Source organism: Amphiura filiformis, chromosome 17 (genome assembly GCF_039555335.1).
Source record: "Amphiura filiformis chromosome 17, Afil_fr2py, whole genome shotgun sequence".
In the NCBI taxonomy this organism is placed as follows: Eukaryota; Metazoa; Echinodermata; class Ophiuroidea; order Amphilepidida; family Amphiuridae; genus Amphiura; species Amphiura filiformis.
Genome location: NC_092644.1, coordinates 54,942,218 through 55,014,306, shown reverse-complemented (window position 1 = coordinate 55,014,306; position 72,089 = coordinate 54,942,218). Strand labels below are relative to the sequence as shown.

Here is a 72,089-nt window from a genome sequence, read left to right as displayed (position 1 = left end):
TAACTTAAAAAAAAGCCTATTGTACATGCTTATGGTATGGGTTTGAGAGACAAACATTTTTTATGGCTTAGAATTTGAGTAAAATTGGACAAGATTGCATTAAACTGTGCAGATGTTGCAAGAAGTTTTGTAAATAGCATCGGTGAGCCTCCAAAAAGCTGTATGCATTAGGCGGAGGTGCTACCTGGTGGAAAATAAAGAAAAATCCAAACCTAACACTAAATATGGCACCGCCACCGCCGCCTAATAAAAGTGCATAAAGCTGTACAAGGTTTTCAAATGGTGTTTTCAAGTATGGCTATTAAAGGCTTAATATCGATTTCCTTCAAATTTTAAATTTCTCATTATATACTCAAAATGCTGAAATAATACTAGTAATAATTATCAGGGAATGGTTTCTGTTAATTTTGAGCTGAAATAACGAGGTAAAGTGAAAGAAACACTGCTTGTTATTTTGGCGTTTAACACGCAGTTCTATGTGAAAAGTTCTACTTTGCTCTGTTTACCTACAAACACAAGAAATTTGGCTGATTCCATTTAGGTGCAAGTTGTGACATGTGTAAACATTACAAATATACCAAAAAATCAGGTTTGAAAAAAAAATTAACTAAATTCATTTTATAAGATCGTACATTATGACTTTAAGCATGTTAAGTACAGACCCGTAATATTGCTATAATGTAAACTAATGGAAACACATATACTTCTTCACCCTCATGCACACTTTTGAAACCAGTTTTGAAGCAACACCTTTACCGATTACAACAAAACATGACACATCATGTGAATTCATCAATCTTCCATGTGGAATTTCACTGGTCTGCCATTGCCACCAATCTCGAAATTGTGCCCAAACTTGAGCATTTGTTTACAAGTATTACAGAATTTTCAATAATATTTGTTGGTTTTGACTGGAGTTGGTAGATGAGAGGGGGAAATACGCACTCACCCACATAATTATAGCATTAATTGAAATAAAGCAATAAGTAAAATATTCTGGTCAAATTGTTAGGCAAGTAGCTGCAAGTCAAAAAGTTAGGCAAGTCAAAAAGTTAGGCAGAAAAGTCCACATTGCCCCAAATTGGGCATTTCTTAAAGCCATATTTACACAATTATATCATTGTACTAACTTATTCATAACCTTGTTAATATATGCGATACATGCGATCACATCATTCTTATTTATTTGCCAAAAGCATAACGCGTGAGTCATAAATATTAGTAACCTTCGTGTAAAGCGTCGAACAATCGGAGCGCTGGCTGCCGTATTTGGATTGCGCGCTACCATATTTGCATAGATTGTGATTCGCACTTCTGTTATTGATCGTTCTGTTATAGCCTGATCGATTTTTGCAAAACGTAAAAATTGTTTACTTTTTTAGAAAAACTGTGTGTTATTTTGTAAAGTGAAGAGATAAAAGTGGCGACTATGAGCGAGGTTAATAACTTTGCATTAGTAATATAGCGGGCATTGTGAAAAATCTAAAGATTTTGTTTTGGACCTCGGAAAATATCCCGCAGGGCTGCGCCCCTCGGGATATTCCTCAGTTTCAAAGGCAAAATATTTAGATTTTTCACAATACCCTCCAAATAACTGATGCACAGTTATTAACCTCTAATGAAACTAACATACACTTCCAAAAATCAAGACTCCAGGTGCTGTAGTTTTGTCAAAATCAGAGATTTTGAATAAAACACAGGGACCGTTGTTTAATTATTATGATGGAAATGTTAGTCGAACGCATATGCAATGTTCATAACACAGTACGAACTGTACTGTCCCCTAAATAACAGAATTTGCAATATCATGCATGTTTTAACAGTTTAACTGGAGTCAGGAGGTGTAACTAAGAAAAAGGCACTGGATTTGGGGAAATGCCCTCCAAATGCCCCTCCACATCCAACACTGCAAAAGACCCCTTTTATAAGTAATGGTAATGGGCCTAGACTATTCACCTAAAGACATGTTCTGACTGAATTGATAGAAATGTGAATTTCAATGGTGGAAAACTGAAAATGTGCCTAAAATTGGCTATGATTTTTATTTTTTTTTCCAAAAATAGCGCACATTTGTAATATATAATTTGTGTTGTTGTTTTTGCTTTAATTTACCACATTCGCCTTGCTATAAACATTGAATTGGGTCATCTGTTAACCTAATGGCAAGAAGTGTTTTAGGGGCAAATGTTAGCTTTCGTTCGATTAAAAAAAAAATTCTGATTGGATGAAGGGAACACTTGAGGTTTTTGGCAAATGTCTATTTTCAACTTGATCTCACACAGCTCTCTATATGATGCTATATGCACTCAACTGTGTAGTATAACACAGACTGGGCAGATGCATTTATAAGATTTAAGAGAATCACTTTTGTAGTCAAATCTTTTCATTTGGGAATTTCAATTCAATTTACGTGCACTGGCCTATCAAGTCGCAAATTCACATTCATTCATTTGGTATGTCTATTTAATACCAAGTGTGTAAAGTCTGAGGGTGACACTTGCTCTACTTACAATTTTAAAATGGTCTTTGGAAGTGTCAGAGGGTGTGGATATGGCACATGGGAGCGTTTTCACACAGTTACACCTCTCCCACTCCAAGTCCAACAAATGTTGCAAGTTCTGTTTTAGTTAAAGGTCATATAATTCCTCGGAAAACATCATATCATTGGCAAGCTAATATTATGAGGACAATGAAAGTGACTCTTTTTTGAGAAAATAAGGCGTTTGAAATTGATATTCCGCATAAAAAACAACTTAAGCAATGAGTTCCTTGAATCGAGACAGATTTGACTTAGAAAAAGTTGACTTCATGAAATAACTGTGCGTGCTTTGCGAGAAGTGACTATAAACATTCTCAATGCATAGTACGTATACTATTATTAAGTATTACAAATTTTCTTAAACATAATTTATATAGTTTAGTTTAATTTAGTTTAATCTTTATTAACATCACACTCTCACATAGAGACCAGCCAATTCTGGCTTATGAGTGACAAAACAATAATATACAATATAAAAATATAGCCATAAATAATACATTTAAATAGCACATAATAATACATATAAATATAGTCAAGGTTGATACATGGCAGAAGCAAGCATGATGTTGATGTGTACATGAGACAGCTAAATAATAATTACAATTTATCCCATAGTGTACACAATTCATTTGCAAATTTTACTACCCTGCAACAATGGCTGCCATCTGACATTACAAAAATGAATTTATTGTAATCTGAAAGATATAAACCGTGTTAAGTCCACAAACTCATGTATCTGATTTCCTGTGCGATATTGCAATGCTATAGTTATTATAGTTTCAGTTGGATGAAATATTACAAAGCAAACTCCCAGTCCCCCTCTTCCACCACATACGTTCAAATGTAGAAAATCTGAAAATATAAGAGCACTTTAGGCCTGATTTCACCTAAAGACACATTTCTGGCAAAATAATAGAAATATGAATATCAATGGAGAAAATCTGGAAATTTTCATAAAATTGGGCAAGATTTGCTAAAAGTTTGAGCAGATTATGCGATATTTATTGGGTTTATGCAGGGGAGGGGCACTATGGGAAAATAATATGACTTGGGGAGAAATGTTTCCAAGGCTGAGGATATTTAAAAATTGTCAGAAATCTGAAAATTTGCTTAAAACACAGCATTTTGTTTCCCAAAATAACAGAATATGAAATATTTATTGGTTTTGGTTGGAAAGGGTGGAGTAACTGATGGAAAAGCACAGGATTTGGGGAAAACGTCCTAATGTGCTTTCCACACACCCTGACACTGCCAAACACGACTTTTTATTAAATTGATAAGAGCAAGTGTCACTCTCAGGGTTGCACACTTGGTACTCACGAAATTTTACCTAAAACCAGTTTCTGGTGGAATTGGTGGAAATGTAATTTCAAATGAATTCTGAAAACTTCCTGGGAAAAAAGGAGCATTATGTTCCAGCATTATGTTTTTCGACTGATGTGTTCGCGCAGGTAAAAGCACTTGCAGAGTTTCCTGAATGGAAAACACTCCTTTTGGGAAATGTTTCCATGGCTGGGTATGTGTAAATGGAAATCTGGACGTTTACCCCAAATCAGGCATTTGTTTTCCCCAAATAACAGAATTTGCAATATCATGCATGGTTTTAACTGGAGTCAGGAGGTGTAACTAAGGAAAAGGCACTGGATTTGGGGAAACACCTCCAAATCCAACACTGCAAAAAGACCCTTTTATAAGAGCCGGACCTAGTGGTATTATAGGCCTTTAAACCTAAAGAACAGATTCTGACTGAATTGATAAGCTTTGATATATAGAAATGTTAATGGTGGAAATCTGAAAATGTGCCTAAAATTGGTAAAAGTAAAAAAAAAATAGCAGAAAATTGTAATATGTTGTGGTTTTTGATTGGCGGGGATAGAGGATCGATCACTGTGAAAATAATTCCATGTGGAATTTCAATGGCGGAAGGACTCAATCTCAAAAATGTGCCTGAAACTTGAGCATTTGTTTCCCAAAATAACAGAATAGGCTACTCAATAATATATTTGTTGGTTTTGATTGCAGTTGGGAGATGTATCGGAAGGAAAAGTACACACATAAATAAGTAAAATATTACAGCTATTATGTAAAATAGTTCGATTCGTTTGTTGAGCCAGTCAACAAGTTATGAAAGTCAAAAAGTTAGGCACATCAAAAAGTTAGGCACGTCAAAAAGTTAGGCACGTCGTCCAGAAGTTATGAAGTATAGGCCTAGAAGTTATTCTGAATAAGTCAAAAAAGTCCATATTGCCCAAACCGAGTATTTTGTGCATGTGACTAAAAATAACACAATTTGCAACATTAATACATTATGTTCTTGGAACTGAAAGGGGCGGTGCAACTATGGGGAAAGGCCCTATATGCCCCCTCCACACCCTCTGACACTACCAACGAGCAATTATTGTCACCCTCAGACTACACACTTGGTAATTGGTTTTGCTGGGCTCATGCATTAGACGCATCAACATCTCAATAAGCGTGCATTAATTTGTTCACTCCCAACAAGTGATACGCATTTATTTACCTATAATTAAATGGGGAAATTTGATAGTTTTCCCCCAATCAGACACCCCTCCCCCCTCCCCCCCCAAAAAAACCCCAAAACTAACATAATTTGGTTTTGACTGGATGCGAGAGGTGTAACTGATGTAAAATGCCCCATAGGCTCCAACCATATCTGGCATTGCCATTAGAGGCGGCGCTACGGGCGACATTCCCCCAATATTTTTCTTGCCCCCTCCAGTTTGGCCCCACTTTTGAATATAAAAAAAATCACGTAAATTTCCACTTTTTCGGCTATTTTGCGCATAATTTGTCGATTCCCCCAAAAATCACTTTTGCCCCCAACACCCCGCCCCGGAAAAAAATCATGGTGCCGCCACTGACTGCCAAAGACCCATTTGAGGGGTTCGGGGAGGGACATAATGTTTACTGTCACCCAAAGACCTGTTTCTGCACGAGAAAATCAATGAATGTGTGAATATCAATTCAATTGACTCAAATCTGGGCACTATTTCCCCCAAAATAGCGGATTTGTTTGATGGGCATGGGGAGGGACATTGAGGAAAAAGCATGCATATTTTATAGGCCGCGCCTGCTTTCAACTTAAGAAACATTTCTGGTAAAATAACGGAAATGTGAATTTCAATGGAAAAAAATCTGGAAATGTTCATATGAAATTGGGGAGAAGTTGCCAAAGAGAGCAGAATTTGCGACATTTATCGCTTTTTACTGCAGTGTAGGGGCACTATGGGAAGTAATAAGACTTTGGGAGAAATACCATGGCTGGGGATTTAAATAGTCAGAATTCTGGAATTTTGCTCCAAAGCCGGCATTTTGTTTCCCAAAATACCAGAATTTGCATTATTTGTTAGTTTTGACTGAAGGGGGACTGGGAGGAGCAAACAGGATTTGGGAAAAACGTCTCATGTCCCTACACACTCTCTGTCACTCAGGCATTTGTTTGCCCCAAATAACAGAATTTGCAATATCATGCATGGTTTAACAGTTTAACTGGAGTCAGGAGGTGTAACTAAAGAAAAGGCACTGGATTTGGGGAAACGCCCTCCAAATGCCCTTCCACATCCAACACTGCAAAATACTTCTTTTATAAGAGCCGGACCTGGTGGTAATAGGCCTATACTTTTCACCTAAAGAACAGTTTTTGCCTGAATTGATACATGTATATAGAAATGTTAATTTCAATGGTGGAAATATGAAAATGTGCCTAAAATTGGCCATGGTTTACCAAAAATAGCGGAAATTGTGATATGTTGTGGTTTTTGATTGGCAGGGAGAGGATCGATCACTGTGAAAATATTTCCATGTGGAATTTCAATGGCGGAAGGAAATCTCACAAATATGCCTCAAACTTTAGCATTTTTTTCCCAAAATAACAGAATTCTCAATAATATATTATTTTGTTGGTCTTGTCTGCAGTTGGAAGATGAATCGGAATGAAAAGTACACACTCTCATTGTCCTACACACATAAATAAGTAAAATATTACAGCTATAATGTAAAATAGTTCGATTAATTTGTTGAGCCAGTCAACAAGTTATGAAAGTCAAAAAGTTAAGCACGTCAAAAAGTTAGGCACGTCAAAAAGTTAGGCACGTCGTCCAGAAGTTATGAAGTAAGTTATTCTGCTGAAGTCATAGTCATAAATGTTCATATTGCCCAAACCGAGTATTTTGTGACTAAAATGACACAATTCGCAATATTATGTTGTTGGAATTAACTGAAACAGGCGCGCCCGGGCGGTGCAACGTAATGCCCCCTCAACACCCTCTGACACTACCAAAGAGCAATAATATTGTCACCCTCAGACTACGCACTTTTGCTGGGCTCATGCATTAGACGCATCAACATCTCAATGCATTAATTTGTTCACTCCCAACAAGTGATACGCATTTACGGTATTTACCTATAATTAAATGGGGAAAATTGAAGTTTGCCCCAAATCAGGCATCCTCCCCCAAAAAAAAAAAAACACCCCAAAATAACATAATTTGGTTTTGACTGGATGCGAGAGGTATAACTGATGTAAAATGCCCATAGGCTCCAATCATCTGGCACTAGCAACAGTGGCGGCGCTACGGGCGGCAAGGGGGCAACCCCAATATTTTTCTTGCCCCCCCCCACACACACACTTTTGAGGCAAAAAATAAAACAAAATTACGTAATTTTCCACTTTTTCGGGCAATTTTGCGCATAATTTGTCGATTTTGTCCCCCCCCCCACACCCCCGAAATTCACTTTGCCCCTCCCACACCCCGAAAATAATTCATGGTGCCGCCACTGACTGCCAAAGACCCATTTGTAGCCTAATATGTAAGAGCAACGTTGAGCCTCGGATAGGTAGAGGGGTTCCGGGGGAGGGACATAATGTTTACTGTCACCTAAAGACCCGTCTCTGCATGAGGTAATCAATGAATGTGTGAATATCAGTTCAATCGACTCAAATCTGGGCATTATTTCCCAAAATAGCGGATTTGTTTGATGGGGAGGGACATTGAGGAAAAAGTATAATTCTATAGGCCTGCTTTTAAGCTTAAGAAACATTTCTGGTAAAATATCGGAAATGTGAATTTCAATGGAAAAAATCTGGACATTTTCATAAAATTGGGCATGATTTGCCAAAGAGAGCAGAATTTGCGACATTTCTTGCTTTTTACTGCAGTGGAGTGGCACTATGGGAAATGATGTGACTTTGGGAGAAATGTTTCCATGGCTGGGGATCTAAATAGTCAGAATTCTGGAATTTTGTTCCAAAGCCGGCATTTTGTTTCCCAAATACCAGAATTTGCATTATTTGTTAGTTTTGACTGAAGGAGACTGGGAGGAGCAAACAGGATTTGGGAAAACGTCTCATGCCCTCTGTCACTCATGCATCTGTTTGCACCAAATAACAGAACTTGATTTGCAATATCATGCATGGTTTTAACAGTTTAACTGGAGTCAGGAGGTGTAATAAAGGTAAAGGGACTGGATTTGGGGAAACGCCCTCCACATCCAACACTGCAAAATACATCTTTTATAAGCTTTTATAAGAGCCGGGCCTGGTGGTAACAGGCCTATAATTTTCATCTAAAGAACAGTTTCTGCCTGAATTGATACATATAGAAATGTTAATTTCAATGGTGGAAATCTGAAATGTGCCTAAAATTGCCCATGGTTTACCAAAACTTGCAATATGTTGTGTTTTTTGATTTTTTTTTGAGAGGATCGATCACTGTGAAAATATTTCCATGTGGAACTTCAATGGCGGAAGGAAATCTCAAAAATGTGCTTCAAACTTGAGCATTTTTTTTTCTCAATAAGTAAAATATTAGGCCCTACAGCTATTATGTAAAATAGTTCGATTCGTTTGTTGAGCCAGTCAACAAGCAAATGACAAGTTATGGTCAAAAAGTTAGGCACGTCAAAAAGTTAGGCACGTCGTCCAGAAGTTATGAAGTACAAGTCATAAAAGTCCATTGCCCAAACCGGGTATTTTGTGACTAAAAACACAATTTGCAACATTATGTTGTTGAAATTAATCGAAAGGGCAGTGCAACTATGGGGAAACGTCCCATATGCCCCTCCACATCCTCTGACACTCAATTATTATCACCCTCTCAGACTTTACACTTGGTAATTGGTAATTGCTAGGCTCATGCATAAGACGCATCAACAATATTTTTTCTTTCCCACACCCCTTTGTTTTTCCCCAACTTTTGAGGCAAAGAAAACCCCAAAATTAAATTTCCAATAAATTTCCATTTGTTGCAGCACGTTTGCGCAAAATTGGTTGATTTTCCCCATTCACTTTGCCCCGCCTGCCCCCCTGAAATTCACCCCCGAAATTCACCCCCCACCCCGAAAAATATGTCACCTAAAGACCCGTTTCTGCATGAGGTAATCAATGAATGTGTGAATATCAGTTCAATCGACTCAAATCTGGGCATTATTTCCCAAAATAGCGGATTTGTTTGATGGGGAGGGACATTGAGGAAAAAAGTATAATTCTATAGGCCTACTTTTAAGCTTAAGAAACATTTCTGGTAAAATAACGGAAATGTGAATTTCAATGGAAAAATCTGGAAATTTTCATAAAATTGGGCATGATTTGCCAAAGAGAGCAGAATTTGCGACATTTCTTGCTTTTTTACTGCAGTGGAGTGAATTATGGGAAAATGATGTGACTTTGGGAGAAATGTTTCCATGGCTGGGGATCTAAATAGTCAGAATTCTGGAATTTTGTCTGAAGCCAGCATTTTATTTCCCAAAATACCAGAATTTGTTAGTTTTGACTGAAGGGGGACTGGGAGGAGTTACATGATTTGGGAAAAACGTCTCATGTCCCTCCCTGACAGCCATGCATTTGTTTGCCCCAAATAACAGAATTTGCAATATCGTCCATCACTTTGCCCCCCCCCCCCCAAAAAAAATCACGGTGCCGCCATTACTGACTGCCAAAGACCCTTGTAATGTGGGAGCAAATGAGCCTCAAATAGATAGGGGGGTTCCGGGGGAGGGACATAATGTTTACTGTCACCTAAAGACCCGTCTCTGCATGAGGTAATCAATGAATGTGTGAATATCAATTCAATCGACTGAAATCTGGGCATTATTTCCCAAAATAGCGGATTTGTTTGGTGGGGAGGGACATTGAGGAAAAAAACATAATTCTATATAGGCCTGCTTTTAAGCTTAAGAAACATTTCTGGTAAAATAACGGAAATGTGAATTTCAATGGAGAGAATCTGAAATGTTCATAAATTTGGCATGATTTGCCAAAGATAGCAGAATTTGCGACATTTTATTGTTTTACTGCAGTGGAGGGAAAATAATATGACTTTGGGAGAAATGTTTCCATGATTGTCAAAATTCTGGACTTTTTGCTCCAAAGCCGGCATTTTGTTTCCCCAAATACCAGAATTTGCATTATTTGTTAGTTTTGACTGAAGGGAGACTGGGAGGAGCAAACAGGATTTGGGAAAAACGTCTCATGTCCCTACACACTCTCGAACACTGTCACAGACTACTTTTTTTTTAATTGATAAGACACTCTCAGGGTTACACACTTGGTACTCACGAAATTTTACCTAAAACCCAGTTTCTGGTGGAATTGGTGGAAATGTAATTTCAAATGTGAGAAATCTGAAAATTTGGCTTTTCCGAAAAAAGGAGGAAAAAAAAGGGATGTTGTGTTTTTCGACTATTCACTAAGGAAAATGCACAAGATTTGGGGAAGACGCCCTCCAAATGCATCCAACACTGCCCCAAACCCTCTTTATAAGAATCGGATTTAGGCTACACACTTGGTAATTGGCCTAGGCTTAGGTAGTAGTTTTCACCTAAAGATCTGTTGCTGACTGAATTTATAGAAATATGTATTTCAAAGGAGGATGATCTGAAAATATGCTTATAATTTGGCATGATTGAATAGTGGAAAATTGTAATCTTGTTCATTTTGGTTGGCGTAGAGGGGGTCACTGTAAAAATTGTTTACATGGGTGGGCACTGTGTGGGAGGAAAGGGTGGCTGCCCCTCCCCCTGTTGAATACCGGCCGCCCAGATATTTAGGCCTTTTTTGTATTTTTTAGCCATTTTGACCATTTTCGTCTGTCTTCCCCCCTTTTTTTCCCACCCTCTGATAAAGTGCTTGCTGTGCCGCGCCACTGTGGGTGGGGAATTCAATGGCGGGAAGAAATCTCACATGTGCCTGAAGCAGGGCATTTGATTCCCAACCTAACATAATTTACAGTAGGGCCTATGAGGGAAAATTGTTTTTTGAGAAAATTGCATTTGAAAATTCTACTACTTTTGAACACTGACGAGGGAGCAAACAAGTAGGCCTAAATATTTCTTTGAACATGAGTACTTTTTAAGGGTAATCTTCTACGTATAGGATTGTCATTTCAATCCATCTTCGACGGTAAGGGTCACTTATTTGCAGAGATGGTTTATAGCTAGTGTACACACGCAATAAACCAGAACAAAGAAAATAAATAGGCCTATGCACGGTTCCAATTTATTTTCTTTATGAATAGGCCTAGGCCTACTTATATAATAATGGTGACAAAATTGCCATGCACATTACGTCATCTAGGGGTCCGTTTTAGTGTCTTACGCCATTTAGGGGGTCGAAGTTCTAATATCTTACGCCAATAAGGGACGAAATTTGCAACCCCTGAATACACCATATGGGGTCGAATTATGAGATGCTGTGATAAGCATGGTTCCAATTTTATGCGAGCGAAACACCCCCGGAAACACCAGGTTTTCATCCAGTACATAAATTAAAACCATTAGTCTCATTATCTAATTACATTCAGGTCTCAAACTGTGTATGAATCCGGGGTATGAATGTCTGTGTTGACAAAAAAGTGGATTGCGAATATATCGAGTTTCATTCGTTGAAAGTTTATTGAACTCATTTTGTCAAAAAAAAATCGTCATACGCTAAGATTTGTTGGTTTTGACTGGAGTTCGGAGATGTAGGCCTATCAGGGAAAGTATAACGCACTCACACACTTATTCTCCTACATTGCCCAACACACATAATTATAGCATTTAGTGAAATAGTAAAGCAAGTAAGTAAATATTATCATTAAATGTTCTGGTCTAACTTAAAATAACAGCAAGTCAAAAAGTTAGGCAAGTCAAAATGTTAGGCACCTCAAAAAGTTAGGCATAGGTGATCATTTCATTATTCATTATTTTATACCATTTCATTATTGCATCTGTTACAGGTGTAAACCAATAACTACCCATGTATACATGTGATAAATCACAGTTTGTAGTTTACAGATGTAGTGTACAACCACATGAAGGTGATTCTACAACTATTATCAAAAGTTTCACAATATTTTTTACGGGATGAGATCAGAGCAGATCAAAAAGTGTGGTACAGAGAAGTGGTAGGTATTCATTAATAATTCATTATTAACCATATACCATGCTCCTACTGCAAAGAAAATCCCTGAAAATCAACATAAATAGATTTATGATATATTTAAAACCACAATTATTTATTTGTATGTTAAAGTTTGTTAGAAATCAACATTTTATTCAAAATTGTTTGGAGCGGATTAGGGTAACGGGAAACTGGGAATCGACTTTCATTAGCCTTTAGGGGGATGTCTCCATGTAAAAAAACTAATAAGCATTCTGATGGCTTAAAATATCGGCAGTAAAATAAAAACTGTCTTAAAGATTCGTAAACCACGAAGTGTCTGCTCAACAATGGTGCAAAAATGGTCCAAATCTGTTCATGCGTCACTGAGATAACTAAATTTGTACAAATGGACACATTTTTGGTCCATTCCAATGGGGGGTAATACACATTAACAATAATGTGTAGTTTATTATAAAAGAAATAAAAGGAAACGCCAAGTGTTGCTGAGCAGGAGTTCAAAATCAATCAATCAATCTTCCAAAGAATGTTTTTCACAGGTATCTCTTTGCTCGGATAGCAACATTTGCACAGTATTTTTTGTGGGATCTGAGAGCACATCAGACATATCAAATTACATTCTGAATACGAGGAATGTCCTTCTGATATCAAATATTTTTGTATTTTTTTAAATTCGCGATATAACACACATTTTATGCAAATTATTAAAATTTGATATTTTTTGTATTTTTGATATTTAACCATCCTCGAAGTAAATTTCATAAATCTAATGATATGTACTTTTAAGTACATGTATGTAGTTGGGATGAAAAGCCGACCATCAATTGAAAATTTCAACATTTCATATTAAAGATATCAAGTTTTTTCCCCAAAAGACCCAATTATTGCTGTGTTTTGTGTTTTTTTGGGAAAAATCTTCAATATGAAAGGTTAAAATTTTCATATGATAGACGGCTTTTTGTCCCAGTACATACACTTTAAGCACATATCATTAAATTTATACAATTTACTTCGAGGACTGTTAATTTTCAAAAATATTAATTTTTTTAAAATCATTTGCCATAAAATGGCATTATATCGCGAATTAAAAAAAAATTGATATCAGAAGGATATGCCTAATTCTCGAATTGCAATTCAATATGTCTGATGTGCTCTCAGGTCCCACAAAAATACGTGAAAATGTCGCTGCTGTCAACCAACAGTAGGGCTGAACTTTACATTTAAGTGGCTGAAATATGTGAATCAAAGTGAATTTGTTCCCTGAAAATGAAATGTCCAGGTGATAGTATTGATGGTGAAATTCATTAACAATAAATCAAGCAAGTTGTCAAAGTATGAAGTTTTGCAAAACATCTAGGTGTTATTTTTCAATAATATATTGATTTAATGAAAATCAATCTTTTGGCTGTTTCGACCAATTTCTTCAATTCTAAACTACAATGCAGCACATTATTCTTAATGTAGGCCTATTGTCCCACAGGAATGGGCCAAAATGAGTCTATTTGTAGTTTCCCAATTATCTCAGTGACGAGTCAACGGATTTTGATGAATTATACACCAATCTATAGAAGACACTTCATGGATTTTGAATCTGCAAGAAACTGCTGATACTTGAAGTTATGTCCTCCGATCCACAGTGCCTATTTTTATTGAGACACCCTGTATAACTATTGGGTTCATACAATAATATAGGTTACCCATGAAAATGTGGAATAGATAAAATGTATGATCAAATACGGAAGTAAATGCTATTCAAAATTACCTTGGGAATATGTTTGACATTGAATGGCACTATATAGGAAAAAAAAAAAGTTTAGCCACAATCATAGTTGATGAAGTCATGGGCTGTAATAAGCAAATTGTGTTTTAATTATTTTGATACATATACAGGGTGTAACAATAAAATTTATACAATTGCATTTTGACTTCTTAGGAAAAAATAAACAAACAAGTTATGGCACAAGTGTTATATGCAATACAGTCAGTAATATCTTGGCCAAAAGAAGACGTTTAGTTGGTTTCTTTACTAGCTTCGGTTCAAAAGATACTATCAAATCGTCCAGAAAACCTGTTGGTCCACTTTTGTCATGTTTGCGCATATCAAGTTTGAACCGCATAGATATGCCAAATCATGCATTAAACATCAAAGAACTTACACAAAAGAATAAGTGGTGATTCTTAACTTAATAATAATATGATATTTCTCTAAAATCTACAAATGAAGTCATGAAATTTCTTTTAAATTATCTTATAAATAAAGTAATATCCCTGAGATATCATTGGTAAAACTGAGAACAGTTTTTTTGCATCCATAGTACAAAACAATGAAATTTTGAAATTAGGTTCAGCTGGGCTTCTAACTATTTTGGAGCGACCACTTTTGCCAGCATTTTTGTTGGTACTCTTAACAAATTCTACATACTTTCATAGTTATATGTAATTGTATTGATGGAAGACGCGAGTTTGGAAAATGAGCTATCTTACATGGTTTCTGCTTGACTTCATGTGCTACCGAATGTCACAACCATAAAAATATGCTCTTCCAACGTGAATTGGGGTTGAAGTTTTTATGAGGTTTTTATTTCAGTGCTTAGTTGTGACTTTCAAAAACTCAAGGAGATATTCTAATATGTAATAATTTCTACCACTCGAATACCCCATTGTTTAAACACAGACCCTAGAAGACCATTTGGTCCATAGTTCAACTCTATTCAGTCACTTGTCATACTCAGACAGAAGTGGCCCAGCGGTTTTAAGACTAGGTTACATAATTGGCCATATCTTCACTTGTATACTCGATTTTGTTGGAACAAAGCTTATCTGGTGGCTAAAGACATTATCTTAGTAGACATATAAATATCAAACCAAAAAATAAGCAGCATACTTGTGTCATTCTATTTTCAAAATTGTACAAATTTTGTTGTTACACCATGTACATTATACAAGATATGCATTGCAATCTGGAAGCATCCCTATCAGTGAATAATCAAATGAATGATTTTGAAAATCACTTGTAATAATTGTATCTTAATCAGTGATCAGAACCTTAACCATAAACTGCTACTAGACACACACAATTGATGCAAACTAAAAATCAATATATATATATATTTCAAAAACTTGGGACATTTATTACAATATACATCATTTATTGAAACTTCTATACAATAAAGCACAGTTTACATTACTGCAGACAGTACAAATTCATTCACAAAATAATGATATTACTATAGAACATTTTGTTACTCAAAACATTAATCATGTTCACAGTACCAACCATCCACCCATAATCCCAATCAACCAATCAATCAATTCAGAAATCAATCAAAATACTTGTATAATTTGCTTCTCAAATGTAAATTTATTTGTAAAGAAATATTATACAAAATATAATAATGACTGCTCATGAGGGAAATGGTGTAAACTTTACCATCACATGATCTGGAGTGTGTTCGACTACTACCAAGACTGAAAATTGTAGGCTTACACATCCAATAGTCACTGACTGGGAATAAACTGCACAATTTCTTTAAAAATATTGTGCTCAACCATGCTATCACAAACTACAATCAGACAATATCTGCCAATGAGGGCAAGGAGTGTCACATAGATGTCACAATAACAACAATGTGCAAATGCAGGGAAAAAACTGCTATAAAAAGTGGCTTCTGTCCTATCTTGTCATCATGATAGGGCAATAGTCATTTTCTATAGCAATTTTTTCTGCTGCTGTGAGATATCAGGGAAATGTTATCAGGGAAATGATTATTCTATGTGTTAGATTATCCATTCACCAAGTATCAGAAACATTGTTATTCATTTGGCCCATGTCATGCTGACACCTAGGTTAGTTTCATGAATCATAAAAGGGCATGATTAATAACACTTCATTTTTCTCCAATTGACATGGAACTTTCCAATAATTTTACTGGGATACAAACATGTTTCACATAGATGATAGATTTCCATGAAATCTATCAATGGGTACAGCAGCTTATAGAGTGGAAAGGTAGTATGAACCTATTATATTAACAATCATTCAACAGACATCATATCACCAATCCTTAAACACATTGGCAGCTATATGTGTTTAGAAATCTCGCCCAGTAGTATCAATATCATTTTGTTTAGCTTCAGACAATCACATATATATGATTTTAAAATGTGTTGCTTTTTGGGTGCTAGTGCCTATAATCCCCTTTTTTTCAAACCACCAAAAAAAACAACCTGATAAGTGGGGCAAGATAACTTTTAAGGGGGAAAACTTGGATGAAAATGGTCAGAAAATGGCTGTTGATGAAGCGGGTGGCAAAATCTAACTTCCTTCAGCCTTCTGGGATAGGAGCGCCACGGCACGCCACTGAAAAATTATACTTTCTGATGGTTCCAACCATGTTTCGCTATTTAAAGTTATAATGAAATAGGAATCTATTGCCTGTGTGAAACATGCTCAGACCATGAAATTGAAGTACATTGAGAGACAAGTAAATGTACTGTGCAGACATTTTGAACTAAAACTGGTCTAGTAATACTAATAGTATGAAGGTGCAAGTAGTGATTTTCCACACAAAAAACACACACAAAAAACAACAAATCTAATTGTTATACAAATGATGAATGAACAATGGTAAGAATATTTTCATGTGGTGAAATATGGATGTGGATCATGTTCAGTCCATTCAAGTTAAGTGCAGAAACATGAATATAAAAATGAAATTTTGAAATAAAAAATGTAATTGCAATAAAATGGAATGTTTGAAACAGGCTTACTGTGGTATAATAGTTCGAAGTTTTGTGTTAATTTATTTGTGTTGGAAGGAAAATTCAATGGAAATGATATTCTTGAAACTACACACTGTTGTTAATGTTAAAATACACGGAACAAATTCCTCAATCACACAGCCCTATTATTTGCTTCGCTTAACACTGTGATTTCTGCAGCCACAATCAGGTTTACATACATATACTCTCCTATTTTAACCGAACAATTTATAACATTTGATAATAATAACAATACATAACATGTAATAACATGTACATTATTTTATAAACTAAATCTTGTACTGTGCATGACCTTTTTGCAACTCGCATTTTATGTTACATCTGATACCATCTGACTTCATCAAGCACCTGATTGGTGATGACTTGCAGCAGGATCAGGAAGAGCTTGACAAGTCCAATGCTGCATGTGGAAGTGGGAAGCAGATAGACTACCAGCTGCTCATTGTTTTCCCAGATACATTTTCAAACTCCTCTCTCAACCCACCTCTCCTTGTCCAGGGTAGTCATCTCTTTTGGACAGAAGTGTTCCAGGGTTCTTACAGTTGCCAGAGTTTGAGTGTTGGTTTAGAAATGCTCCATTGAGCTGTACAGGCTTACCAACATAGGGTTCACCACCAAGCTGAGGCAGTACAAATAATATCATACAATATTATGCTGCATTATCATATGGGGTTTATCCATGACAAACTTCCCCAGGTTTGCAGCAAGTTGAAAAAAAAAAAGGAATCTCTTACATACACCAGCAACATAAGGGATAGCCACCTGAATACATGTACAATCAAAATTGTAATGTGGTTTCCCATAGAATTATGCATGTGCTCTTTTCCTCCTGTATGTCTGGTGAATACTGATTGTGTCTGCATGGTGCTAAACATGTCTTCCCAGACACCTTGTATGTCATCACCAATCAGATGCCTGACGAAATATGACGGCTTCTGATGCAAAATAGCTTGTGAGTTGCAAAAAAATGATTTCCAGTGCTCGATTTAATTTTTAAAACAATGTTTGAACTAATAGAAAATTATCTACAGCAATAAAAAATAGAGTTTAAAATACCTTCACTTCGAAAAAACATCTCAAACAATTTGACAATTAAACAATCCTAGCTTTCCCATAATTCATACAGCTGTAGTGCATCTATGCATGCTTCACCCTTTTGCCCTCCACTTATCAGATCTGAGTATATCCCAAAGACCACCTTTTATCTTCATACAGATCTTTAAGGCTCCCTTTTCAGTATCAGTGTGGTCAGTAAAATGGTAGTTCTTTTGTCTAAAATCACAGAAAAAAATGTTTAAACACTTTGAAGGCCTAATTGGAAATGATTCCCTTCTACCAGGGATGTGAGAGTAGACTACCCAAGCCTGTCCAATGTTGTTGTTATGTGAAATATACTTATCACAATAAGGCCACAGAAAGAAGAAAAAGAAAGGTTTGTCTCAGAGATCCGCACACATATGTATGTGAAATTGGATTTGCCGTATAGTACAATGTGATTGCTTTTTTTAATTATTAAAAAAATGAGGGAAAACATTTGGCTCTAAGCACAAAACAAAGTGGACTGCAAATTCAATAAAACAAGAAATCCTGCATAGTGCATAGCTTCTTCCACCCCCCCCCCCAAAATGCATACAATGTAGCACAGATTCCTGACCAACTGTTTCTGAGATAATCCCTTTCTTTTGCCTAATGTTCTCCCAACATCATGGGGAAACAGGAGGGGATATGTGAAGGAAGAACATTGAGGCAACACTGTTAGCAGAGGCCTGAATACAGCTATAACTGACCAAGCTTTTCGCTATAAATACATAGCTTCTTCAGGGTATATAAACTGAGCTCAAAAAGAAACTTATAATTTTTCACAAGGTCATATCTTGAAATTCTGTCCATCAAATTCAACCAAAATTACACACAGGTTTACTTCAATACTCTACTCTTAACACATGTCAGTAACTAAGCAGTTATCCAACTGACACAACAGCAAAATGCACTGACATGGAACAGCTTCCTGGACCACATTCACAGCCCAGCCCTGTTTCATGAAAAAATGTGTATGAAAAGCAGAAAGCAGCACCGTTTTATCATCTGTGCAAGGATCTTGTGTGCATTCCCACAGATTTTTTGTGCTGTGTGTCAAATGTTGGGCTGTGAAAGTGGAGGAAATCCAGGAAGCTGTCCCATGACAGTGCATTTTGCTGTTGTGTCAGTTGGACCACTGCTTGGTTACTGACATGTGTTTTGAGTAGAGTATTAAAGTAATCCTGTGTGTAATTTTGGTTCATTTTGATTGACAGTATTTTAAGATATGACCTTGTGGTTCATAAGTTGTAAAAAAATAAAGTTTCTTTTTGAGCTCAGTTTATATATATATATGTTTCTCTCGTGTAGGCCTCACAACACCATTGTCACCTGTAATAAATATTCTTTTACGACATTATAATTATTCTTCTACGTGTTTGCTTTCTTCATTAAATGTTGACGCAGTTAATTTTCTATATATATATATATATATATATAGAAAGCAAACACGAAGAAGAATAATTATGTTGTAAAATAATATTTAATACACGAATTTTCGGGCCTTTCCCTTCGTCAGGTGACAATAACGGTGTTGTGAGGCCTACATGAGAGAAACATTTAAAACATGATTAAAACGCAGCGAGGTGAATGATGGGAGTTTATTTAAGCGACACATGAGCCATGCGCACGCTTTTAATATAATTTTGGTATTCTCCGCTTTATGCGTGCATTTTAAAATTAAACATGTTTAACGCTCTTTACTTGTATACGCCTCACGCTGCATTTTTACCCTCAGGCAACGCGCCTATAACCTTTTTTGTACTGCACTCGCTTTTGCATTTTATAATTTTATTTTATTTTATTTTCTGTCTTGCGCGTTATGTTTTCCAACTTAAACATGTTTAACGCGCTGGATTTGTATACGCTTCCCGCTTGCTCGCTTGTCGCTCCCACCATTCACCTGCGCTTGCGTTTTAATCGTGTTTTAAATGTTTCTCTCGTGTAGGCCTCACAACACCGTTATTGTCACCTGACGAAGGGCGAGGCCCGAAAATTCGTGTATTAAATATTATTTTACGACATTTTAAGTATTCTTCTTCGTGTTTGCTTTCTTCATTAAATGTCGACGCAGATAATTTTCTATATATGTATATATATATATAGGAAGAAGAAGAATAATTAAAATGTCGTGAATTGAATATTTTATTACGACATTTTAATTATTCTTCGCTTCTTTGCTTCCTTCATCAAATGTCGACGCAGTTAATTTTCTATATATATATATATATATATATCCAAAGAGCAGCCCTTTTGCTTTCAATTAGCAAAGTCGGATGGAGCACATACACCTACCCAACAAAAGGTGAAGTACCCTTCCCCATGTCAACGTTCTAATACAAAATAGTATGCACTTAAAACCAAATGTGTCAATTTTATGCTTAAATACCAGTTGCATGTACATGTTACAGTTCAATATAAAATGACACATGGCTAAAATTGCTCCAAGTGCAGCAATCTACATTCACTGAGACTTTCTCTATACTATCCACAGTACACAGCCATAGCAAAACAGACAGTGATACTTTTATACACAGAAGACTGGTTCTATTTTGGAAAGCACCATTCAGCAAGTTTGCATAAAAGCTGACAACCAACATATTTTTTTAGCCAGCACGACGCTCAATAATCTAAAAAGTTGGGGATGTAACGGTCAAAATATTATAACATTATCGTTACTGTTACGTAACAACAGCACCATTTCGCAACACATTAATCTTTTATATGACTCTTGCAATTTGCCGACAATCACATAGCTTTGACTACAATTGCCGACAATCTCATGGTTTTCACGACAACAGTCAAAAAAAAAAACAAAAATTGTGTATAGGGGGTGTCACACACCCATATCCCCCTCTAGTCACAGCCCTGAGTTTAATACCAAGTTATAGTGAGGCACAACAGGTTTATGGTCAATTTGCATTTTGTACATGCTTGCCGGACAACATATTTGAATCCAGCCAACCAGGGTTCGAATTAGTTTAAAAATTTTGTGTAGCAGTTTTTGACTAATTCATCATAATCAGGATACTTCCATATACTCAAAGCACTATAAAGTGTTATAAACCTCATCTAAAGATTCCCACCATCTGATTGGTTAAAAGAGTGGGCATAGTTTTGAATATGCCCGCAAAAGTAACTATTCCCCGGGCATAGTTCTGTGTGTGCGTAAAATGATATTACGCACAAGTTGTAATTTGTGCCGTTCGCATTGAAAATATTAATTGCTCTTTCCAAAATCGATGCTTTTAACCAAACAGATGACAAGAATCTTTAGATTTGGTATATAAAACAAATATTTATTTGAGGCATGGTTAAAATTGTAGGCCCGCGGCGATCTCAAAACCATGACTATAACCCTCGGCTACGCCGCGCATAGTCATGGTTTTGAGATCACCTTGGGCCTATAATTTTAACCACTAGCAGTCAATATTTGTATACTATATAAATGCAAAATTGGGTAGCAGTTACTTCAAAATAAGGAGCAAACTGCTATGCGATACAGCCAAATTCGTACCCTGCAGCCAACCCGATCAAACATTAAGTTGGTTGTTCGTTTTTATGTATTAAAACTAGCCAAATGGAAAATATTTTTCCAAAATAAAACAAGTCTACAGCATAGAGCATTAAACAATTATGGTACAGACAGTGAAAACTCATTAACACAAACTGTTTATAGCATAAAGTTATGATAACACACTTGTAAATTAATAACTGTGCATTACTTGTTGGCAGTGAAATTGTACAAAAATAATGCATACGTTGATGTGTCTTGTGCACGAGCCCACAGGATGGAGCGCATTAGACACATCAACGTCGCAGTACGTGTGCATTATGTTGTACAATTTCTCTAGCAACAACACACAGCTTATATACTAACCTATTCATACACAAGAAAAAAAAAAATCCCATGATTTTTTGCTAAACCATAACAAAATGTTGGAAATGTGAGTAAATATAATGTAATCAACCCGCAAATAAAATGACTCAACCATATGCCTCACAAGTAAAAAACACTGCGCATAGTTTGGGGAGTGCAATTATAAACAACACATTCCTGGCATTTCTCAAATGTTTGCTCCAATTGGTTCTAGCTATCCAAGAGTGTATGAAAGTCCCAAGTTTATACCTGAACAAACCCGATAACACACACTCCTTATAATACAAGCTAAAATCGTCAATACAGGCCAACTTTGTGTTAACGAGTCTTCCCTCTACATACAGAATCATGCATGAATGCAAATATATGGACTTTTGCTATTCCACACTATGCATCATTAACAAATGTATACATTGAGGCTTTTTGAGAGTCCTTCATTTATGCGGTATGAAAAACTGTACAATCAGTATTAAAAGTGCCCAAATTAGGTATGTTTGAAGGCTTTTTGCCATACACACTGTGACAGTGACAGGTGTGTATATAGGTTGGGTATTTTTAATTTTGATGCAACACCAGTATGCAGCATTTAATGTTGTTCCACTGGTCCCGAAGAAGAAAAATGGCAATGTATCTCCATACAATTAATGAGGTATAATGTCTAAATATATGTCAAAGGGAATTAATAACAGTGCATGAATGTCCATTTGTGTGTGAAATTAAAGCCATAATGTGTGATTTGCTCCAAAGCGACGCCCTCAATTTTTTTTGAATTGCTACTTTTTGCATAATTGTAATGCCAAGTGGTATAATATTTAAAATTTGATATTTAAAATACCATGTGAAAGACTAAGCCTGAAGTAAAATTTAAGTTTTTATATTAAAAAGAAAGATCTCTGGTTTTATTCAGAGTCCACCAACCGAGTGCTTGCTAACACGTCCCATGAATGTCAGCTTGTGTGTACACACATATCATTGAATCAGTGATATGTACGCATATCGCTGTCTGTAGTATGTCTTGACGAATAAACGGTGTGTATATCGCTATATTCGTCTTATGTCTTGTTTGTACATCCCAGCTGTGCGGTGCTTAGTGGAATGATAAATGCAATACAATCGGAAAGCTATACATGCATTAATTGTAGGTACTGGAATGAAATTGCAATTTGCTTATTTTACCTCATTTGTTTGGCTCAAAATTAAAAGGGGGCAATGTGCTCAATGAAAACTAACATTTAAATAGGAATCTATTCTTTATGCAAATCACATATTATGGCTTCAATTAAAAATGACCCCTCATGTGTGACACCATTTCCGAAATCTATGTGTCATGGCCCTTTTTACATAGCTGTCTACCATAAATGACCAGTCATGTTTCACAAGCTATGTCAACCTTCTTATCATGGCAGTAGATTTGCCACAGGTGTACAGCTACATGTACTCAATTCAATATGTGGCATGATCTGGTTAATGGAGAAAGAAGGAGGAAATTTGAAATATGGCAAAAATATGGAGTAAAAACAACAGCAATAAAATACATAACAAAATAGACATTGCAAAACTTCAGAATTTTAGAACAAAGTATGCTAGTCCTTTGGTGTTTTCAGTATATGATAGCCAAATGTTTGTATAATGTAATAATTACTGTAACTCAATTTAAAAAAATGAATCCTTTGACCCTCCACAGACCAGATTGTGTCATATAATATGGCAGATAATGTCACATTCACATGTCAGTGTTTGAAAATTGCACATTTTAGCTGAAACCAAGAATAACCAAAGATTATATAATGATTTTTATAATATCAAAACATGTCCCTAACATTATACAGGAACAAAATCATGTTTTTTCCCTTCAAACAAAAGCAAGACTTCTATATTCAAGAAAGTGCATATGTGACATGATCTGGTCCATGCAGGCCAAAGTAGGTATTTTGAAAATTGAGTTACTTAATTATTACATAATAAGGCTATTACATGCTGAAAACATCAAAGGACTAGCATGCTTGGCTCTAAGTTTATATGATGTCTATTTTCCTATGTATTTTATTTCTTTTTTAAATTCCATATTCAGTTTGCCTTTATCTCAATTTCATATTTACCACCCTTGTCGGCTCCATGGACCAGATTGTGTCACATATTAGGCCCTTGAAACTTGATTTCCAGTTTCGGACACCCGCATGAAATGAAATTCAACATGGTTATGAAATTTCACTGTTTGTGAACCAAGATTCCGAGAAAAAAAATCATTATTTGGTAAAATTGTACTAGAGAGATCTTCGAAGTGAAAATGGGCCACAAAATCATTTCAGAAGTAGGGAATAAACTATTCAGTCTTCGGTTATCCCCTATTATGTATGGGTGGCACCCATAGGGGATAACCGAAGACTGAATTGTTTATTCCCTGCTTCTGAAATGATTTTAATGGGTGGTGCCAAAGATGTTAATTTTTGTGAGAAATGGAAATCGCCAAAATAATGTAAAAGTTGCCATATTATGAGCTAAAAAAGGTGACAAGAAAAAGAAAATCAAGTTGCAAGGACATTCTGGGAGTGGGGCAAAAAGCACATTTTTTTCTCAGAATAAATTGAAACACTTTCTACTTGTCTGCTGAAATATCAGCAAGATCTGAGCATGTTAAGGCCAATCAGTAGATTTTCATGAAATCTCTACTTATTAGCTAATTTTACTTTATAACTCTTATATGTGATACAATCTGTTCCATGGGAGCAAAAGGAGGCATTTGTGACACGATCAAGGGAAATGAGTAGGATGTCGTTAACAATGATTTTGAGATATTTGCAAAGAAAAGTCGTATCAACATGGGGTTTTCAATTTCTGATAGCTCTATGTAAAACTCATTTTGACCAGGGTCAACATGTGACTCATTCCCCTTGATCATGTCACATTTTTGAAAATTGAGTTCTATAATTATTAGGCTATCACATACTGAAAACACCAAAGGTCTAGCATACTTGGTTCTAAAGTTAAGTTTTGTGATGTGTATTTTCTTATATATTTTATTGCTTTTTTTCCTCTATTTTTGCCTTCATCTCAATTTCAAATTTGCCACCTTTGGCATCCGTAGACCAGATTGTGTCACATACATGTATGTGGTGTAAACAGTATAGAAGAGAGGCCATTGGTCTATCTGCTCTAGTTAAGATTTTCATGCAACATTTTTAGACAAAGGTGCCTGCCTGGTTAGAATTAACCATTAGGCAACGAAAAACAAACAACCCCTGTTCTATGGGCCGACCGACCTAGAATTTGCCTTTTGGAGGATTTTTTCAAATTTGGCCAAAATCATGTAAAACCAGCTGTTTTGGGACCAAAATTGATTAGTTTTGGCTGAACATTTTTAGAAAATATGTTTGCAAAAAATCTTCAAATTTTACAGATTTTGGTGATACATTTATAATTTCAACTTCCAGAAAAAAAAAAACATAACAAAAAACGCCTGACTGACCAACATTACTTGAAAGATATTTGGTTTGGAAATTCAGTTTTTGTGATTTTTTTATACTTTTTTTAACCAAAAATGTAAATTTATATTAAAACAGCTTTAACTTTGAACGTAAGTAGAGTATGAACTTCAAATTTGCGTTGGAGAATACAAGTTACATATATTTTCAATATTCATTGACCAAAAAATTGCATTTTTATATCTTGATGCAATATTTTGGGGAAAATGCATTATTTTGATGATTTTGCTCCATTTAGACCAAATAAAGTTTATTTTACATGGTAAAAATTGGAATTAAAAAATTAAGACATTTGAAATAAAAAAGTATATCAATACATTGATATGAAGGTGTACATCAATAAAGTCAATCACGACAACTTCCTGAAACCATATGTTTTTGACCTCTTGAATATCAAAGTTCAACATAAAATGATCATATGATAATATGACTTTAAAATTTAACATGTTTGGGTAAAAAATTGTAAAAAAAAATCACAAAAACACATTTTCAACAACTAAAATATCTCACTTCACATCACTTGTCAGATATGACACTCGGGTTAAACAGGAGACTACAGATTACTTTTAACCCAGCTGGTACTTTTGTCCAAAACTGTTGCACGGGTCCCTATGAAGTCACCTCTCTACAAGTAAGAACAATCGCGAAAGTAGTCATTCTGCTGATCACAGCCAATAATGATAATTAATTAATTTGAGACTATGTAATGATCTAGAGGGTCCTAACAACACATTGTACTTTAAATTTGCTGATGTCAGATGAATGGCTACTTTTCCTGTATTGTTCCTACTGATTTCTCTCTATGTGTTGTGATCAAGCAAAATCAGTCATAAGTAGGAAATATTGTTTTTGAGATATAACTGCTCTTTAGAACTTGTCATCCAAATTCATTGGAGTTTTCAGCAAAATGTAGCTTGCAAATGCTGTTTACAATCCTATAAGAAATGGAAAATGGAATATGTCCGACTTCAAACTGATTTTGCTTGATCATGCACACCACATTTACTTATATAGTAAGAATTAGGCCATAAAAAAGAATCGTCTCAGAGACACGTATGTAAGGTAAGTTGGATTTGATGGGTAACTTTTATGAGATGGGCCACTATTTTTCAGTTATAAAAAAATGTTTAAAAATGTTCAATTTATTCAACAAAAAAGTGGGCCAAAAATGCAAAAAAAAAGAAAAAAGAAGTGCATACGTGTAGCTTTCCCTCCCCCAAAAAACAAACAAAAAACTGCATAGTACATACCTTTTTGACCAAATGTTTCTGAGACAAACTTTTTTTATGGTCATAAGGTAAATATTAGATTGAGGATTTTGTGAAATTTGATTGCCTATGCGCAAAGCATGCTCACATCTTGGTGATATTCCACAAAAGAGTCCCAAAGCCGATATAGAATGTAAGTTTGAATGGCAGGCTTCCTCAACCATCCAAAGATACATTCTGTTTGGTTGACAATGTTCCCATCAAACTTGTAGTCGAGTCACACTGTACCAAACTCAAGTTAAAGTCATCTAGGGCTCCAGTCTTGAATCGACTTGTGTCACTGAAGTATCATTTCAAGTCAGTTGGGATTCGAGACTTGAGTCCTATAGTTTGAGTCCGAGTCATATGGAATTTGAGACACTAGTCTACATGTAGTCACATTTAAGTCTTAAGTCCAAGTCCTGAGTTAGTTCATTCAAGTCAAGTCATTACAAGTCTGGTTACCATGTCTTCAGTGTGTAAAGGTAACTCGGCATGGCATACATTTGCATGATGTTTTTCACTGTATATCCTTTCTTCTTCTTGTCCTTATTCATTTTGTAGTTCACCAATAACTTGATCTAATTAATACTTTTGAATGCTTTCTTACTTGCATTTGATGATTTACTCCCTCCTGATATATTCTGATCTAAACCATGTGTAACTTTCAAATCCATATAGTTTTTATACTCTAAACTTGTCCTTGTGCAAATACATCTATATAATTCAGGCAAATATAGTGCATGCAAAGAGATTTAAGCAAGCTGATGTGCAGAAGTTTGTGCTGGTGCATTTGAAATGGGTGGATTAACAGCAGCAGGTGAAATGGGTTGAGCAGGTGAAGAAGTTTGTACAAGTGGATTGTGAGAAGTATAAGCAGGTGGTTATACAAAAGCAATCTACAAAAAGCAGATGAGTAGCAGATTGAGAAGGTGAAGCCATGACGAGAAGCTCTTCAAGTTGTACAAACTACAAGCCTAAAATGGAATCAATAGTGATAATAAAATAGAGTTAATTAAGAAGAATGAAAACTAGCGTGCATTCCATATTTCAATATTTATGCCAATACCTAAAGTCATAAATAAATTTGTATATATCTTTTCAGCAAAATGTTATTTTTTACTGTCAGACTTTTAATAGTGAGCCTAACAACTGCGGTAAGCAGAGAAAATTGCAATGTAATACGCCAATTGATGCAAGTCACTACGTAGACCAACTGAGGTCGGCCCTGTTGATGTGTTTTGACCATCCCTTACGCCATGCATGTGCGGTGTATCAACATCGCACATAGATTCCACTAATATTTCGATTGTGTGAATAAAATGACCTAAACCAGTAATTCCATACACAATGGATTTTGACATTTTGGTGTAAAAACATTAAAACCATCACACTACCGTTGTTCCAAAAGCACTTTTAAAGAATGGGTAATGTAAATATCCTTTGATTTCATGCATGTGGCTGGGGCATGTGGTACATATGCATGCATATGGACAGACAAAGTTCAAGATTTCATTGCGTACATATAGTACTTTGCATCAATTTCATTTAAGGGCTCGGTAATATGAACAATACGTTACTTCTTGCATCAACAAAATGGTAATGGTTGAACATTCATGTCAAATGTTCATCATAATGCCATCCTGTAGGACCACTGTGAATGAACTTTCAAAAGCTAAAAATGCAATTGAGTACATCATATCTCTAATCAATCCATAAAATGTACTAAACTTGGGAAAACAATTACAAGGAAATAAAACCTTGTCATGTCACTTTGAATTTGTGTTGGATTTTTGTGATGGTTTTTGTATTTTTTTACTCTTACATACATTTGTGATGCAGCACATCAAAAGGGGTACTTTGCAGGTAAATGCAATTTTGAGTTCAGTATTTTTGCTTTGAAAGAATTTTGCAAGCTTTAAAATGAAAACTCGTTTGCTAAACGTGATCAAGGTATTACCGGTAATATTAAATGTTTACTATGTATATCAAATTTTTACAAGTGAAAAAGCAACCCAAATTCTTATTATTTTCATATATGTGACGTGTCATGTCAAAAGGAGACACTTTTGGGCAGGATCGTAAATGGAGAAATAGACAAAAATCTGCCCGGGGTGATCTTTTCACAATTTGGGTTTGTTGCAAATTTGTGATGTTATTAATGTTTAGAATATTGTCTGATAATTTCAGACCGGAATATAACTGGCATCTTGTATTTTTTGAGACATTTTTCAAGGTAATTCCTATTCTCAACATTGTCAATAATATTTTTAAAGGCCGATATCGCAATTTGCAATTTTATAATACCATAACATACGAACGCAATATCTTCGCTTAGGAATGTCCGATTTCATTGGGGAAAACGGAGATGTGGAGCACAATATCTATATATTTCAGATATGTAAAAACCTCAAAATTGATAACCTGCCCAAAAGTGTCTCCTTTTGACATGACACGTCACATATTTTCTGTCTATTTAAATCTATGTCTTGAACAGTACTTTGCTGCGAAGTACCATTTGTGATGTGCTGCATCACATTTGATAAAATTGGCAGTTTTTACATGTGTCATAATTCATTAAGCCATAGTTCCTCCTTAAAGGAGCATTTCGTGATTCACAGCCTCATCAGATTTTTATGCTACCAGAAACCTCTGGCTGTACACAATTGCTATGTACAAAACCTTTCTTGCCGATTCAGTTATATGGCAAAAACATCATCGAATTTGAATTTATGCTCTGTTGGCAAAGCAAAATTACAACACATCTAGCCTGTGTGTGGAGTGATATAATTCATATATAAATCATGAATAAGTTGTAAATTCAAAATCGGAATCTACTGATTATTTTTGCAAAAAGCTTTTTTTGTGAATATCTGCTAGAATCACTAAATACTCCTTTAATACGTTGCATGATTTAAATCCTGAAATCCAGTCATGTTGATTGGTTATACACATTGCTGTGCTTGTGTCTTCAACATCAGGAAACCTGAAAAAAAAAAAATACAAAAAATGTTGTATGATTCTTTTTGCATACAGGCAATGACATTTTCGTGTAAAAAAATGATGAGAAATTGCCACATGTGCCCATCAGTTTAAACATGAGTTGAACATAGTGTGCAAATTTGAATATAATGAATTCACATAGATAATAGAGCAGTATAGGCACGAATAACTTCTATAGGGGTTTGATTGCAATCTACCGTAACGATTCGTCTCTCACACATAACAAATGCGCTACGATTAAATAGGGTTGGTGACAACATTTGATTGGATGGACTGCACCGTACCATGATTACGGCGAAGGACACCTGTTCAAATCCTGTGTTTGGAGCCAATTGATAAAAGTATGCTGGGCCTTTGTATTATTTATCAACATATTTTATTTGACAGGTCAAGTTTTGATTTCATCCCTTACACATGTATGACAATGTCTTTACTAAATCACTATTGTGCATTCAATTAACTTAGACCAGGAGTTTTTATTCAATTTTGACAAAGTAGGGATAAATGTGGAAAATCAATCATGAATAAAATGTTGCTAAATATTGTCAGACCCAATAAGTTTCCAACTGCCACTTGGAATAAACACTTTGAATTCTTCACAAATTTGGTGTTTTCCCACAATATTTTTATAAAAGCTGTAGATTATAGGGTACCATAAACCTTTTTGAATCATTCCATAGTGCAATGATGACAAATGTTAAAGTTATAATAATTAGATGTGTTGAGATTGTATTAATTTGACCATCCCGTATCAGGAAGTGTTGTACGTCAAATAACAATATTTGCCAGTAATTTGTGTCGATACCCCTCTGTTGAAACATAACTTTATTATTAAAATGTGAAGATGAACTAAGGTTTTCAGAACATATAGGCTTATATAAATAAATTCCTCACATATTTCTTTATTGTGTGGATGGGTCTGAGAAACTACACATTCATTTTTAACTTTTATATTTCATTAAACGTTGAATACAAACTATGAAATGGATATTTGGAAACAAAAGAACTTTTGTACAAGAAAATATGGTTTTAAAAAAATAACGGAGACCTATCACCTCTTTTATTGTGTTATGAGACTGTTATCATGCTATGCTGGCCTCTTGTTGGACAGATTTTTTAAAATGTGAGAATGAGTGACATATAGTATTCGATAGGTCTATGCCCTCCCTAAGTTAAGATTGGACTGTCCCATCCGATTTGTGAAAAGGTACCTTGCAAACCCTATTGGTGGACCCAAGTAACTGCCTAAAATAAGGCAAAATTGAAATTTGGAATTTGAACAGTATAAATCATGTTTGGTCTAAAGATGCGCTAACTTTAATGACTTAGACCAAAAAGTTTATTTTTTTCAAATACCTGGTCTATGCTAATTGAATGGAAGTACATTATTATGCAGTTTATATTTCCACAGTGTAATGGTTCATTTGGTTGTATCATCTCCATAATATTCAATGACTATAATTTAAGGAAGGTGACCCAATATATTGGAAAATCAAATTCTTTAAAACTTTTAAGTATTTAACATAAAATGTTGTCCCTTTCAAGCATTAATGCAAAAGGAACACAGAAATGTTTCTTGTAAATGTGACTAATTCCTTATGGAATAACCTGGTGGGCCCTCATGAATAAAAGTCTTTGCAAGCATCCTCGTAAACTGACTTTCTAAAATGGCCCTAAGCTAGGATGTTGAAAAATTTGTCAAAGTAACCCTAAACAATGATTTTACTCAAATAAAAACACCATAAATGAAGAATTGGTTTTGAATTTGCCCTAAACAAGGATAGACATTATAAAAACATCCTAAGCGAGGAATTGGGTTGAAATTTGCCCCTAAACAAGGATAGACATTGCGTGTACCAGTATGAGTGACATTCAACGACTGTGATATCGATAAGCTGTAAAATCGCTTGGAAACCACTATTTTATGCCGAATAACTTGATAAAACGTGTCACAATTAATGGCTGCTAATTGGGTTTATGATTTTTAAAAACTACCCTAGGTGAGGATCATTCTTAAAAAATACCCCTTCTTCTAGTAAAATGAGTGTTTTGAGAAGCTTGTTTGGAGACAAAACCACCCTAAATCTGTGTTTTATTTCACATGGATGCTTACAACTTTTATACATGAGTGCCCCCTGTGGGAATTACTGACATTTATACAGCGTGATACTAGTTTTTACTGATGATAATCATCATGATCGTGCATGTAATATATTGATATCAAATGAAAGACCTTATTTTTCTCATTAACATATTGAAATTAGGAGTTTCAAATCGGTGTATTTCCGAAGATATCATCAAAAAAACTGTCAAATTAGTCTCAAACAAGGTATACTAGTCTTTTCCTTCTTCCTAGGTAAGTGTATCATCATTGCATGATGACTGGCACACTTCAAGTTGCGCATGTACAGAGCATCATCTTTAAAGACAGCAGTGCAAAATATGTACAGTGTGATGTGCGATAAGGCAGCTCTCAGCTGCAGAGCCATCAATGCAGACTTGAAAGTGTTGAGGTACGGTGAGCTGGCTGGATCTTTCCAGTCAAAACTAATTCAACAGTTTTTTGATGATATCTACAGAAATGTACCGATTTGGACTGCCTAATGTCAATATGTTAATGAGAAAAATCTGAGCTTTCACCTGATACCAACATCTCCATTTTGATGGGGTAAATTGGGGGACAAGGCGGTACATTGGGTCACCCACCTGTAAAAAAACAAAACAAAACAAAATCAACAGCAATGATATACCACCACCAGAATAATAATGAGAAACCTGTCTTGTTACCACATGACAATGACATAAATAAAAACATTTGCATTACTTAAAAAATAGTGGTTCGCGAACCACATGATCCCCCTGGCTGGGCAGTCAGTAAAATGTAAACGATTAGTACTCATACATACTCCACCCACCCACCACACAGTGGCATCGCCCCGATATCTAGATGGCAGAAAATCCCGGGGGGTTCACTCCCATTGTGGCCTGTACACCATCCGCGATAATCAACTTTTGAAAAGCACCCTAAACAAGGATTTAACCCTGGGCTAAAACGACACCCTAAACAGGGATTTCATTCCTAACATCAAATTTCATAACCTAAATTTCATGTCCGCGTATTTAGCAATTGCAATTTTGCTACCCTTTTTTCCAATTTTTCATGTTTTTGACACCCTAAACGCGACACGGCACAGATCGTGCCTACCCACCTAAAAACGACCCTTTTACGCTGCTTTTCATTATCGCGAATGGTGTACAGGCCACAATGGGAGTGACCCCCCGGGCAGAAAATGCCATGGTACAGTAGGTTGAATCCACAGCAACAGATGGCCATTGTGTTGAATAGTTTTTAAATGCATAGCAGGCTGAAGGACATCCGACTAAGGCTAATGACATTAGCCTGTGACTGACCTCTGTACGGTCAGTGAGCATTACATTCGCCATTGTCACCTGCTTATAGACTGTCTCTACGATAGTCTCTTACACAGCCAGTTTGTGTCAGTCGGTCTGACACTCGTCGATCCTGTATGTTCGTGATAGCCACGTACAGTCTGGCTCGAGACTACCTCCACAAGGTTCTACGCTGTGCTATTTAAAATCTTGAATTTTGGTCACTTTTTCAGCTCAAGACACAAGCTACTCTCTCAAAGCGCAAACTAACGACTATCATCTGTTCAACACATATTTTCAAGTGTATGAGACCACATCTGGTTTCTTGAGAAAAAATCATTTACGGGAGATATTCATCATTTTCCAACCCGGTATCCGAAGATTTTCGTCTGATATCAAAATCGTGCATAGCAATTCACGTGTATCGATCCCGTATATTTATTTTAATATCTCTGCTGCATCAAATAATTATTAGCCAGGCGATGTCGGTGTGCACCACCCAGTTGGACTACAAACCCCCACCCACCCTGCACTAACTTTGAACATCTCCAGTACCAACTAAAAAATATATAATTTGGCTCTAAATGTAAACTGTATCGACCAAGTTTCATGCCCATCAGACAGTTTTTACTAATTTGACCCCAGATGACCCCTGGTGACCCTGAAATGACCTTCCAAAAAGTTGGCTCTAAATGTTGACTGTGCCCACCAAGTTTCATGCCCGTCCGACAGTTTTTACTAATTTGACCTCAGATGACCCCAAAATGACCTTCCCAAAAATTTGGCTTTAAATGTAGACTGACTCTACCAAGTTTCATGGCCATACATTTACTAAATAAACATTATTTTTCATCAGGTTCGCAGTTGCATATAATAAAGGACACAAGTAGAAATTAATACATTTACTAATTTGACGCGAGATGACCCCTGGTGACCCAGAAATGACCTTCCCAAAAATTTGGCTTTAAATGTAGACTGACTCCACCAAGTTTCATGGCCATATGACAGTTTTACTAATTTGACCTCAAATGACCCACATGACCATGTAATGACCCTTCTCAAATTTGGCTCTAAATGATGACTGTATATACCAATTTTTATGCCCATCCGACAATTTTACCAATTTGACCTTAGATGACCCCTGGTGACCCAGAAATGACCTTCCAAAAATTGGCTCTAAATGTTGACTGTACCCACCAAGTTCATGCCCATACGACAGTTTAACTAATTTGACCCCAGATGACCCCTGGATGACCTCAGGTGACCTTGACCCACTAACCAATACAAACTTGTTCTGTCTCGGGTCAAGATGTACCCACCCATCAAGTTTGAGGAACATGCAACCCCTAGTTTCTGTGTTCTATTACAGTGTTTTTTATAAAGTTATCATTGAGGAATGTTTGATGCATGGTATGTGTACTCATTGAAGTGACAGAGTGAAAAACGGGTACATTTCTTGAAAAGAACACGTCTTCAAAAGTTGTGAGCTGATTGAAATATTTCTTTCATTTTATTAAAGCTAACGAATAGAAATAGGAGAAAAAGAGGGCACAATGAGGGTTCTGTTTTTATTGGGACAGCCTGTACATACACACCCCTACACGTACACCCCTACATACAGAAGGAATACACTATTGCAATATCCCCCTCCATGGCTAAAGCCAGTGGGATAACAATATGTCAATGTTTGTTATATTACAAAATAAAATAAAATTATACAATGTATGTACATTTACAAGGCTGATCAAGGCACGTCGTCATCATCCCTATATCTTTGTGTTAAAAATTGCCATGATAGTAGGGCCAATCCACTAGTTCTTCAACAGCAATTTTGTTCGAGATAAGCCGAGCGATTCAGGTCAAGCACATCAGCTGTCCCCAGGGGCGGACTGGTGGTTTTAGGCGGCCGTGGCAAATTTATTAAGACCGGCCCTATTACTCATATAGAAAGCAGCGTAGCGATAAGCGATGGGGTCCAGGGGCCAGCGAAGGGCCCCTGGTAGGGTCCAGGGGGCGAAGCCCCCGGACAACTAAGGGTTTTAGCTATTCTAGGGGGTCAGGAAGCCCGGATTTGACAACGATTTCTGAAGCCAAATTCCATTTGTACAGACTATATTCTTTATCCATTGTCACTTACTTGCAATAATCAAGATCAAACCAACAGTTATTCAATTTATAAGTAGTGTGCATGTTTCATGTTTTGACTCATTTGCACACATATAGAATTACATCTTTGCAGAACTGTGTTATCATATCGTGAGTATATTCAATCATTAAAAGACAAATGCTAAAAATTGTTTAGGCCTACTGGGTAAAGGTTAATAGCTACTTTTTTAAACTATTGCGATTTGGTAGTTCACAGCATCTAGCTTAATGGTAGTGAGCTTTGGCAAAATTGCATTGATCATTTCATAGCGAAGCGTGATAAAACTCCACAGTGGTGTAGATCATTTGTTTTTGACATTGGGGTTGGAAAAATATTCTTGAAATAGCACCTTTTGGCGACATTATAAGTTTATTTGTACAAATGCCATGGGTTACACTAGACATTTTTGGCATATTGAAGCTAAACTGGTGATGATGTAGTAGAATAAATTCGCGCGAAGTGCGAAAAAATTGACACTTTTTAGGCTAAAATGGCCAAATATGAGATTGATTTGGTCAGAAACTCACATAGGCCTAAGGTGTCATCATGGGGGGGTGTATGGAGCATCCCCCTTTTAAAATATTGGGGGGGATTTATACCCCTATTTCTACAGGCCTTAGGCCCTATCACTATGCAGACAAATAGCAGGCACACTGTGTAGGCCTTTATATTACTCATCCCCCCTCAATGATCCCCCTCCTTTCTTCTCTTTTCCTTTCTTTCTCCTATGTCTGCCTAATAATTGCCCATACCGGCCCTAGCCTCGTTCCGCAGCCGCAATGAAATACCAATATTCCATTGACAGCCAGCCCAATATGTTGCTGTTGGCTTAAAATTTAAAATTTTTACTGTATCGCATCTAGAGTATTGGCCTTTTGCTGTGTTTACTTTCTAGAGAATTGATTCAAAAGAGGTGATGCCGTGATGGTGTACTAGTGGCCGGCCTATATAGCTTAATGTTAGGGCCTATACCTTAAGCCCTAGGGCCTATGTCTTAGGCCTTACGCCTTCGGCTCTCGGACCTATGCCTCAGGCCATAGGGCCTATGTCTTAAAAATAGGGCCTACTCCTTCCCCATTCTCTCCCCTTTTCTTCTATTTTCCCTTTCTTTCTCCTCTTTTTCCTTTTCTATTTCTCTCTCTCTTTTTTCTCCCCTTCTCCTTTCTTTTCCTTTTTCTTTCTTTTTCTCTTCCTTTTGAGCAACCAGCCCTGAGCGGCCCAGAACCAAGCGGCCCATGTGGCGATCGCCACAACGCCACAGTGGCCAGTCCGCCCCTGGCTGTCCCACAGTGTCATCGCCCTGATATCATTATGGCAGAAATCGTCATGGTAGGTTGAATCCACAGCCACGCATGGCCATTTTGTTCCGACCTTTGAGACGCATAATGAACCGAGGGACATCCCGACTAAGGCTACTGACAATAGCCGGGTAATTGACCTCTCTGTGTGTGAGTGAGCATGTATACGCCATGTGAGTGAGTGCTCACATCAGAAAATTGGAATATTTTTGTCAGTTTTTGAGTTCAAGACGCACGCTTCTTTCTCAAGACACTAAGCTAATGACTATCATATCCGCTGAACATATATATTCAAGTGCAAGGAACCAAATCTGGTTTCTTTAGACGAAATCAATTACGGGAGATATTCATCATTTTCTACCCCGGTATCCAAAGATTTATCGTCTTATTATCAAATCGAGCATAGCACATTCACGTGTATCGATCCCGGGTATTCATTTCAGTGTCTCTGCTGTATAATGTAATTATTAACCGGGCAATGTCAGTGTGTGTCCGATATAAAGATGTTTCTTTCACATTATGAATATGGCGTTGCCATTCATCTGTGCAGAAATGGCTCATTTTTACGACCTGTGCATGCTCATTACCCTCTTTATCGTTACCAACCCAAGAAAATTCTTTTTTTTTTGTCAGTTTTTGTTTTCAAAGTGCAGACTGGAAGTTGAAAGGGCATGTATGAGCTTAATATTCTTTCAACACATGTATTCAACTGCAAGTCAAGCAATAGGTTTTTACAAATACCAAAAATAACAGGATATATTCAAGGATTTGAGCTATAATCATATCAAGAATATACACCACCAGACTACCATATGTAGTCTATCTTCATTATAACTAGGAATAAAATCAATTCATCTTAATATGCATCTTGGACAGCTCATAGTACTGGCGACCTGTGTTTATGTTACACTTTCGTTTTTAAAACTATTTGTGTAATGTAAGAGAAACTACACAGGTTAATTCATGCCTAGCACAAAGGTAATGGTCTATACCCTGTTTCAAGCATTGCATATCCTGGACACACACAGTATGTTTAGGAATAGGGGATTATCTCTTTATGTGTTTGAACAAGTTGTATACAAATGTAAAACATTCAAACCAAGGTCGTGTGGATCCGATGAGACATCAATGGTGTGCATCCAATATACATGTATAGTGGTAACAGATTTTAGTAGTGCATCTTATTGCATAGACCACAATGTCGTATATGTTTAGTTTGTAAACTTAACAACCTGGAAGTAAGATAATACCTCATGTTATTGTGTAGATTTTTGCAGGTTTCTCACAAAATGATGCCTGTGTGTATGCCACTAAAGAAAAACATCATCATGGATATCCTAAAAAATTAGGTTTGCCCAAAGGAACTTTATTTGGCCGAATGGATTCCTCAACTAGATTAGTGATGTGCTTGACAAGTGGGGCTAATGACAATAAAATGAAACATAACGCTGATAAGTGTGCAATACACCAACATTAAGTTTTAAGGGGCACTCATTTCAACATTCCTGATCTTATCCTGTGTATAAAAACAATGTTGCAGTGCAGCTATTCCATAGTACAAAGATCAAAGCATATCAACATACTGATGAGGAAAGCAAACAGATGGTTACAACTGCTAAGCTCATACAGGAATTCTATATGCCAATGGAAGATCTACATGTAATCACTGTTTAAGCATGGACTATGTCACTCCTGTTTGCCTGTTTGGCATTTAAGTATATCGACAGGACACAATGGAATGTGCTCAAAATGCACAAGATCATCTTTGAGTATGAATATACTGAAGTGCTCGCCATGTGCGATCACCAGACACTCCAAGTTTAGCATGGAGAAATATCTGTGCATTCATTTTTGTTCATGAATGATTTGGACAAGTTCAGTGAATGGCTAACCCCTCATACATGAAATGCCAGTCACCCGGTATATCAACAGTGAAGAACATCATGCCACAAAAACTGTCCAACTCAAACAACATAGTTAGACAATAATAAGTAAACGGAAAGGTTTCCACAATAAAGCCCTAGAGATAATAGGTGACATGGGCTTGACCCAACTTGTTACTATGATCACAAGACCAGTGTCAAAAAAATACTCTTGACTTGATATGTACGAACAATCCAAACATTATCACTAACATCAAAACATACCCTGGCATATGTGACCATGATATTGTTGTCTGTAACATCGACGGGTCTCCAAAACTCAGCCACAAGCCTCCCAGAAAAATATATATGTATCAGAAAGCTGACACAGTCGCTCTTGAGGATATCCTCACAAAAGAAGCCATCATCTCCTTAAATGGTGAACCAGAAAAGTGTAGTGTTGATGAAAACTGGCAGAAGTTTAAACAAGTAGTCCATACCAACATGGAAAAGTATATACCATATAAAATGTCAAAAACAAAACCATCCTATCCCTGGATAAAATAGTCACATTGTAAGACAGATGAGAAAACGAGGCAAGATATGGAACTCATACAAAAAACAAAGAAATCTAGTTACCAAGCTTACAAATGTATCAGAGATAGCCATGATCAATATAAGTTAACTGTGCTGGGACCTAGTCTCGACTCGGACCCTAAAAGGTTCTGGTCCTACGTCGTTCCCTCAGGAGAGAGTCTCTTGGCACCCCACCACTGACTGCTGACAACAAAACCTTCTCCACAGAAACCTTAATCAATCAATTTACATCTGTATTCACAAGTGAATCAAGTGAATCCAAAAGCAACATACCTGATAAAGGTCCATCCCCATACAGTGATATTCCAGATCTGAAAATTGAACTTGAAGGTGTTGTTAAACAACTCAATTAAAGAACTAAACAGCAATAAAGCTGGTGGACCTGACAACATCCCAGCATGGTACTTTCTAACCTATGCTGAACATCTTGGCTCCATTCTTCATTTCATCTTCATGCAATCCTATGATTCTGGTTCCCTCCCATCTGAGTGGAAGAAAGCCCTTGTGAGTGGTGTTTTCAAGAAAGGAAATAAGTCATCTCCAGAAAACTACAGACCCATAAGTCTTACATGCATATCATGCAAAATTATGGAACATGTAATCTTGTCCCACACAGCCAAACACCTGGGTAAGCACAAGATAATTATAGATGAACAGCACGGTTTTCGTGAAAAGTTGTCCTGTGAAACACAACTAATCCAAGCCACTCAAGACTGGTCTGAGGTACTACATCGGGTCAGCCAAGTCGATGTCTTGCTACTTGATTTTAGCAAGGCATTTGACAAGGTGGCCCCACTTAAATCTGCAAACAAAACTCCCATCATTATCACGGGCAAGACATTGGGTTGGATCGAGACTTCTTGACAGGGAGAGAGCAGAGTGTTGCAGTGAATGGATGTCAATCACAATGGAGCCCTGTTCTGTCTGGAGTCCCTCAAGGCTCAGTACTTGGGCCGACCCTGTTTCTTGTTTATAAATGACATTGTGGCTGACGTAAATTCAACACTGCGGCTCTTTGCTGACGACAACATACTATATAGGGCGATCAAAAGCACCAAGGACCAATCTATTCTCCAAGATGACCTGAGTAAAGTTTTTCAATGGGCCGACACATGGAAGATGTCCTTTAACGCAACCAAATGCCAGTCGCTTTCCATAACACGCAAGACAAAGTCATTTTCCTACACATACCAGGTTCATGGGCACCACATTGAGGAAACCAACAGCCATAAATATCTTGGGAGTCACCATCACCAAAACCCTTGACTGGAAGCAACACATTCATACCATTTCTGCCAGCACACATAGTACCCTTGGCGTATTGAGACGAAATCTCTCATCATGCCCGGTAGATGTTAAATCTCGTCCATACCAAGCCCTTGTAAGACCATGGAGTCCCTTCTCATCTGACCAGATAAATAAGATCGAAGCAGGGCAGCGTCAAGCGGCGAGATCTGTTCTAAATAATTACAACAGAACGGTTAGTGTTTCTGACATGCTTCTCAAACTAGAATGGGACTCACTTGCCACACAGAGACTATTACATCAATGCTCCATGTTTTACAAAATCCACCATGGCCTGGTGAATATTACCACCCCCCCTTGTGTCAAACCATCCATTCGGCAAGGAAGAGCCAGTAACAGCCCGAGCTACCAGAATATCCACTCCAGAATAAACGTATACCGCTACTCATATTATGTCCGGACCATTCCTATAAGGAATAGACTTCCAACCATGGCTGTTTCAGCACCCTCGGTTCGCCAGTTCCAAAGCTTGGCCCTACCAGTCCTGAGAGAGATGCTCCCAACAGCCACCCTCCAGAAGCTGTAGATGTCCAGTTTTTTACTTGCACCCGTTGTATATATTGTGAGCACCAAGTGAACACCTAACCTACGCACAGCACAGATTCCTCCTACGTCAAGCTTTCTTCTGCTTTATTTGAGTGTATCATATTAAGCATCAAGCACCTCAGCAGAATATCTGGCCAATTGCACTTATGTCTCTGCCATAGGCGTAACTGCGCGTTGGCGCAACGGGGATGTAAATCTTGTTATGAGATATTGGACATGCATGTAGCAATCTTTATAATACTAGTCTTCAAGAGCACATGTGAATTATATTTCCACTGAACTTAATCCATAAATTGCTGGAGAACAGTGTGGTCAGAACCGGTGCCATCTTACAGGTAGGGCTGGAATTTTTAGTTTTACGGTTTTTTTTGCCATGTTTCAGTGCATATGGCTCATCTCCAATCGATATACCATGGCAGGTGATCCCTCCCCATCTATTTGGCATTAGGGCAGCAGCTTTTGCCTTGTTTGATCTTCAGCAGAGGAAAATTCTGTAGCCAATACAAATATCTAAGCTTCAATGCATTCAGAACTCAGCTGCTAGATTTGTACCACTTAAAAAACCTTGAGATCAATTTCTCCAATTCTCTGCGATCAAATCCTAGCTACTACCAAAACCTGCATCATGTACAAGATTCTTCTTCTTACCTACAAATCTCTTCATGGACTTCATATTCTTATCCACTGCTCTATACTTCACTCCGTCGCAGAGCAGTTGATGGAAAGCAGAGAACAGCCTTTGCCAAACTCTGGACACCAAGTGTGTCCTCCTCTCAGTGAAGTATGTATAGGATCCTTGTGCTGCATAGATGCTTTTGGATTTCTATAGGGCACTTCTCCGTATACAACTTCCAAAATGGGGCTCACTCCCTTGATTCTGCATACTAATTTGTCACAAATAATTATAAACAACAGGAACTTTATTATCTCATCATATAACAATTAACTCATATTTGCCACAGGACTCACTTCATTCATAAATGGTGTCACCTAAAAGATCCCACAAATTGGATAGATCAGGTGCAGTGTATGTCCTTCAATGTGATGATTGTGAATTCACCTAGATATTATTAATATTAAGAATTCCAACCCCTAAGAAATAGACTCAGGGAACACAAAAGACCTAGCTCTCCTGTTGGAGAGTACGCTATAAGGGCTAAGCACAGCATTGATTGGGACAATGTCCGCATTCTGGACTGCGAACTGACAACATCATCAAGTTGTGTGACCCTAGAATCACCAGTGGTCATGTGACTAACACAAGTGTGTCCTCCTTGCAGTGAAGGGTGTATAGCATCCTTGTACTGCATAGATGCTTTTGGATTTCTATAGGGCACTTCTACAACTTCCGAAATGGGGCCGACTCACACAATTCTGAATATTTGTCACATAAAAGTTATCATGAGAAGAAATGGACTGAGCAAACAGGAAAGACCAAATATGCTCCCTGTAAAACAACTACCCAATATGAACATGAACATCTGGCTAACAAAAATCAGAGACTTGAGGTCCAACAAAGGACAACCGTAGAAGGATCAGAAGTAGTAGATTAATTACCATAGCAATGGGTTACATTGTTTTTTAATGTATTGCTCCCACTATAAGCAGGATGCACCATAGCTATTATATATTATATATGCCTACCTATCAATATGTTAGGAAAATATTTTTACTGACGACCACATGTTGACATTGCTGGCTAAATAAGCTGTACATGTATTTTTACTCGCAAGGGTGACAGTAATCTTGTCGCATTTTGACATTTTTATTTTCAGATGACTTGATCTTTTGAAGTCATCTAGTAGACTTTCTTACCAGTCTTGATCGAGTGTTGTGAAAAGCTCTGGACCAAAAGAACAAAACATGGAAAAGATGGAAAGCTCTCCAGTCTCCTGAGGCTTGCCTTGATCACAACCTAGCAAGGAATGAGAATACATATACTTCAACACCCCAGCAAGCTGGTCTCCTCTGCTAAGTTGCGCTTTACCAAGTGCCTGCTCAGAGAGCCTTAATTTACTAGAGCAGGGTCAGATCGAAGATGGAGTATGCTAAAACTACATGGAATGGAGCAACTCTTACATTACTGTCAAAGCTAGATGCAGTCCAGAGGCATGCTATCAGCATCATACTATGGAGCCATATGGCCATGCATGCAAGTTCTCCCTGTATATCCTTTTGGATTCACAACACAGCAATCCACCACACAATTGTTATATTACATTGTGTGCGTTTGGGTGACCACCCTTAAACACTGTACGGTCAGACAAATGTTATACTCTAGCTTCCTTATCCAGATTGCTTCTCGGATACGGCGGGTTCCAGAAGTACAATATTTCTCAAGGACTTGGACATCTTTCCAATTCATAACATTATTTTGTTGGACAAAAGCTGCATAGTGGATAACATAAATCTCACATATGTGTGGGGGCCAAAAAGTATTTGACTAATAAAAGACACAGTCAACCCATATGTGCTGTAGGTTTATTGACACGTCCTGTAACTTTTTGCTGTACCCGCCCGCAGTATGCAATTAAAAAGTATATGATATTAACTATGCTTATATGCTCCGTTCATTAACATTAGGTTTTATTGAAACCATGTCACTTTGCATACCTAATGACTTTTTGCCACACCTTCCGTATGCAATGAAGAAGATTATGATGCTAACTATATCGATGCACCATTCATACCTGCTGATCATGGAAAGTTAATGTAGTCATGTTATGAAGAATTTCAGATGTGTCGATTTTACCTCGGATACAAGAGTATTTTTGCTTAACCTCTATATCTGATTAAAAAGCAATTGACAAATAAAAGACCCAGTCGACCCATATGAGCATTATGTTTTATCAAAACATCATGTCACCTTGCATACATGGTGACTTGTTGCCACACCTTCAGTACACAATTAAAAAGCATATGATGCTATTCCAACATATGCGCCATCATACATGTATCTGATAATTATGAAAAAGTAAACGTGGACATGTTATGGAGACTACTAGTACTACCGACATTGATCTATTTTAGACACAAGATTTGTACCATGACATGTTGGCACAGGGTCAAGCCCATGCATTGTAAATTTCAACAGATTGAAATTTTCCTGATCAAGGAACTTGGTGCTAATTGCCTTCCCATACAAAATTCGAGTGGAGGGCTAGCGTTGATCTCGACAAGTACATATCTTGAATGATTATTGAATGATTTAGGCCACCATAATCAGTGACTCTCTGTAAAGTGTGCAGTCTTGTGGGTATGGCAGTTAGCCACATACACAGATCATCATCACTTCGAGGTTGGGTCACAGCGCAGCGCATAGTCAATATAAATCCAATGATCTCTTTTTATTAACCAGGAAGTGTCAGACTGCATGCTCATGGAAAGGCATATTAAAGGTTATTTAATTTGATATGTAAAATATCAGACCTCTCCATCATAACATACGAACACTTGAACAGACAGCCACTTTTCTCATGACACCAACACATAACATACATGTACCTACATGTACAACACACATATAACACTTGTCTGTATGTATCACCAAAATGTATATGTATATAGAAAAAAGTGCATCCCACCTGATGCCAGAATTGGTTTTCACCCCGGGTTTTCACAGAGCTATGTGCTGTTGCCTTGCACTACTAGTAGTACTAATGGTAGACCAGTAGCTTCTTCATCTCCTCAGCCAACTGTGTCCATCATAATAGTAAACGGAAATCATTTGTGCATGTTATTACAAACTATAACAGCTAGTCTTTTGGGGAAGAATGGTGTCTTTACAGAAACATTGAAAAAATTGAATCCTCAAATTATTTTTGTTATGGAGAGCTGGCTAAAACCAGGCATTTTGTCTTTGTATTTCTGACAAATATACAGTCCAAATAGTATATGCAGTATATGCAATGTGGTGGTATTCACAGCAGTCAGAAATGAATCATTACAATCCATCTAGATTTCCTAGAGGGTGTTGATGCAGAGTTGATATGTAGATGAAGAGTTGACACAATTTCCATTAAGGGCAGGATAATGGATGATGCAATTATCCACACCTAAATTTGCGATTTCTTGGTACTTAGAAACATTAAGATTTATTCCCGAAACTGGTGAAATAAATCTTAATAACCCCAGTCTTCCACCATTTTTTTTCTTGATATTTTTAAAAGGCACTTTTTTAATTATTTCAGTATTTTTGTCATTTCTGTGCACTAAAACTAGACATTTTGAAAGCATTGGTGCAAAAAGATGCACGTATTAATACCATGCACCAGATACAGCCTTCATAAGCATGAAAGTGTACTGTTTTCAAACATTGAATGTTTTGTGCATGATTTTGACACTGTGATTTCTCCGAGTTCACTTTTGACAACATTGTACCATTTTTGTAGAAAATTAACTTGAAAAAATTGCAAGCAAATGGTAAACTTTTTACACTATCTTTTAGAACAAATCAAAGTGTAGGGAATATTTTCTCATTTGTTTAAAATACATAATACACCTATATGTGCAATCTTAGGGACTCCCTCAATGAACTTGACTGGAAAGACAGTCTGGACCAGAGGAGATTATTGTCCCTAGTGTTTAATGCTGAATGCAATTATGTATAGCTGCTGTTGATTTACTCCCTATTCCAGATAAATACAGCACTAATATTTTGGGATTAAAAAAATATGATCAAGTTCTGCAAAATAAAACATAGCTAAATCCTAATCCTTTAGTTAGTCCTAACAGGCAATAAAAGTAAAATTTTAATATTTGGCCAATTTCTTGAAAAAAGAGCCAAAAACATGCATTTTTGTCATGTTTTCTGACAATTGAGTCACAAAAATCAAAGACTTGGACCAAGTCTAAGCATTCAAAATCTTGAGTAGATGCCGCAATTTTGCTCTAATTCACACTTTTTTGTGTTACTATAATTAAATAATGGGTTATAAAAATGAAACATGTCTTTTCCAAAAACTAGAATGCATAAACTGAAATTAGTCTTAGTACATGTACAAGTCTTTGAGCTTGATTGTCACAGCATATTAAAAACACCCTAAAAACGCATGTTTTTGGCCCTCATTTCCAAAAATTGGCCAAATATTGAAGTTTTACTTTTATTGCCAGTTAGGACTAACTAAAGGATTAGGATTTAGCTATGTTTCATTTGGCAAAACAGGATAATATTTTTTTATCCCAAAAAATTAGTGCTGTATTTTTCTGGAATAGGGAGTAATTATCATATGTGTTTCAAACCCAGACTGACACAAAGGCAAAACAGTGTGTTCAGAGATGTGTTTGCAGAAAAATATATTGTTTAAAAACATTAAGGAATCAGATATTAACATTTGCACAGTATGTTTGTGGGAGCTGAGAGTACTTCAGACATATCAAATTGCATTCTGAATATGAAGAATGTCCTTCTGATATCAAATAATTTTGAATTTTTGAAATTCGCTATATAATATAAATTTTATGACAAATTTTTGACCTTTCATATTGAAGCTGTACATTTTTGACCCAAAAGATCTAATTTTTGTGTGTGTGTGTGTGCATGTTTTGGGGGGAAAATATCCTTCAATACGAAAAGGTCAAAATTTGATCATCTCAGCTACAAACACTTTTAAAAGCACATATCATTAGATTGATAAAGTTTACTTTGAGGACTGTTATATATCAATTTTCAAACATTTGCCATAAAATGTGTATTATATCGCAAATTTCAAGAAAATCAAAATTATTTTTATATCGGAAGGACATTCTTCATATTCAGAATGCAATTTGATAAGTCTGATGTGCTTCATGTCCCACAAAAATAATCTCCAAGCATTGCTACCAGAGCCATTAAACGAAGATGGTCCTAGACGGAACTAAATCAATTAAAACCATGTACGATCCACAATATACATCTAACTGGATTCAGCCAAATTCATTGCGTTTTCAGTACAACAGAGCCAGTTTGAATTCCCCCCAGAGAACACCACAGTTAACTGGCTAATGTACTATACTTGAATTTTACCTCTTTAGTTTGGCTTAAAATGACCAAAATACTTTCCAGAATGTTGTCACTAATAATATCTTATAATATTTGGCAAAGAATAACCAAATTAAAATGTAACCAAATCATATAGTAAGGCTTTAAGATTCAAGTTTGAACAGCGTACAACAGTAATTCTGTCAAATTAAACTACACATAGCAAAGTTTTGTTAGTGCAGTGCATGATGCAGTGGATAAGCATATTCAATCATTGATGGAATCTTCTAGATTTAACCATCCATGGTCAGAAGACTACTATATCAGCAAGTGTAGCATAGATTGTCAGTGGAATTTGTAGAAGTGATACAGATCATTTAATATAATGTACTGCTCAAAGCAGAGCATAAGCACATCTCTACAGTTGGGTATTCACTGCAGACGAACATGATTAATTAAATTCATCGAATTATTCGAATAGCGTCACCATGACACTGCCGGTATTGCTGCTCTATGGAGCAATTGACACCTTGCTATTATGTGTAGTTCCTCCATCAAAAAGTCACGAATATCCCGTGTGACTTCCAGCACGGTGTAGATCCTGCCAATCACACAGTTTATATCCATCAGGGGTGGATCCATGTTTTTGCCTGCTCAGGCAACATGCTGCCTGGTCAGCGTTCCCTGGCCAGGCCAGGTAGCTTGAGCCGGACTGGTGATGGGTGGATGTGTATGAAGTGAGAAAAGTAAAAGCAAGTGAGTGTGTGGTGAGTGTGGGTGGGGTTTATAGTGTGCAGGCAAAAGCAGTGGGATAGTCACAGGCATAAGGAGGCAAAATTCCCAGCAAAATTTTCAGGGATAAAATGGGGATGGCAAAGTGTAACTTAAAGATTTTTAACTGTTGCGATTTGGTAGTTCACAGCATCTTGCAAATGGTAGTGAGCTTTGGCAAAAAATTACATTGATCATTCCATAGCAAGCGTGAAAAAGAATTTAAATATCACAGATATATACTTTTTTATGTCCTGTGGTTCATGAGTTACGTTGTAAAGAAGGCTGAAACAACATCACCTTTGTAAAACATACATAGCTCGTTAACAACAATAAATCAAGCAAGTTTTCAAAGTATATGATTTGTAGAATGAACTTTTGCAAAACAGCAAGGTGTTATTTTTCAATAACATATTCATTTAGATAATGAAAATAGACCAACAATACAGATTCAACCCTTAAAGTAAAGTGCAATTAAAAAAAAAAGTAAAATGGGATGAAAATTTAACAAAAATGTGCCAAATGGGGATGGGAATTTGAACGATCGGGATGAAAACATATCTGGGGAAAACACCCCTGCCACACGCACACCTCCCTCTTTGTAACTAAAAACAATGGAGGACCTTGTTCTGGATATGATTTAATCATACCTAACCGTGGACACACATATCCGATATAAAATCAACACACCATAGGCCCACCCCAAACAAACACACCCAGCAACTGAATCCCCTATATCTAGGTGAATATATCTATGTGGATCCATTTTAACAGTACACAAGGTTTTGTTGTTTGAAGCCGCCAAAAGAATACATTTTCATTATCTAAATCAATATATCATTGAAAAATAACACTTTGATGTTTTGCAAAAGTTCATTCTACGATTTCTTTGAGTAAGTTCATCAGGTCTGTTGGTTAAAAATAAACAAAATTACATTTTTGCTTAACAAAACCAAGTGATATGAAATATTTCATCCCAGATATTACTGATTTTACTGCATATGTCATCATTGCCATGACCCCTTTTATTCTTTTCTGAAAGTGAAAAGCAAAGATGCAAATTTTGCTAATCATGCAAGCTTTATATGTGTGAAAATGTCAAAAGTGGCCCATCTTGTTTTCCGGACAATTTAGTTAATTGAGCATAGCGCTGCTGAGCCTGAACTAGTTAAGAAACCATATCTGTGAAATGATAATTGTATAAATTTTCTTGTTAGTCTGTATTCCCGACATAGTTCTTCCCTTCTTTTAAGGGACGGGGTATGATTGTTTGGGCAAGTTTTTTTTTGTGGGACATGAGAGCACATCAGACATATTGAATTGCATTATAAATACAAATAATGTCCTTCTGATATCAAATAATTTTGATTTTTTGAAATTCGCAATGTAATACACATTTTATGGCAAATTTTTGATATTTAACAGCCCTCAAAGTAAACTTTATAAATCTTATGATATGTACTTAAAAGTTTTTTGATTTAGACAGGTCCTTGATCATCGTGTTTTTCATTTATTCACCTGAAGATCTCCGTTGGTGAAATACCGTGTAGTGAAATGTTATAAAATTTGGGATGAAAAGATGATGATCAATTGAAAATCTTGACCTTTCGTATTGGATTTTTTCCCCAAAACACCAAAAATAAAATTAGGTCTTTTTGGAAAAATAAGTATATCTTCAATATAAAAGGTCAACATTTTCAATTGATCATCGGCTTTTCCTCCCAGCTACACTTTAAGTACATACATCATTAGATTTATAAAGTTTACTTCGATGACTTATTTGTAACTACATGTACGAGGGGGTATCCAAAAGTTTTTGATCCCCCATCACCCAGAAGGGAAAGAGCTATACCAATGAAATTTTTTCAGTGTAATCACTGGTCCTTATGTACATTATGGTCCAAAAATGGTTTCATAAGTATGTTTCCTTTCTTTACAGGTGGTGCTAGAGAAGAGATTCGAAGAGAATAATTATTACATTACAAGTTGACACTTGTTGCAATTTTTTGTGCGTATTTCTCCTGAAAAAGGAGAAATTGTGTGGGTAAAGTTCAGCCTCGTACGTGTTCTTCCCCCGTTTAACTGATGACGTATGTAAATGAAGCGGACACTTTATCGTGCTCTCATCATACAATCACAATCACTTTGACAAGTTTGACATTAGCAACAATGAGTTGTACTATCACTTATCATCTGCATAACAATATGCACGCTATTGTTCTCTTTCGGGAACAAAGCCTACACAGTAATTGTTAATATGCGTTTGCTTTGTAATATTTCATCCAACTGAAACTATAGCATTGCAATACAGGGTGTCCCATAAAAAATTACCGAGCGAATGAATTTGGACGCAAGTTGAGAAATAGACATCAGAATCCACAAATCTAAACATCAGCGTATAGCCCATCTTATTCTGCATCCTGTGCGTCAATTTTACTGGAATCGGCTGCCTGATTGCGAAGTAATGAGTGATTACATAACGCATGCGTCAATTCACTTCATTCCAAGTTTGAAAAAAAGATCACAGAACACAATGCGCACTATAACTGTCATGGGCTTGATGTTTTGTTCTGTGAAATCCTTTTCATTCTTTTTAAACAATCTGTTTCTTGCAAAACATTTAATTAGGTTTTGTTCAAATTTGAAAACCTGCACCATATTGAAAAAGAAAGCTTGAATGTAAGATGATGCTCAGTACTTGTAAATATCTTTTTTTCGTTAATGTTGATATAAATGTTGCATACATAATTATTGCATAAAAGAATTCCAGCTGGCTTAAAATACTTCTCACACACGTTTAAGTTTTTGAAATATTTCATAGAATTTGTAATGCAAACTTAAAATCTTTTAAAAATTATACATTAATATTAATGTATCAAAAATTGAAAAATCACACGTAAGCTGTAAAGTACTTGATCATTGCCATTGTTGGCTCAAATGTTCTTGGAAAGTTAAAATATAACATATTTGCACAACCTAAAGAATTAAAGTTGGAAAGCTTCCAATTGCAGAAATCAAAGTTTTCTCGGACAAACTATTATTCATCTTCAGTGAAAGCATGAATACCATAACACCGTTGGATTATAAAATAGATAATGTGGACTAAATTTAATGAGATACACAAACTTTAGGAAGCGGTGAGCGAGTATGGAAAAACCGCTTGTGATCAAACTTGGAATGAACTGCATTGATGCGCGCATTATGTAATCGTTAATTTCTTCGCAACCAGTCAAACGAATCAAATAAAATTTTATTATGTGATGCCCAATAAAATAGGCTATGCGCTACATTTTAAATTTTTTGATTCTGATGTCTACTTCTCGACTTACGTTAAATTTTATTCACTCGGTAAGTTTTTCTGGGACACCCTGTATACAGGGAAATCAGACACATGAGTTTGTGGACTAACACGGTTTATATGCTAGTCTCAGATGATATTCTAAGCTCAAATTATGTATTTATTTTTTAGGCCTAATATTTCTCATGATATTGATATACATATGAATTGTAATATCACAATTGTCTAATATATAAAAAAGAAGCGGCTGATTTTATCCATGTGCTTAAAAACCATGAAATTTGTAATACTTAATTTGGAATTTTTTTCTGTGAACAGCAACAGTATACGTTCTGTCCATTGAGAGTGTTTATAGTCCCTTTTCTCACAACGGGCACATCTCATTTCATGACGTCACCGGTTTTCTAGGCCAAATCTGTCTTGTTCGAAGGAACTCACCGCTTCAGTTGGTTTTTGCGGAATATCAATTTTAAACGTCTTATTTTCTCAAAAAAGGAGTCATTTTCATTGTCCTCATACATGTAATATTAGCTTGCCAATGATATGATGTTGTTTTTGCTATAGACCTGCCCTGACTTCATTAATGACAGGCTGCCGTGAACTGGCAGTTGATGTTACAATTCTCCACCAATGTGGAAGTGGAGGATCTTATCATGGAAGACGGGCAAGTAACCATCAGCATGATCATGCATGAAACTGATCTTAGTTATGGCAGTGTGTGGAATATTATTCACAACCAACTGCACATGTACAAGGTGTCAGCTTGTCAAACTCCTCCCAACGGCATGTACAGCATGGCCTGTTAGGGTCGAGTTTGGCTCTTTTCGAGCAGGATGAATGCGAATTTTTTGGTCGTCTGGTAGCTATGGATTTATCTCTATGATCGCGATGCCAAAGAAATGAGCAAGCAGTGGAAACACACAACACAAGCTTCCCCCAGGAAGGCTGAAGTGCAGAAGTTGCAAGGGAAGATCATGCTGTCAGTTTTTTAGACTGTCGTGGAATCATTCTCACAGTATTTACCTTGCAAAGGGTGAGACCATCAACAGTGCCTACTAATGCACACTACACAAAAACTGCGAGATGCTCTGAAGAAAAAATACTGGGGTATGCTCACCAAAGGTGTCCGTCTCTTTGCCGACAATGCACCTGCTCGCTTAGCTCAAGCTTTGGTTATGGAGGCAAATCATTCTTGCCAAGTTGCCACATTCCCCCTATCTTGCTCCAAGTGATTTTTTCTTTTCCCACAAAAGAGGGGTCGGTGATTTGATGACACTGACTATGTCATTCAATGTGGAACAGTGGTTTTCAACATAATTTAACAACTTCTACAATGGCGGCATGTGCAGTGTCAAGAAACAGTGGCAGAAATCTGTGACTCTGGATGATGACTATGTGGAAAGTCTCAAGGACTCTGAGATCTTCCCATCTGATGATCTCTTCAATGGCGGTCTATGGCCAGTCAATAAACAGTGGGAAAAAATTGCACAGTGACTTTGTATAGTAAGTCTTAAGGATCACTAATCAAAATTAAGTTTTTGGCCCCTTTACTTCTAGGAGATTTCAAAAACTTATTGATACGCCTCGTACCTGTACTGTATCCAACCTAATTTAGCGCCATGGGTGATAGTCAGTCATTTTTACACAGAGATGTATCACATATACTTGTCTAAATCCTGAAAATTGCCGAGCACTACATATAGCAAAAGACATTAAACGGGAGCTTATCCTGGGATTATGCTATTGGATATCCCACCTAAAATTTGTGGGTTTTTTTTTGCTCTTTTTATGATCAAAATAACATCCATATACATAACATATGCAAATAAAGTCATTAATATTCAAAAATATGCAAATAACATGACACAAACTGCATGTATACATGTACAGTACAATCAGTGATCATAGTCTATCACTCTACCAAGTGAGAAGTTAAATCAGTTATTGTGAGGCTGCAGAGTGCATTAATATCATTTTAAGAATATGGAAATAAGCTCATTATTAATATATCAACAAAATATGCAAATACCTTGGGTACAAAAAATTGCAGCACACAAGGGGATTTTATTGTGATTATACGCTGGCGAAGTTACGTAATAAATCGAATTAACTACCATAGAAATAGGTCAAAACAATTTTGAACATATCGCACTTCACTACAAGCAGGTTGCATTCATCACCTGTATATGTCTGCAAGCATAGATTGAATACAATACTGGTCTTTTCAAAGATGATAATCTTACAGGTGCAAGTGATCAGCATGATATGGTTCAATGCAGAGGTACCGAGTGAACGTATCAGTGCAGCGTGGTATATTCAAAAATTGTTTTGACCTATTGCTATGGTAGTTATTCCGATTATTACGTAACTTATATGTGTGTATCATTCTAAGTTATTGTGTGTACACTGTACACTTGTAGGCTGCCAAGTTAATTATTGGAATTTCAAGCAAAATATGCAAATAAGCTCATTGATATTCATAAATATGTAAAACACTTCACACAAAACTATATGGCTCATAAGGTTACCATACCATCAACGTACCAAGTTTGATTTGAAATTTGATGCACTGAATATGATACATGAATTTGTCGGTCCAGCTAAAGTCTTTATATATCGTGCGAGACAAAGTCAGTTGCAATGTTTGAAAACTCTAGCGAGACTGATAAATTCATGACCATCTGAAAAATCCATCCAATTTAATCATTTGAGTACTATGTTTTTAGAATAAATAGCCTTCCGAGTGGTTAATTAATCACACATGTCTATGAGGCGAGATTCTGAAAACATAACAATGAAGTTAAAGCCATAATGTGTGATAAATACATATACTAGAATACCATGTAAAAGACTTTATAGCCGGAAGTGCTCTAATTATAGTAAAATTTAAGTTTTTATAATAAACCCAGGATCACCGTTTTATTCACCCTGTGTGCACTGATGGAGTGATGGCTGAATCGTTTCATGCATGTGTGAAGCATTGACGTATATTGTCTTGACATGCATTGTTTTAGTTACATGTCTTAGCAAATGTCCCAGATGCCAGCTCCACTCAATAACGATCTGTGAGCTAATACACACTAAGAGACATTTTCTCTGAAAAATCTGTGAGCAGTTGAAAAATTTGTGAAAAATCTGTGTTGGATTACACATTCTTCACAGATTTTTCAACCGAACACAGATTTAAGTCTAAGGTTGACAGTCCGCATTGACAGTTGTTATAGGTGCTGGAATGAAGTAGTGATTTTCTGTGTTTTACCTCATTTGCTTGGATCAAAATTTAGGGACATGCTGTGCTCAGTGACTATAAATATTTAGTGGAAAACAAATAACAATCTATTCTTTATGGAAATTACACATTATAGCTTTAATCGGTCATTGCATGTAGTCTCTAGTCTGCAGAGTGGATTTGTGATTTTACTCCCGCTAAGCCAGACACTAAACCAACCAACCAGGCATATGCACCATAACATAAAAGCCTCCCTGTTTACATGCACTTTTAAAGCATAATATGAAAGTATGTAAATTTACGCACATTTATATTAAAAATACAGTGTCTGATGTCAAATAATCATAATCTTGGACGGAAAGATTTAGAATGTGATTTTATTCAGATATTTGCTTTCATTCTGTGCAATTTTCACCCGAAAGATTCTGTACAGGCACTTCTTAAGGGAGGGCGCTATCAATTAGGTCAAATACTGTTGAATCATCACTCCAATGATTATAGTTTTCCATGTAATTCACAATAAAAATAAATTTGCAGCTTTCAGTTCCTTCTCCAATTTTTGTTGTTTCTTCACATTCCATTGGTGAATGAAAAATTGAAGATAAAACATAAAATGTGACTGGCTCATGGAGCTTGCACTATACTTGATTTTTTTGATATAGCTGTTGAACTGCTCACAAATTTCAGAGTTGGCACCTGTTTTCAGGGTAGGAACACGTTTTGCAGAGTAGACAAATGGACATTTGTGTGAAAATCCATGAAAGATATCGTGATAAAAACGACATTCACGCCAGAAATGGGGCTCTCTGTTAAGACAATACTCCTCTAACTGGCAGCTGAAGTCATAGAATATTTCAGATGGAGGAGTTTCCATATACAAAAAAGCTGATGAAAATGGATCTTTACGACCTTCGCTAGCTGGCACAATATGACATCCATAGCAATGACCATGTAAAGGATCAAACCACAGAAAAAGATAGGTCATTCCTCCACCTGTAGTGTTGTAGTAGCGTTTGCGACATGTAGTCTGCTTATCATCACTATCTTTGTCATTATTTACAGCTGTATTTGGGCATCTCGCGTACTCTACCACCATGCTTTGTAAAGTAATAGGCACGACCCTGCTGGGGATTGTATGATTCTACCACACCAGATACGTCGGGTGCTGCCTGATCAGCCTGATGTATTGCCTGGATTTTACCTATGATATATTGCAGAAATTTAACAACATGCTCTGCTTGCGAATTGCTGATGGCTACATGAAGTAATTTAAAAATTTCTGGTAGATGTGCATGGAGGGATGATGTGTTAATATGGTCTAAATTTTGTAAATCCAAAGAAAGTTGACGAGTAAAACGATAGTTAATTAAAGATGACAATGGAAAAGTGGTAGAAATGAATTTCATGATTGGATTTAAAGCTTCCAAGACACATGGGCTGTACTCTTTGTTAAGATACGCTGCTAATAATGGTTTACATTCATTTGGAGTGTGAGCCAGAATATGTTGCTTCCTTTGCTCTTCAGTTCTTACGTTCTTTTCCTGTTCTGTCTTACGTGCAGGTTTCTTTTTGGGAATGAGAAAAAGCAAGTCCTGCTGAGCAAGGATAATTGATTGCTTGTGGTTTGAATTGCACTTTGAATAAGAAAAAAAACTGGCGGGTTGTCCTGCTGTGTTGCTGCTGTATAACAGTCTCACATGTTGGGGACTCAATTGATGTTACTGAAGAATTCTGGAACAAAATACCAAGTGTTGTCCCATCACATGCCAACACTTTAGGGTTTGTTCCACATAACTTGCACGTCTGACGAAAGTCAGTTTTAAAATTTGCCATCCAAGAGAAAATAAACTCTGTAAATGTCTGGCGGCTCATAAAGTCAATGTCACGAGGATACTTACGAGACATATATTTACAGTAACCACTTAATGAAGTGGAAGAACCTGGGTTGGTAAGTAGGTTAATATAGTCCCATCCAATTTCATCACCACCTGCAGTACAGCTAGACAAAATGTGCACTCCATCTTGCTTACCACTGTATTCTACCACACACTCAGGATTGCTATTTAGGCATTGCCGATCACATATCCACACTTTCATGCGATTGAGTTCTGTATACAGAGATGTTGGATTGGTGAACCTTTTTTTGGTAATACCATTGGGGTGTTCATCATCAAAGTATTTCAATCCACATTTGCATAATTTTGTTTTGTCAAGGTTAGGTGATAACTCGTAACACTGGTCTTTGCTTTCAAGAGACCAACGGCGCCTAATTGACTTGCAATGAAAAAGAACAGGATCATTTTCTTCTCTTGGAACATGTTTACTATGACACTGAAAATCCCATAGACCAGTATCAGTATCAAAATAAGAATTGATGTGTATAGGTTCTTCATCATCATTTTCTACATTGGCACCATTTTCCTCATCTAAATCATCTTCACCATCATCTTCATCATCATCATCTTCACTTCTTCCCTCCAGACTAGGCAACCACTGCTCACTGTGATCATGCATGGACTTCAGATGCTCACAGTTGGATTCGTTGGCAATGTCCTTGAGTTTCCTAGTGTGCCCATGGGATGCACAGCATTTTCCATTGAGGCACGAAACCCTTTGTCCTTGGACATTGACAACTGCGCAAGATCTGATATCACTAGACAAAACAGAATATCTATGAAACATGCTGTCATTATCGAGACGCAAAACACTCACATGTATTGCTTCTTTGGACTTGCAAAGTTTGCGCCAAAGATGTGTCTGAGGAACATCAGCACTATCCACACTATTAGAAAATAATGAAGGCAGAAGTGGATCAACATATTCCTTCATGAAACGGATATGGCAACAGTTGTCATTATTTACGCTATTAAGAACATAATTCATATGACAATTACATATATACAAGGCATCACCCTGAGAACATTTCCAACGCCATATATGTACAAACTTGTTCTGGTGGAAAGTTAGCCTATCAAGGTCAATGTCATTCATGACAACAACATCTAAATCAGAAGAATGAATGCGCCATTGAAACACACCACAGTCTGAAATCAACGTTTGGGCAAATCTGCTGAAAGGTGTTGATTCATCCTGTGATGAAGCAAAATCTGCCACTGGTGCAGGATGATTATCCTCAAAATGAAAACTAGCACCCTCAACAGATGACTTAACCTTTTTGGTTCTAGATAGCCCTTGGGGAACATCCCTCTTGCTGGTACTTGGCGTGTCTGTTACATTTACCCCAAGAGCTGTCAGAACATCTGCTAACTTACCCAACCGATAAAAATAGAGAACTCTATTTCTCACTGAAGTAGGTATATACTTTGAAAATTCAGAGAGACTTTCATCCTCTTCATTAATAGAGCGTGTACCTGTTGACATGTAATTATATATATTGATCCCATAACGTCGAGCAGGTGTGGAATCATTAGATAGGGAATTAATCACAAGGAACTGATCCCTATGTGAAAGCCTTCCACCCTGGTACTCGTCTACATGTTCTGCAAATGATTTTAAAGTTGGTGGTGGTATACCATTGACTAAAAACTGGTGAATAACATTCTGAGTATTACTATATGTACCATTTCCAAAGTAAAAGTCATTTGACTCACCCAACTTAATGCCTGTACTTACCTGTTTTTTTCTGATATAGACCAGAAGCCCCAGGTGCTTGATCTCCGGTGAATCTGGGAGAGAAGAGAGGGACTTAGCCATGTTGTTGACAGATAATTTGTTGGACAAAATAGTCCTCCCCCATTGTCTCCCAGATTTGGTCTTGGAGGACCCTGCACCTGTAACATGGCAAGAAAAAGTAGTAATGCTAACAACTTCCTATATGTATGTTTTCACACTGTATGAAATTTGCTATATTCAACTTATCATTCATTTGAGATGAAAACATTGCATTAGATGTTACCAGTTGTGATTGGTCCATAACATTTCTGAAATGTACAGTAAACATAGCAAAACAAGATAAATAATAATAAATAAATATATTTAGATTTAACAAGTATTATTTTTCAGGTGACTAACTTTGGAATTAAAAGTGCTCAAACCCATTACAGGTGAGTGTAGAAACAAAATTTAGATTTAGATTTTTCCAGGATTCAAAGTGCTATAATTTCGCTGCCTGGTGAATCATCACAATCAGATTGCATTGGCTAGGCTGGTTGCAGCCGAACCCAGCGCAAACCTATCCGCACTTAGATTGTAACATCCACCAATTATTTCTGCAGCTCCCCAAATTCATCTGGGCAAAGGAAGTATATTGAAACACATTTCATTGAAATGAGTTTGGTTCTCTCTGTGCAAATGTAATGAACTGCAAATCCCTGGACTATATGGTTTTATCTTTGCTGATGTGGTCCTACTTCATGTGGAGCTTTCCACGTTATTCCAATAATTTTGATTTGGGATTTTCATGATCTTAAAGTAGGGAGTTCGGTGGAAATTGGATTTTTTTAAAGAACATTAACAAGTTTGGTATCACTGGAAAGAGTGTTAAAAAACTATGAGAATGGTGAAAAAATGAGCTCAATAGCTTTAAGTATGGTGGAGTTGGGGCCATTAGAAATTGCTTGACAACCATTTTCAACCTGCCAAAAAATGCTTCTCCCCCCTTGGATTGCCAAAAAACTTTGCCACCCCCCCTATAATTCACCACCCGGGGTAAATTATAATTATTGCACCACCCCTGAAATAAAGTTATATAAACACAGCCAAATTAAAAAGTCTTCAGTAGTTCCATCCCCATTTAATCAGAGTATGATGAGTTTATGGCAAGATAATTTGTATAATAATTTTCTATACACTTTCCTTTGAAGGTTGATACAAAATTTGATATCAAAAGTTTAATCACTGTGAGCATAAGAGCCGTTGTTTGGAAATTTGTGCAATTTCAAAAATGACAAATTAAGAATTGACCACGCAAAAGTCAATGCATGGTATCAGCTTATTATGTGGCCTGAAGCAACCCGTACAGGAATCATTTTTTTCGCAATTGCACAGTCTTTCCATATACTTGTAATACATTATTGCATATATTCGCAGGGTGCTATTTTCGCAGTTGGAGTTCTAATCGCGAAATTTGCAAAAATAAAATCCTCGCAAAAATTACCACTTATACAGTAACTTGGAAACTGACCTCAAATGACTTTTAACCGGTCACCTTTGATCTGCAACATAGCTAACATAATACCTCATTATACTCATGGCACTAAAGTTGTGACCAAGTTATATGGACAGAGACCTAAAACTTTTGAAATGGGAACAAAACCATAACCATAATTTCAACAATGACCCAAAAAAAACCCAACATGGCCTTTGACCCCAAATGCCTAGGTACCTCTTGGGTACCTACCTCTTGGGTACCCTCGCCATGGAATTTTGAACAATTTTGGAAAATGAACTTTGACCTAAAATCATAGCTTATCTAATGCCTCTTTAATCATGGATTAAGTGCCGGGTGAAATTTTAAACACCTTAACTATAACTTTAATATCAATTCAGAACCGGGACATATCACACTGTACATGTACGTACATCTCACTCAAATTGCCAAAATATATACATGCACATATATATGTGGAGGTTATCCATGAATGACCTCTGCATGTGACATGTGAGGGATTTTGCAGTACAATGAATTATGTGTGTGTGCATCCTAGGCATCAAAACAGTTCAAATGGGTGCAACTACCATTTTGGTTCATTAGCGTAATTTGCGCTACTGTAATTGGTTGTTAGTGGGAAGCCTGTTCAATTTTTGAAGGTTAATTTTAAGTTTTAAGTTGCAATTGCTCTGTTACTTTTACAGATTGTATTCTGTATTTTGACGAGTTAAAAAGTTATGGTTTCGACTTTCGACTTTCACTAATAACTACATATACACCGATCCCTGAAGTTGCTAGATGCATACTTCATTCAGAGCATGCTGATGTATTTTGAATTTTCTACCTAAAATACTACGTTCATGCCACTAAATCTTACTGTTTAAACACATGAACAATAAACAAACAAAAAATTGTGGATTGATTTTTATACCTGAGGCTTCATCTTGCTTGTATGTGCGCCTGTTGGTGAGATCAGTAGGAGTCATGACTTCACATGATATTAAATTCTCATTCATTTTATGGAATTTTTCACCGACTCCTGACAAATTCCCAAACTCCATAAATCGGACGTACACTCTGGAATGAGAATAAAACAAAGTTATGATGAATATAAAAGTTGTTCTAAACTTTCCAACAATGACATATATATTAAACAAAAAATTGTTGGTTCGTAACTGCAAGATCCCTCGGCCGACAATGTACCTTTGTGGTCATAAATATTTTAAACATGTTTTGAATGTTATAAGGAACATTGCTGTAGACTATGCCATAGTCGAATTTTGATTTAAATAAAAAAATGGAACTCAAAATTATACTGATACATGTGTATTATAATTAATAGTAAAATGGTCATAAAGAGTTTATATAATTAGTGACAGTAAAAGTAAAGTATACTTATGTTATTGAATGCAACATATCTTTCATAATGGCTTACTTTAATACTGAACAAACAGATCAATTCTGACAACTAGGAGAAGTGGAAAAATAGGGACGAGAAGAAGTAAGAAAAGAGAGAGAAAAGGGGAAGGAGAAGGAGAAAGGAGGGAGAAAGAGAAGAGAAAAGGGGAAGATGAGGGGAAAGAGAAGGGAAAGGGGAGGAAGGGGAGGGAACTGAGGGAGCAAAGGGAGAGTAACATTAGGGACGATACTGACGTTTGCCCCCCTGGACTGACAAGCAAAACCTAACCAAAATGGAACTTACACATACATACACACCCCCTGCACAACAGGGGTAGCGCTAAGTTGCTTTTTGGGGTCCCGGACCCACCAAAATGGAGTTCGGACCCCCTGTTTTTAAATTTTCTGCAAGTTCAGGGGTCCCTGCAGACCACCCAGTTTTTCAATCTAGCGCTATTGCAGACATACTATTTATGCTGCATTTGTGCAATTGGGACTCACCAAACTCTACTCAGGACCCCCTACTTTTTAATTTTCTGTAAGTTCGGGGGTCCCTGCGGACACTGGAGTGTTTAGTTCTAGCGCTACCCCTGCTGCACAACATACACCCCGACATACAGAAGGAATACACTGTCGCAAAATCCACCTCCATGGCTAAAGCCAGGGGGATGAAAATGAAAAAGTATATGATGTTCTAAATTATACATAATCTGTAACCTATAACTTTTTTGTTACACATATAGCTATATATTTTATAGCTGCGTAAAAATGCGATAGTTAGGAACCAGTACACATACATCAGTTTGAATAATTCTCATTGGCTATACAGATCTGCCACAAATAGCCATATGCAAGAAACTTTAGTGTAAACGTGTCCGAGAAGTCCTGTGTTTTGACTACATGTATGCCCATATTACATGTAAATTGATATTAGCCAATGAACCATTTGATAACTCAAAGTACTATCATACTGTTTAAAGGCCCATTCAGTGATCCCACGCAAGTGAAAAAAAAATTAGAATTGTTTATAAATTGCTTAAAAATGAAGAATAAGCCATTCAAAAATTAACATTTTGTCACTTGGTATTTTTGAAATGAAAATTTGGCAAAAAACAACGAAAACAGCAGCATTGGTGAAGTTGAAGCCCCATTCAAATACATGTAGCTAATTTATACTGTCAGTATATAAATTACAGCTTCATGCAAATACCTTTTTTGTCTTAAATACACAGCTTTCTGCTGTTCACTAGCAGGCTATGCTAGCACATCTACGACAATGACAAAGGAACCAAAATCTGAATTTTTGTGATTTTTATGATCATCTGGATGTGCAAATCACTGAATGGGCTTTAAATCATTTGAATTTATTTTTGTTATAACATTGTTGAACATCATTTTATACTGTTCATACTTTTCCAGTTTATCCAACAGAACAGACTAGAATTAACCTGATGAATGCATATGGGCAGTTAAGCAACTGTACTGTTTGTTTTGTCATAATAATCCAAGAAATTAATCTTGTGCTGTCCATGCACAAAGAATTGCACATTAACTTTTCCTCTCAACTTTTAAGTAACATCAATAATTTAAATGAAACACAATACCTTTCTCCAACTTGGAAAGAGGAGAGGTATGTACCATCCTCTGTCAGTCCACAAGAAAAGGCATCAATAATGGAATTCTCCAAAGCAATGGTAGCCTTGTGCAATTCCTTGTAGCTGACTAGAGCAATGGCACAATCCTCCTCCTTCCCAATAACCGAGTTGCATGCCCTCAGCAGGCGAATGGGATCTGAAATCAAAATGGCAAAAATGAGACAGTTATTACAAATGTTTTTCTGATTTATATTTGAAATCACACAATAATATATTATTGTTTTTAAAACAAAAAAATGAGAATGAGATAAAACCACTGATCAACTTAAAATCGGGAAGATTTAGCTTAAAGGTCCTTAACCTGATCGACAACATCACCCCCCAAATTTCTTTCATTGTTGTTTTGTAAATTTCCCATGTGTGGTTTTAACAACATTTTACGTGTGAAACCCATTTTTAAATGTATCCTGGAATTAAAGCCTTGATGTTTGATTTCCTTAAAATTCTAAATTTGTTATTTGACACTCAAAATCCTGAAATAATATTAGTAATAATTGTCGGGAAGGTTTCTGTCCATTTTGAGCTGAAATAACATGGTAAAGTGAAAGAAACCCTACTGATTATTTTGGCTATTTAACATCATAAACATGCAGTTCTATAGGACATAAAGTCATAACTTCTTGAATTATGACTTTATGTTGAAGTTTGCTCTGTTGACTTACAAACACAACATATTTGGCTGATTCCATTTATGTGCAAGTTTGGACATATGTACACGTACAAACATTGCAAATGTGCCAAAAAAATCAGGTTTGAAAAAAATTAACCAATATCAAATTATAAGATCGTACATTATGGCTTTAATATATTTATGCCCATGATCATGGCTCGAAAAAGTGGGGAATTTGGGAAGCTCATTCCCAGGAAATGTTGGTGTTTGGAGGGAAATTCTGGTATTTGGAGGGAAATTGTGTCTTTTTTGTGTATAAAAACATGCTATTTGCCTGGGAAATTTAGCTTGCTTCCCGGGAAATTAACATTTTTTCGAGCCCTGCCCATGATCCTGAAAAAATAACCATGTACCAATTTTCACTGTACCATCATTTTCAAAGAACATGTAACAAATTGATAATAAAATGGATATTAGGCCACATAAAGAGATTAATTTGTTTCAAGTCTGCCTCCCTCCTCATTCCTCACTTTCTGGGATCAGTTTTCATATTTTCAAAATTTAAGGTTTAATTTCTGTTAATTTACAAAGAATTTTAGGATTATAACAGGGATTTGCAGAACCGAAACACAGTTACTACACTATGTCATGATAGATTTTCCATGGGGATTACGATAAACACATTAAGTAGAGCTCAATGTTATGGAAATGTTTATCATACATGTATGTACAAGTATGTAAAGTATTCAATAAATGGTCATAAAAAGGTTAGGGACAGTAAAAGTAAAGTACAGTATATACATATGTATGTTATCGAATGCAACATGTATCTCAACATGGCGCATAATTAATATAATGAGGGCTCATTTATTGATAATTCTCATTTTGGGATCTACCGGTTTATCGATCGCAAAACCGTGAGTATGGAAGTATGTACATGTATGGTCACTATGATTGTGTTAGGGACAAAGTTCCTAGGCAAAGTTCTGCTCAAAAATTCAAAACACTTACATAGTTGGATGCATTCACCAAGTGAGAGTTCAACTTTTGCATCAACACAAAGTGCTGCAAATTCCACAGATTCTTGTGTACGAGCTTGTTCGCTGTGGTTAGTGGTAATGGAACATGCCCGGAGAATAAAAATCATCACAAGATCTTGGCGACAAATCACAAATCACAAGCCATATCCATTTAAAAATTAAAGATGCATTACATCATGGCTAATTTTTTTACATTGTAGGCCAGAAAAGTAGATGGCTTTCCACAGACCCCATCTTTAAAAGCATATTTGAATGATAATCCAAAGAATTTCACTTGAGGATATAGCAAACAGAGGGAGTACGATGTAGGCCTATGTTCATTGAAAAGATCAGATGTAAACAATCTATCAATTGTGACTGGACGCGGCGAATCAGCCGTAAAGTCGGCCCCGGTCAATTTTGTTTTATTTTGTGTTTAGAGAATATATACCATAAGCTTTAAAATGGTATATCATTTGACTTCAAACGATATCCAAAAGCAGGGTTATGATTTGTTGAACTCTGTTCCTTCGACAAAATTTTATTTTTTATCGGTTCTACATGTGTCTCTTTTTCTACATTTCTGGTAATAAATATCCAATAGTCATAAGTGGCGGTCATTTCAAATCATCCCCAAGTCAACGAGGTACAGAAATATCCTCTCATTGTTCATTGTTGATTATACATACCTACATGTAGACAAAATACAATGCTTTGTTATCTACCACTTGAACAGGATTTAGCCAAAGCAAACAAAGACAAGAACTATTCTATAGAAATAGGTAGAAGCTTATCCTCTTCAGCAGTAGTATTATTGATTGATTTAAACAGCGTTTGATAAGATACTTGTCGCAACGAATTGATACACCTTCACATACATTTTACACTTTAACTCAGAATACAATTTGCCGAGCTTACGGCTGATTCGCCGCGTCCACTCACAATTGTGAACAAATGAATACAAATCACTGTTTTAGGCCAAGTAAAATGTACAAACAAACGGTCCAAAAATTTAGGGTTAGGGTTAGCATTAGATTTTCGGACTGATGGGGGTTCGGATTGACGGTGTTTCAGACTGACGGGGTGTCCCTAGGGGACTACATTTGTATAAAAACATACTCTTAGCAGGATCAAATTTCTACAAAAACATTTGTTTGTTTGTTTGATTTGTTCGCGTTTTTGATAACCCTGGATAACCCAAGAAAGCTTATTTCCATTGGGGTCCATTTGAATACCGGGACAGGTTGGGAACAGTCAGGGGTTTGCACCCTACTCTTTTCAAAACTGGCTGCGAGATACATGTACAGTAATGGCTTTCTACACACGGGACCGATGGCTTAACATCCCCTCCGAAGGACAGGATACTTTCATGATTCATTTACCCAATTCTAAATGAACCATGGGGAGAGCGGAAGTCTGAATTTAATCTACAGATGTTGCCAATAATATGAATTTCAGACTTTTTTTCCAAGTCAATATCCCAGCAAATCGCCACTCCCGGGAATTGAACCCGGGACCTCATGCACTAAAGGCAAGTACCCTAACCATTGTGCCACGCTCTCCCACAATTAATGGGACTAGTTTTCCCTGGGAGTTTTGAATGTCAAAAGTCACACTTTGTCCTATTTCGTATCAAAAATTACGAAAGATTAGATACTGTAATCAGAAAATTTGGAGAATTTGATATCCCTAGCGGGAATTCCTTTATTTTTTTGGATTTGAAACTCCAAAAGTGGGAGTCTTGATACTAGTCAAGTGTCCCTAAAACCCCGGGGGGTCACTCCCATTGTGGCCTGTACACCATCCACGATAAAAAAAACGTGTAAAAAGGGTAGTTTTTCTAGGTAAGCACGATACGCGCGTAACGCGTTTAGGGTGTCAAAAACATGAAATATTGGAAAAAAGGGTAGCAAAATTGCAATTGCTAATACGCGGAAATGACATTTAGGGTATGAAATTTGATGCAAGGAATAAAATCCCTGTTTAGGGTATTGTTTTAGCCAAGGGTTAAATCCTTGTTTAGGGTGCTATTCAAAAGTTGATTATCGCGGATGGTGTACAGGCCACAATGGGAGTGACCCCCGGCCTAAAACAGATCAAGCATGGGTAACCAGACAGAATCCAGGAACCCCCCCTCCCCCCTGCCTTCACTACTCAGGCTTCACTAGCCTCTTTTAAGATTTCTATATTGTTAAACCCTTACATGTACTACCAAAAAAGCCTACATCAAAGCTTACCTTGTTTTGCAGCTCGTTGCTCATATGTGTGAAAGAATGTTGCTGGGGCTGGAATACCACCGCCTTGTAATTCCGGTCGATTCATGGTCATGCAGGCTGTACTGTAACTTGGTCAATGTCAGAACGTCTGTTCTTTATTCGTGAGCAGGTGGTACAACTTGGTCAGCGTCACCAAAATTATGTCAGAATGTCTGTTTTTCCCAACGACACTTAACTTGATTTGAAAGTAATCAGCTAAATTATACTAAATACTAAAGTATGCTCCTGTCTTGTCAGAGGTTTACAGCACTTTACTATACTCAAGTACTCAGACTTTATGGTTTTAGATCCAAATGGAAACACCTACCCAACCCTACCCTAAACCTAATCGTATTAACTGACACTTAACCCTTAACCGCCAAAACCAAGGATTTTCACAAGCACTAATTGAACTACTAGTAGAACAACTTGTAGTGCAACTTGTACTACTATACAGTACTGTTCAGAAAGGTCCTTCAGCAATGTCCAACTATAAACTGCTCAACCTAATTATTGCGTAGAAAGAACTAGGTCACATGATGCTACGCAGAATGATCGGCAAATGAGGTGTCGATGTGATGATGGCGTGATTCAATTAGCCAATAACAAGCCCACTTTTGTGTTTACGCTGTAAAAAGCACCAAATTGGCAGACTGCTGAAGAAACTAGAGTACTAGCTGATAGTACAAGTTTAGTAGTAGTATGTTGCCTACTTTTACTATATAGTTTCAGCAAAATAAGAAAAATGTTAGTCTATGTGGATCAAAACAAAACTCAATTATGGCAGGACTCGCTTTTAGGGTCAAACAGAAATGCTAACCTGGCACTAGCCCAAACCTACTCCTAATAACTGACACTTATCGGCGAATAAGGTGCCAATGTGATGATGATAATGATGTGATTTAATTTATTTAATTTTTTATTTATGGTATTATTAACTATGGTACTAGCAGCTGGTACGTATATTTTGCAGATTTCCTTTTACAAATTAAGGGTGCTGCTAATCGTCCAACACATATTATTTTACATTTATAAGGCTTGACGTCATGCACATATTACAAGTTACGTACCAGTAACCTATGTTTTGCAGATTAACCTTGCAAAAAAATTATATTATGGTACATCAAACAAATGCTTTACAAAATGTATGCACACGCTTGGAAGTTACTTGAGAAACACTAGCAACAAATTTGGTCACAGATGTCCTCGCAACAAAGTTTTGCGTTAGAGAATACTATATGCTCAAACAAGCTTGCCGTCGTGCACATACGCGATGGTTACCGGTATTAAAAGTGAATACTTTGCAAAAGATTATAGTATGGTATGTACTAGTAACCTATGTTTTGCAGATTTACAAATTAAGCATACTGCTAGCCCTACAATGTTTATGCACACGCTTGACGTCACATGCGTATATGTGGGGGCTAACGCTTTAATACAAAGAATCTTGTACAAAATCCTGTTATTAACTGACACTTAAGCCCTGACCCAAATGTTAAACTCTAAAGTCCAAGATTGTCACTAGCACTTGTGTACATGTACTAGTAGTAGAACTATATTGTTCGACAAGGTCCTTTAGCGGTGTCCAAATAAACTGCTCAATTGCGTATTAATTATTGCATATTATTTTACACGCTTGACAATAGGCCTACCGGTACTCAAGAAACACTAGCACCAACTTTGCTCATGGATGCCCTCGGTAACGATGATGTAATTGACCACTGCCACTGAAGAATTTAACCTAGCCATAAATAGTAGACTATTTTAGTCAAATTGGTACTAGTACCGGTACTACAAGTACTAGCTGCAGCTGAAATGTTTTGCAGATTCTAATTTGCAGTGCTAATTCCAATAATTGAACCCCCCGGCTCTAATCAGGAGTGCCAAGAAGTGCTGTGTATGTGTCGCCACAGTTTGTTGTGCATTTGTAATTAGCCGTCAGAACTCAGAACAAAGAAATCTTTGCTCTACAATATAGTACAAATGATTGGAAATTACACATTTGAATCATTTTCAACCGCAAAATATGATATGAAAACACAGGTAAGCAATGTATAAATATATAGGTCAAACAGGTTTTCAATTACATACATGTATTGTCAATATTAATATTTTGTGACATATACTAATGAAAACAGTTTACACTGCCACTGGAGACACCATACGGGCACTTCCTACCTCAAATGTTTGAAATTTGCAGTTACTAGACTTACAAATACATCCAACATGTATTAATTTGCACAAAGAGCCCTATGGCTATGCACAGATTGCACACGCTTGACGTTGTGCAATGGCTAGTGCCTTACTATTACGCTGTCTTTCCTATTCAGCGACGATGACAATTTTGACCTCCTCGTCTGTTTACAAACAGAGAGGTAGTCTGACAAAAGACTGTTCCGCTTGTCCAGACACTCAAGTATTATTTAACCTTCTGAATGTTTTGTCAGCAGGGCGGTTTTCCGCAAGTCGCTAACTTGTGTGGGCTGCGCGCATTTAAATTGCAGGTATTAGAAGGATGGTCCACAATAGCATGATTCACATATACATGTGTAACATGAATAGGGATTAAAAACCTGTCACGTAGATCGTTTGTCCAACTATTATGGAAACAGTTCAGACCCAGAACATGAATGTCGAAATTGATTATTTTGTTCTGGGACTGATTATTCGGACTATGCAATGGCCAATCAATGCGTGGCTAATTTTATTATTCAATTTACAAAATGGTTTATATTTATAATGCTTAAAGTTAAACAAACAATCTTGCCTTGTAAAAAAGTACTAACTGACTAACTATGACTGAGTATGAGTCTGAGTGACATGTCACGCACGTTACATATACTCGAGGGTTAAAAGCTCAAAACATTTGCAAAAAGGAAAAATTATATAACTTGGTACTTGGTTGGTGTTCCTCCAAAATACTCTGAAGAGAGTTTTAACTGGAGAGAGTTCCGTCAGTTTTTAAGCTTAACTACAACCTGGGAACTACAACTGGCACATGCAATGGCAATGCATGGGATGATGGGCAACTCACGACACAAATTAACTTTCTACTACCATTCACGATCACGCTATCACTCAGCTATACTTGTTCCACAGAAAATACGTCGGTCTGTCGGTCTGTGTGGATCAAAAGCCCCAACGACAATACTTAAAACACAATGAGGTGATGAAAATAGGAAGTCTGAATTTAAAGACGGGATGCAGCATTTAAAATACAACACCGGACTCGACTGTATTGTATACACAGCTCGTCTTCTTTTGGCTAATTTTGTAAGCGCAATTCTGATTGGCTCGTATCTGCTCCTATTATTTGGCACTCGACAGTGGTGTTTGACTTTACACGCTAAATATCCATCTGTATACTGCCTGAAATACTCGACACCTTCATACTATGTTCGTATACATGTATATTTATACTTGAATTATAACGTAAAAATTTAAACAAATATCAGACATTTTTCAGAATATTTTCAATGTGTACTTTTTATATACAACCCGGGATACAACCACAGTAGAATGAATGAGTTTGCATGTACAATTTTTCCTGATTGGATCAAATTGCGAACCGCAATTATACACAAATTCCTGAACTATTGTGGTTCTTTTACAGGAATAATACACTTTCAATTCTTTTAGCGTCCACAAAATGAACCGTTATACCGCAAAAGTTAACAGGTTCCCATGAACATGATCAACGGATTTCTTAAAGTGCAAAATAATAATTTTTGAAGGGCTGTTTCAACTTTCAGTGTACATTTTTTATGTAGATTATTTAATATTTTTCTTTTGAATTTGTTCATTGCACTCAAATATAAATTCTTGATATTAAATGTACAACTATTACTGATATCATTCCTAGCCATACTTTTCCCATACAAATAAAAATATATGTCATGTGCACTGACTGGGGGGAGGGTAAACAGAACTATTTGGTATTTATTTACTTACTTTATATAAATTTATTTATCTATTTATTTATTTATTTATTTATTTATATATTTATTTATTTATTTACTTTTAGGTAGGCCCTATTTATTTATTTATTTTAATTATTATTTAATATTATTTGTTTAATTATTGTTATTTTGTTGAAAATTATTTTTAGCTTTTAGGCAAATTAAATTTATTTAGGGTTTAGTTTTTAAAATATGGCCTACATTTTTAAAAATCAATATTCCATAATTAGTTTCTACAGTTACAAATAAACAATTTATACGCATGCAGACTTAAAAGAAAATTCACACCTGCATAATTGGCTATTTTTCAATTTATCCTTTTCATCTCTGCGACCAAAGTCCGATGTTGTAATCCAAGGTCTACATCTTTTCAAAATTTCAATATTTAAATAGGCCTAATATGCTTTATAAAATACGTGTAGGCCTATCATGCGGGTGGCATGACTATGAGCTGATATGGGTAATCATCCAAAACCTATTTTTCATAGAGGGTAACAAACCATAAAATGCTGCCAAAGAATCGACTCTCGAATCGACTGTAAATCAATGACCGACGACCGTTAGCCATCATTACATACATAAATGACCATGCCCGATTTAACTTTTATGAGCGTCAAGTATGAAATTTTTATCAGCTTGGGCGAGGTAAATAAAACATTCTAAATAATAAGAAAGCCTCGACCTTCTTAAAATGTCTGGTATGTAGTTATAACGATTATAATACAATACAATAAGCTACAACACAATACAATATATTGGAGAATAGGTTTAAAGTTTTGAATAAAGATTATTTGAAGATGACGCAAAGTCAATTTTGTCTGTCGGTGACCCGATGATTCTCTATTAAAGTTAGGTGTCAATCGACTGTGTATGGACCTGGAGATAATATTTATTATTTATAGCTCCCGGTTATAGCTGTCAATTTTTCTACATATCCAGACCCATACACACACACTCCGCCCCCTCCACCCACCCATGATGTGTTTGCCGGCAAACGGGGACTCTGTTCGGGACCGGAAAGTTGGCTTATAGACTGCAACTTGCAAGACAAAACACAATTTTTGCAGTGTGACTGTGAATAGCCCTAGGCCCATATTAAAAAAAAGCAAAATGTGCAAAAAAACACAAAAATCATTAGCCTAAGGCCGTATAAAATTAATGTTTTGGTTCTCGTCCAGAGGATTTTCATGAATTGATGAGGGAGGGAGGTGTTTTTTTTTTTTTTTTTTTCAATGTAAAATTAGCATTGTCAGTAGTTTTCGGTCTTCTCCAACAGTGCTCGAGGAAACGATGAGGCCCTTTTTTTTTTTCCAAATGTGAGATTCTGAGGATAAACCCCTAGAGTACCACAAAAAGACTTGGAAGTGATGCTTGTTCTCTAATAAACTTATTTATATGTATGAAGATTTCATAAATCATTCCAAAGTCTAAAAAAATTGAAAAATCTATAAAAAAAATAAAAAATCTGACAAATCCCAGAAATTGAGGAGGGAGGGAACGAGAACCAAAATATTAATTTTACACGGCCTAAATATCGTTTTACATTTTTCTCATACAAATGAAATCACCCATACTATCCGTATCCCATCATGTGGAGAATGTGTAATCAATATTTTCCTTTGTGACATACGTCTATATTTAGTTTGCTCAATTACAATAGGCCTATAGTTATGTTTAAATCGATAAAGATGTTTTAAAGCCTTTTATACCACCCATTTCTATTATGTTCCTTGAACATCTTCTAAAATATTAATATAGGGGCTAGGCCTATGCCAGGGACAAAAAGATACTAAAAAGAAAGAATGATTTCAAAGAAAGCGAAAAAAGCCGACTTGATCATACACATGAGATAGACCTACATCTATGATCCAACATTTGACATTATAAATCGAAAAAGAAAGTTCTGAAGATTTTAATAATTTCACCAGCCCGGGTTCGGCAGATGAGATCTGCACTCCATGCATGAATGATGAAGTAGAGTCCCATGTAGAGTCCCAAATATGTGTAGGCATGCCTATATTAGGCCTAAGAGCGTGTTTTATATATCAAAAAAAAAAAAAAAAAAAAAAGCAGTGGCTGTATAATCATACCGGTAGTGTTTTATAAAGAAGAAAAAAATAATGAAAAAAGGAGTGGCTGTATATTATAGGCCTAACTATTTTTAATAGTAAGTAGTACATGGTTTGTAAAATCAGGGATCCCTGGTAAAATGTCCATTGATTTCGATAATAACATTATATACAACAAGTACATTATTTTAACGGATATTTTA

The 72,089-nt window shown here is 36.4% G+C and overlaps 1 protein-coding gene across 1 annotated transcript; it reads right to left on the bottom strand.

Moving 5' to 3' along the window:
* Positions 1 to 27,337: 27,337 nt before the first annotated feature.
* Positions 27,338 to 68,017, bottom strand: LOC140138006 (uncharacterized). Its single transcript, XM_072159835.1, has 5 exons — positions 65,841 to 68,017; positions 61,924 to 62,110; positions 59,853 to 59,998; positions 57,445 to 57,602; positions 27,338 to 29,393 (listed from the first exon to the last, which is right to left on the bottom strand). Exons 1-5 carry the CDS (start codon positions 65,929 to 65,931, stop codon positions 29,385 to 29,387), a joined length of 591 nt encoding a protein of 196 aa, XP_072015936.1. The 5' UTR covers positions 65,932 to 68,017; the 3' UTR covers positions 27,338 to 29,384.
* Positions 68,018 to 72,089: the final 4,072 nt, after the last annotated feature.

Excerpts from the sequence above, each read along its gene's own strand:
- LOC140138006 (XM_072159835.1), bottom strand. The coding sequence starts at position 65,931 with ATGACCATGAATCGACCGGAATTACAAGGCGGTGGTATTCCAGCCCCA. Across the intron at positions 62,111-65,840 it reads GCAACGAGCTGCAAAACAAG|ATCCCATTCGCCTGCTGAGG; the intron begins GTAAGCTTTGAT and ends TTTTGATTTCAG. Across the intron at positions 59,999-61,923 it reads TCTTTCCAAGTTGGAGAAAG|AGTGTACGTCCGATTTATGG; the intron begins GTATTGTGTTTC and ends TTCTCATTCCAG.